At 49.0% G+C, this 71,122-nt stretch overlaps 1 protein-coding gene across 3 annotated transcripts; it reads left to right on the top strand.

The window, feature by feature from the left end:
- The first annotated feature begins 39,373 nt into the window (after positions 1 to 39,373).
- Positions 39,374 to 67,777, top strand: THBS2 (thrombospondin 2). Of its 3 annotated transcripts, none has more exons than XM_082669040.1 (22): positions 39,374 to 39,576; positions 42,249 to 42,323; positions 43,716 to 44,272; positions 45,419 to 45,503; positions 48,070 to 48,266; positions 49,809 to 49,949; positions 50,522 to 50,618; positions 51,933 to 52,100; positions 52,347 to 52,523; positions 53,262 to 53,435; positions 53,920 to 54,047; positions 54,130 to 54,282; positions 54,701 to 54,919; positions 57,289 to 57,396; positions 58,170 to 58,329; positions 59,781 to 59,899; positions 60,498 to 60,732; positions 62,023 to 62,250; positions 62,727 to 62,998; positions 63,541 to 63,638; positions 64,758 to 64,897; positions 65,762 to 67,777. In XM_082669040.1, exons 2-22 carry the CDS (start codon positions 42,272 to 42,274, stop codon positions 65,767 to 65,769), a joined length of 3,516 nt encoding a protein of 1,171 aa, XP_082525166.1. In that variant the 5' UTR covers positions 39,374 to 39,576; positions 42,249 to 42,271; the 3' UTR covers positions 65,770 to 67,777. The 3 variants fall into 3 exon arrangements, with proteins under 3 accessions (XP_082525166.1, XP_082525164.1, XP_082525165.1); XM_082669038.1 differs by lacking the exon at positions 39,374 to 39,576 and adding an exon at positions 41,049 to 41,104; XM_082669039.1 differs by lacking the exon at positions 39,374 to 39,576 and adding an exon at positions 41,050 to 41,104 and having other exon boundaries at positions 51,936 to 52,100.
- The last annotated feature ends 3,345 nt before the right edge of the window (positions 67,778 to 71,122 follow it).

Raw genomic sequence — 71,122 nt, 5'->3', positions numbered from 1 at the left:
CAGCGGATTTATTCCAAATGCTCACTTTCTTTGGCTGAAGACTTGTCTCCTTTCAACTGACTAGTTAGTGAAACCCAAGGCTTTAGGTTTCTGGTTGGGTGAAAATTGCACCCAGAGAAGCCAAAAATTCAGTTCTACGTCTTTTGTGTTAGTTCTTGACCTCTGGGGATCCCCTGTGCAATATCTTTGAGCTTAACTAAGCATTTAAAAATTTTTGGTTGTAATTCATCTAGTGTTTCAAAGTATTTTGCAGAACGGTATATATGTTTTTTTCAGAAAAACAAATTCTGTACTGATCCCCAGCTCAGCATGTGTTCAGAATGAAGGTTTTCCCACTCAGAAGCACTTCCTGCCCTCAGGATGCGGCCCCCACGTCTTCTGCATCCCTGCATCGCTCCTCCTTAGTGCCCGGTCCCTGCCGCCATCAGTCCTTGCCTTTCACTTAGCCTGTGAGCTTCTGAAGAGCAGCAACTGTGCCTTTTTTGTCCCAGTTTCACCACCTGGCACTAGCCCAGCCCAGAATGGAACCAACTCAAGTCCTTAATTTTAGCACTTACAATATTTTCTGTTGAAAAATATCTTCCTTGGGAGATCTTTTGCATGAATGTAAAGCATCTACACTACGTTGAGAATACCAAGGGGATGGCCATCCTGCTACATCTGTCGCGTTTCCCAAGGTGATAAAGCTCTTTAAGAGTTTACAATCTAGGAAATCGCCCCCAGGTTTGAAAGAGCATAAGTCAATAGGGAATTAAGTTTTCATATGAAGATTTGTGATTGGAAGACAAGCGGTCAACCAATAGCTGTAAGACAGCTGAGGACGGCCATCCCTGCTGTTTCTCAAGCAGCGGTTAATTACCCAACCCTGAGCGAAGCTACTGTGTTTTGCTTTGTGAATCTGCTTAACAGCAATTCCTCAGCACAGAAGTCACAGAAAATCTTCTTAGCTCTACTTTTAATATTTTCCTTGTTTTTTTTTTTATAAAGAATCTGTAAAACATTTGCAGATGTTTATGGCAACACAAAGCAAACATCTATGGCTGGTCACTCAGTGTGATTTCTTTGTTGAGGAGCCATTCACTAATCTTCAGGGTCTGTTACTAACGCTAGAGTTCCTTTCATGGGAATGAGTTTGTACAGAATGTTCCTGTCGATGTTTTAAAAACTCTTGCCCAAACTGCTGGAGTCTGGTTACTCAGCTTGTGTTCAAATGTGATGCCTATAGGAAGATGAGACCCTTTGATGAACACGGCACATTGGTGAGAATTTCACCCAGAAACATATCCTGGGATCATCACCTGTACATTTCACACAGGACAGACACACATTTATTTTAAACTTTTAATTTTCTTTCTTGGAAATTGGCCAAGTGAGCAGAATTGTCTAACATTGAGTCATTCCTTTAAATGGTCAAAAATGGAATGCCTTTGGTTAAAGAAAGAAAATTGTTAAAATTTTATTTTAATAATTATAGCAGCAAATGGCCAACTTGGAGCTAGAAAGAATGTCCAGGGGTCTTTCACTGTAAACTGGCAACTTGAGACGTTGAATGTAGACCCTGGGCACCATGCACCCTGCAGCACAGTGGGAAGGGCCCGGGTTGGGTGAGACATGCCTGGATTACATATTAACAGGTGGCTTCTTAGGTGTCTGGTGTTCAGGACATTACCGCTGAGGATCAGTTGTGTCATCTTTAAATTGGAGACAACCTTTCCTTTGATGATATAATTTTGAGGAGTAGATGAGATGAAGAGTATAAAATATCTGGCACATATATGTGCCAATGATATAATCACATCATTGAATAATTCAATAATCATTCAATAATAGTTTCCTCCACTTCCACATAGGTAGTTTTCTACAAATGGGAGCTAAATAACATGCTTTGTGTTATGATTGCATATTGCATAGCTTTTTGCATTAAAATAAAATGTCAATATGGAAAACAGAGTATAATATACCACTTTTTCTTTAAAAAAGGGTACAAATACATATATCTCTCCTTATAATAAGCTAGAGAACTTTAAAACTGTTGAACTATAAGAGAGGTGGTAATAGGGTATTGGATACATGATTTTTTTAATCTTAAAACAGGAGCCAGACTTCTCTGAATACAACTTCGCTTGTACATTTGACTCTGGAGTCATAAAAATTGTGTACATAAGCCTGGAATGCAAATAAATTTTAAAGCTCAGTTTCGAAAAATCCAAACACAAAGAAACAAATGAATTTTAACGTGTATACAGTTGGTGACATAACCACCCAGAGAAAAACGTTAAAGTGACTCTAAAACACAGGATATTGTACATTTTTTGTAAAGTATATATTAAGGATAAAAACCATAAAAAGCTAATACTTTTTTGTTGTAATCATATTGTAGGATAGGCATGTTAACATTTTTATTCTAAGAATTTTGAGTGTGGTATTGTGGGATAAGGAAAATTAGTAATTATATATTATTTCATCCTGTCATTTACAGAATTATTTAGAACCAAGTTTCTTGGAACAGGATAAAGAAAGCACAGATGTAAGATATAAAAGGTTTAGTACAAACCCAGAATTACGAATGTAATTGGCTACATCAGAATGAACTCATGATGTATTTTATATTTCAAAAAAAGAGCCCCTAATTTTGTCCACTGAATGGCCTAAAAATAATGGCTAGTGGTCATGAGCACCTCTAGTGTCCAAATTCAGGTCCTGATATATTATTTCCCACCAGAAGGAGTCAGGCTTCTTGAAGAAATGCTGTATTTAGACCTGGATAAGAAACATATAAGATAAGCCTGGACCACTGGACCTTGCACGTAGCAAAGAAGCTGTCCCAGACAGCTAGGATGGCATCAAAGGATCACAGAGGTCAACCTGACCATGCATTGGGGCCCAGTGAGGATGCTAATGAACTCAATCATTATTTTGAAAAATGATAAAACAAAAACATAAAGAACTTGGCATTTATCTTTCCTTTCCTGTAATGTCAACCCATCACAGACCAGGGAGATTTACTTTTGTGGGAGTATGTTGGCTAATGCATGAAGCAGGATTGGGAAAATATGATTATTTTGTAAATACTAATGAATGAATTCATCTAGACATTAACCGTCAGTGGTTGCTTACATCACAAAAAGTGGTAGCTAGACACTTTGTGCCTCCTTTGGATAAAAGTAATCCATCTTGTATAACGCAAACTTTCCCAAAGTAAAGAGAATCAAAATAGGACCTTATCAAGCCTCTATATTCAATTGTCAATTTATAGGAAGGAAAGAGGACAGGGAGTCTGTTAAGGATACCAGAGTATACAATCACCAAAGGTCAGGCTGTGAAAAACGCTCAAAGACAAACAATCCTGTTTCTTCAACCATGTGGAAAAATGAAAAAGGTGGATGTGGAACCTATAGAAATAAAAGGGATTTAAGAGATGTATCAGCTGATCACAGTAAGTGAATCTTGTTCAGATCCTAATTTAATCACTATTTTAAAAAGTGACACGAGACATGAAAATTTGAACACTGACAGAATATTTGAAAATAACAATTGCTAATTTTCAAGGTGTGACGATATTTTGGTTAATTTTTTAAATAGACCTTGTATTTTAGGAATACATACTATACTATTTACGGATGAAATTCTATGATGAGATTTCCTGCAAGATAATGTTGATGGAGTCAGGCTGGCGGAGTAGGTAGTAGATGAAAGATAGTAAATATGCCATGATTAGAAATAAGCCTTTTTCTTGAGATCACACTCTATACAGTATCTAGTTTCACTTCCCAAATATTGTAAATGATGGAAAACTATAAATGATATCTTCAGAAGTCACTATACATAAAATGGTAAAAATTACCTCACCTGGGCTTCCCTGGTGGCACAGTGGTTGAGAGTCCGCCTGCCGATGCAGGGGACACGGGTTCGTGCCCCAGTCCGGGAAGATCCCACATGCCGCAGAGCAGCTGGGCCCGTGAGCCGTGGCCGCTGAGCCTGCGCGTCCAGAACCTGTGCTCCACAACGGGAGAGGCCACAACAGTGAGAGGCCTGCGTACCGAAAAAAAAAAATTACCTGACCTGGAAGATAGTGTAACCAAATCTGAAAACTTTTTCCTGGGATTTTGATAAAGATGGATGCACATAATAGGAGTGGGTAGACCTCACTGACAACCCTCGGGATGCAGTGGGGAACCTAGGAATGCCGCATTTGATGTAGAGCTAGTGTAGACCAGCTCCAGTAGAGCCCCAGATGAGCCACAACAGCATCAGACTCATCAACCAGTTATCCAACTACTTGCTAAAACATAACTCAGCACTTTTCTTTAGTGGTGAAAAAATTTATATGTAGAACTAACCAGCCCAACTCTGTTAAGATGATTCTACTTTTGTTGGCAGCATCAAAGCATTGTAGTCAGGAGCCCGTTGCACACATGACTTTTTCTCCTCATCAGGCCTCCTCAGCTGTTGACCTTGGCCACACAAATGCCATAGACCTTTTCCACAGCCTGCTTGTCCTGCCTGCTGGCTTTGAGCTCTACAATCAAGGGTGACCTTGAGGAAGGCATAGTGGTCAAGCTCGTTTCTCCAAGCTTGTCCTTGGGGGCCTCTTCCAAGGGCATTTGGACCACTTTCAGGGTTATTGTGTCTTGGGCCACTGGAAGGTGCGTGACAAGTGAATCTTTTTGTTTTTTTAATTATTTATTTACGTTTGACTGCGTTGGGTCTTTGTTGCTGCGCTCGGGCTTTCTCTAGCTGCAACGAGCGGGGTCTACTCTTCATTATGGTGCACGGGCTTCTCATTGCGGTGGCTTCTCTTGTTGCGGAGAACGGGCTCTAGGCAGGTGGGCTTCAGTAGTCGTGGCACACGGGCTCGGTAGTTGTGGCTCGTGGGCTTAGTTGCTCCGCGGCTTGTGGGATCTTCCTGGACCAGGGCTCGGACTCATGTCCCCTGCATTGGCAGGTGGATTCTTAACCACTGTGGCACCAGGGAAGTCAGCAAGTGAATCTTTTCCCTGTGGCTGTGACACCTTTCCACACTGCTTTCTTGGCTTTCGAGCCTTTGCTTTGGCTTCAGCTTTGGAGAGTGCAGGGGACGAGAGAAGTAAAGAAAGTGGGAGTGCAGGACTCAGAAATCTGTAACTTCTGACCTCACAACCCAAAGTGAGTGCCTCATGTCACATGTGCCTCAGTGGCTGCTTTGAAAAACTCAATACTCTTAAAAGAAGAAAAAATGACCCAGGCTTTTAACCAACCAACATTCACCATGTCCTTAATCAATTCAAATGGATAAACAGTTTTAAAAAATCACTAGTTAGGCACAGAATCAGGGAAATGTGGTCTATAAAGAGGATAGAAAAAAAGTAAATAGAAACATACCCCCAAGTGGCACATACGTTAGATTGATGGAAAGGAACTTTAAAAGAGCTACTATAAACACGCTCATGGATTTAAAGTAAAGATGTACATGTTGAGTAAACAGAAGGGACCTGAGTAGAGAAAGGGAAACAGTGGAAAAGAGCCAAATGGAAACTCTAGAGCTAAAAAAGTATCTGAAATTAGCAGAGAGCTTAAGAGAAGATTGAACATGTAGAATAAAAGATCAGTAAAACTTAAAGACATGTCAACAGAAACTCAAAATTGAAGCTGCATGGCCGCTAAAACTCCAATGGAAGCACCTGTTTTCCTGGTGGAGGACCCACAGATGGAGCCTGTGGGGCTGTGGATAGGAATCCAGGAGAGGCGACACTTGTGAAAGGGGCCATTTATTCTGTGTGTGGTCCATGCCAGTCTCAGCCTGACCTCCGAAGCATGTCTGTGTGGGGCAGACCCAGTTCAGCATAGCAAGGGTTTAGAGAATTAAATTTGATTTGGAAAAGTGCTCATGATAGGTGAGAAAGAACTTACAGTCTGAATTTAACCAGGTGGTCAACCTGCTAGAACAAAACCAACAACAGTGTCCAGAAGATTAAAGTATAACCAAGAGACTATGCCAAAAAATGTGACGAGACAATGTCCAGCATACAATCGAAATTTACTGAATATACAAAGAACAAGAAAATGTGACCCAGTCTCAAGAGAAAACACAATTAAAAGAAGCCAACCCTCAGATGACTCAAATGTTGGAATTAGGGAGGATGGCAAACCAGCTGTTATAACTGTGCTCTTTGAATTAAAAGAAAAAATAGAACACTTGAAATGAATGGAAATATAGGAATTATTAGTTGATAAGCAGAAATAACTTTTAAAATATGTATCAGATAGAAATTTTAGAACTGAAAATACAATCTGTAAAAACAATTACTGCATGATCTCACTAGCAGAATGGAGGTGACAAAAGAAAGAGTGAGCTTGAATAGAGATAACTGAAATGGACCAATCTGAAGAAAGAGAAAGAAGAGATTTAAAAAAAATGACAGAGCCTGGGACCTGTGGACCAATATTGGATAGTCTAACAAATGGTAATTAGAATCCCAGAAAGAGAGGATAAAGAGGTTGGGAGATGTACTAACCTCCTAGGGCTTCTGCAATGAAATACCACCAAGTGGGTGCCTTAAAAAACAGAAATTTATTTTATCCCACTTCTCGAGTCTGGAAGGTGTTGGAATAGAGGAAATAAAATTGTCATTTTTGCATATGGCATAATCATGTGCACATAAAACTCAAAATAGTCAGCAATCTATAAATACACTGCTAGAATCAATAATAAGCAAACTTACTAAAACTTTGGATACAAACATAATTTTTCAAAAATAAGTTGTATCTCTATATACAAGTAAATTTTTAAAATGGGTATTTAAAAGTGATACCTTTTATAAATAAATAAATGAGGGAGAAAGGACAAATCATTTTTACAGAAGAATTTCAAATACTACCAGCAGATACCTCCCCCTTTCTAGGAATTGCTAAAATGACAAACTTTGGTTTTGTTGGACCAATTGCTTCAATGAATAGAATGTGTGTGTAAACATATATTCATATAAATGTTCTATTATTTGCTCTAAAAGGATACCTAGTCTTCTATTTCTAAGAGGGCTGTGCTTGGCACTTTTCTTATTTAATAAATCGGCACATTTCTGATTGAACAGGTGTTTTGATTACTAGGTATTAGATATTGTAAGAAGAAAAAATGAAATAAACCAACCATCTCTTATTTATGAAAATTCAATCATTGTTTTTTTCTATATGACTTTTGAAACATAATACCATTATTTTACATTAAAAATGAGAGATATAATGCATTGGTTAAAAATACATAGAAAAGTAGATACCTAAACACACACACACACACACACACACACACACACACACACACAACTGGTGTTGATATCTCTATGATTCATCAGAAAATTAAGTCATTCTCAATGTGACTTAATAAGGGTTTTAGCAAGTGTAGGCATCCTGTCTTTGCGGTGGTTTTGACCTGAGAACGTGCCTTTTCCATTTCTGGCATCACTGCTAAATATACTGCTCCTGCTGAACAACTAAGCAGATGGTGAGTGATACAGGGTCCAATAGCTCCTATCTGTTTCCATTAGGAAACATGTTTTAATTAGACTCAGATTTTAATCTAATCTCTTTTCCTTGATGTTCCTGCTCTACTCTGAGGCAAAATGTGGCAGAAAGTATTTATAATAAAGTTGAATCATTTGAAAGCTTGGTCTTTAAGCACGGAAAGTGAAATTAGCTGTGGCCTGAGAAGACTTGGGTCTCTGATGTTGATGTTCTGGAATTCAGTTTGTTGATTTGTCAGATGTTTCAAATAGAATAGAATAGAATAGAATAGAATAGAATAGAATAGAATAGAATAGAATAAAATAAAATAAAATAAAATAAAATAAAATAAAATAAAATAAAATAAAATAAAATAAAATAAAATAAAATATTGAGACCCTTGTTTCAGATTTGAAGATGAGATCAAGCAAACCTAGGATGGAAGCAAACCTGGAGAGTCTGTTGTTCAGCAGCTCACCAGTGTCATAGATGGCTCATCTGGTGATCACATCCAGTGATTACAGGACACACTGACACCTGAACCCACCCCGGAACTTCCCACAGGGGCCTTGCTGGTACCTGGGAGTCTGTGTGCATGACAATAAATTCTAATGGAGACCATGAACATCCCAACCCCACATTCTTAGGTGAGAGATGCCAAGGAACGTGGCTGAGCTAACAGAACACACAGACAGCTGTAAACATGCACAGAGAGTATTTGAGAATTTATTACGGCACGTAACCCACAGACTGCCCTGAGACTGGTGCTGTCCCCATCCCCGGAGAAAGCTGCCCATAGAGGTCTGACCACCAGTCACAGGGCTGCAGGAGGGAGTCCACGGGGACTTCCTGTATGCACCTCCCATTCTTCCTGTAAACTAAAATTGTTCAAAATAGAAAGTTTCTTTTTAAAAATTAATTTTGTTGGAGTATAGTTGCTTTACAATGTTGTGTTTGTTAGTTTCTACTGTACAGCAAAATGAATCAGCTATACATACACATACATATACATACATCAGCTATACATGCCCTCTTTTTTGGATTTCCTTCCCATTTAGGTCACCAAAGAGCCATGGATGGACCTAGAGTCTGTCATACAGAGTGAAGTAAGTCAGAAAGAGAAAAACAAATATCATATATTAATGCATATATGTGGAATCTAGAAAAATGGTGCAGATGAATTAATTTGCAAAGCAGAAATAGAGACACAGATGTAGAGAAAGTTTATTTTTTAAAAAATAAGTTCTGGAATTTATTATCCAAGTTATTAAAAGCAACTCTTAAAAAAAAATACATCAGATGTCAAAGCACAGCTTAGTGAGCAGAGCAGTAGGAGTAGGGTGAGGGCCTTGGCTAAGAACTAGTGTCACTTTGTCTGACACACGCTCTTGTCTACACTTCAGCCCAGATTTACGTGACCAGTGTTCTTGTGGACGTTCTGCTGTTGGGTCGCCATTATCAAAACCGCTGTCAGTGTACAGAGAGTGTTCAAAAACAGTCTAAACCTAACTATTTTTATCCTGCTCTAAAGTTGCACAAATAAGTCTCCCTCGTGTTTATCCATGTGAATGAACTAGGCTGCAGAATGAACAAAGGTAGTGTGCCTGTAATCTCTCCCAGGCCAACTGTAGAGGTTTAACAGAACGCCCATATTGAACTCATTAATCAAGTACGATTAAGAAATTCTTAGCTTCTTTTGATAAGACAGTTTTATCCATTGCACTTTAACAGCCACTCGCCATTGCCCCCGTGGCTGAACCTTAAACAGCATGAGGGCGTTTCTCTTCCAAGTGCGATGCGCTACCTGACTGCTCCTGGGTGTATCTTCACGAGGGATCGGGTGTGTTTTATGAAATTAAGGGATTTGACTTCACCTACAGGATGTTTCGTATTGTGAGCCTGACTAAGCATGTTGCGAGCATACCATCAACTTTAATAGATTTTCTTTCTTTTTACTTAATTTTTTTGAATTTTATTTTTTATACAATAGGTTCTTACTACTTGTCTATTTTATGCATATTAGTGGATATATGTCAATCCCAATCTCCCAATTAATTTTTATTTTATATTAGGATACAGTTAATTTACAATGTTGTGTTGGTTTCAGGGGTACAACAAAATTACATTTTCTATATTTAACTAATCATGTGTTTTTAGTCATAAGAGTTATGATTTGTTTAGTGTAAATATATAGGCACAGGAAATATATAACTTTTAAAAATACAGTATTGCTCACTTCAAACCCCATAATAACAATGAGAAAGATTATGCCTGCTTTACTCATGATTTTGCCCCAGGGCCTGACTCAGCAGATCCCAGTAAGTACTTGTTGAATAGAGAATGAGTGACATATAAAAGCAGTCACCTGGGATGATGAAACTCCATAATAAGACACAGTGTGTGCTTGCTCCCTTGTTATTGTCCGACTTACAGGTACGCTGTGTAAGGTAAGAACTATTCTATTACTAGTGATGGAGCAAACTACAGCTACTATGAGGGCAAAAATGTGGGGGGGATTTACAGAGTCACATGGACCCAAAAACATTGAAAAGTGTCCGTTTTAATCAGCTGTGTTATTTTAGGAATTTATCCATTTCATCTAAATATTCAAATTTATTAAACCATAAATTGTCTATACCAGTGTTTTAGACATTTGTTGCTGTTCCTTTCTGGTAGAGGTAATTTTGTCCTTCTTTCTTTTTCTCTCATTCTGTGTTTCTGGGGCTTTACATTTTTGTTGTTGCTGTTTAGTCTTTTCAGAGTAACAGTTTCTGATTTTGTAACTACTCTCTTGTGTGTGTTTTCTTTTCCATTTCATACTATTTGCTCTGATTTTTAAAATCTCCTTTCTTTTGCTGTTTTTTTAAAGTTTAGTTTGTTCTCCTTTTCTATAAAATTCTTCAATTGTATAGTTAAATCATTGAGTTTGTCATTTTTCTTTCCTAAAATAAACTTTCCTAAAATTTACTTTCTAGCACAGCAGTAGCTACGTCCCACAAATTTTCTTATACCAATTTCATTATCACCCAGTTTAAAATATTATGTTCTATTCTATTCTATTCCATTTTTATATTCTATTAATATAACTAACAGAATAATTAATAATATGGTCACTTTCACAGGTTCCAGGTAGACATGAATTTGGGGGAGTGGGTGGTGCCCTGCTCAACCCAGTACAATCTCCAAGTATTTGAGGATTTTCCAGGTATCTTGGTTACTTTTTTCTAGTTTAATTCCACTGTGGTCTGAGAGCATATTTTGTATGCTTTTTATTATTTTAAAATTATTCAACTGTGGAGCAGAAGGTAGTGGCCCCTGGAGTGATGAGCCCCACCCCCCACAGTATAAAAGCAGGCAGTGTCGTCTGGGGTGGCTGACTACTGCCATTTACATGCTATGCACATTGGAATGAAGATTGTTAGTAAAGCTCTTAAATGTGAATTTTTATCAAAAGCGAATGGATCAGTTCAAAGCTCTTAAGAAACAGCTGAGTGGTAATAAAATTGTTACTCAAGAAATAGCTGGTTCTGTCCATTTGGAGAATTATGCTCTGAAATGTTTTTGTGTGCAGACAATGAAGATAGCACCGGTTGTTTTCACAAGATCAAGTCCGTCTATCCTGCAAATCCTTAATAGCTGTCATGACAGTCTTTGGAGAACTCACTGATGACAGTGTGAAACATAGAAAATATACAAGGTGGGGTGACATATGTCCATACTTTTTTAAAGCATAGGGAGACGCCTCAAGGAAGACCTGTTAGAATTGGAAAGATACTGATGTTGAAGAACATGAAGGTGGGGCCGCCCTCTACCCACTTGACCCACTTGAATCAGAACCATCTTCATCTTCAACTGAGGACTCAGAGAGCACGCCCCCAGGCAGCTGTTCTGGAACAGAGCCCTCTCCGTGCACACGCCCCGGCGGATACAGCGGCAGCAGTGCCTCGCAGCACAGGTGAATCGGGTACTGTCCTACCTAGGCCACGGGTTTATCTGGCCATATATTCACAGTTTCCATGGCGGGGATACTGTTCTAACACCAGAGGACGTGGCTCGAGCTCAGATGCACGGCAGGCGTGCTGGCTGGCGGTGCACAGCAATGCGAACGTTCAGCCCTGCTGCGCAGAGCCTTCAGAGGCCCTCAAGTTACTGTCTGCAGGCAGAGAGTGAAGCCTTTGTACAGCAGAGCCGTGTAACTTTGGCCTGCGGAGCCAACGATCGGTTACTCAATCTTCAGCCGATCGCAGCACGGTTCTAAGGAGGACTTCATTTCTACTGACTCTGACAATGAAATCTGCATGCAGACTCTGTTGACGCAGCTTCGATCAGTTTCCACTGCCATTAGTGGACCCAACAATCTCTGGGGATGTAGGGCTGCTGCAAGCTGGGTCCTAAAAATGCCCGCTGCACCCTGCTTCAAAAAAATGAGAGCACATACAAATTACATGTTGGGAATAAGCTTTGCACCTTAATTTGTATACATTAAGAGAATTTGTTCAAATTTATAATGTTCGGATGAACATACTATTACTTTGCTATAAAATCCTAAATTTAATTTGTAATAAAGATTGTTGAACTATTCTAGCTTACCAGCCGTTGGACTATTCATATTACAGGGTGAATATGAAAGAGATTATGTTAAACTTTGATTTATATTCATGTAAAACATAGTCGTATTAAAAGTTTAAACTTTCATGGAAGGAAATTTAACAAGACAAGGGGGCAGATTCACGTTTAGACTTAAGAATGCTGTTGGTTCTCAGCTGCTTCTTTTATCCACTGAAGCTTGAGGTGAATTACTTCATAGGCGGTTTGACTGCATGTACCAGAGAGTGAACAGAGGACATTATAGTAATACCTGGAATCTTGGCGTTTTATGTTAGGTTCTCCTCTGACGCCATGTGGATTCCGCAGAGCATGACTATGAATCGTGTAGATGATCATGAGTTTAGATTTTTAGCTGTTAATTTACACGTAATGATGGGAATTGTGGACCTACTGTGTCACCTGCATTTGTGCAACGTAAAAATATAAACAAGGATTCTTTTGTATATATAAAAAAATTCAGTTGTGTTTTATGAGCCAAAATGTGGTTTATTTTGGTGAATGTTCCAGGTGAGTTAAGAAGAATGTATCTACAGTTATTGTTGGATAGAATACTCTATAAATGCCAGTTAGGTCAAGTTGATTAATAGTTTTGGTCAGGTCAAACCTCTCCTTTATGATTTTCTGTCTTCTTGATCTATCAGTTACTGAAAGTGGAGAATTAAAGTCTCCAGTTATAATAGTGAGTCTCTCTATCTCTCCACATCCAATTCTATCAGTTTTTGCCACACATATTTTGCTGCTCTGTTGTTACATGCATACATTTTAAGTGTTGTATGTCTTCTTGGAAATTAACTCTTTTACCATGATTTAATGTCCTTTTTATCCTCAACAATTTTTCTTGTGAAGTTTTTTTTTTTCTTTTAAATTTGTGTAGCTAATCCAGCTTTCTTTTGGATAGTGTTACCGTGGGTGTATCTTTCTCCATCCTTTATTTTTAATCTGTGGAAGTTTATGTTTTTAAAGTGGATTTCTTGTAGACAACATAATAGTTGAGTCTTGTTTTATCATCCACTCTTGAATTCTCTGTATTTTAACACATATTTAGATCATTCGCATCTAAAGTGATAACTGATATAGTTGGATTAATATCTGCCATGTTTGTAACTATTTTCTATTCATTTTCTTCTACCTTTTCTGCCTTCTCTGGTTTTAATTGAGCACTTTATGATTTTATTTTATCTCCTCTCTTAGCATATTATTTATACATTTTTAATAAACATTTTTAGTTGTCTTAGAGTTTGCAATACGAATTTTCAGTGGATGTAAGTCCACCTTCAAATACCACTTTCCTACTTCACAAATAATGTATGTACCTCATTATAAATTATTCCCAATATCTCCCTCCTGTCATTTATTCCCTTTATCCACATAATATTAATTCCCAATACATTGTTACTACCGTTATTTTAAACAAACTGCTTCTTTTAGATCAATTAAAATATGAAAAATAAAGGATTTCATTTTACCTTAATTTATTCTTCCTCCAATGCTCTTCCTTTTTCAGAAAGATCCAAATTTCTGTCCTGTATCAATTCCTTCCCCCCTTAAAGAATGTATGTAAATTGTACTTCAACATATTTTATTAAAAAAAATCAAGTCCAGTTCCTGCGTATGGGTTCTATGCGGTGACATTTAGGAGAGAGAGATTCACACAACCACCCTGGAGAGGACCACTGGGAACCTAAGGAAATGGGTAAACAATTAGTGTATCAAGTCCATGCTATTTCTTCAAGTAAAGATTGGTTCATACAGTGGAGTATTTCTGCGTGGCTCTGAAATATATCTGTGTTAAACAGATGCTTGTAGGATGTTTGAAATTGTGGAACTCTTCTTGTTTTCATGTAAGGAAGCGTCACCTTAGAAATGGTGTTGACGTGAATGCAGAAACTATTTAAACTGTAAGAAATTCATGGGAGTGCATAACATACTTTGAGATTCTGATTCAGTCCACCTAATTTTAATTATTATCTTGCAATGAATAAATTAAAACCATATGATTTAGTCATGTTTGTAAAATGCTCTTATTTTGAATGTTTTGATTAATCATTTGGTAATAACCCCCCCGCTTTTAAAGTTTAAATGTCAAACATGGATGTCAAATGAGTAATGTAAAAGGTCTGACATATACATTAGCCATATGTAATATTCGGAAACATCTTATTAGACTTTCCTCAGTGGGCTCCTGTCCTGAGAGACTCAGGATGGTTTCAATTATCTGTTGAAGAGCTCAAGTCTATAGAATATTAAACTATGATGAAACGGAAAGAATATTTTCAGGCAGCTACAGACACAACCCTGCCTGTCGGGATGAAAGTCTGGGAATGAGTCATCTAGAAGGGGAGGTGTGATCACATTTCCTCTGTGAGGAGGCCGTGTCTGCAAGGCTGATTGCACAACCTGGACGGCCCTCTCACCCCTGGCCTGAGAGGCCCTGGGTCACATGCTGGGTCGAGACCATTGGGCAGGGAAGCGCTACAGATGTCCTGGCAGGACAGACAGATCTCCCCAGCCACGTGGAGCCTGCACCTCCTGGGGAATCCCTGGTGTGGCTACTTTTGCTTCTGAGAAGGCTGTCTACATCGGAAAGCCTTGTGTATACACTCCAGCTGGGGGGCTGCAACCAGCCCTACTCCTGGCAGACAATGCCTTCGAGTATCAGGTGATCTCTGGAGACTGAGGATAGCGCCACTTTCATTCAAGCGTTTGGGAGTAAATGGCTTAAATAAGGTAGTGAAAGGTCGTGAAAAGTCAAGGAACCGTAATCAAGATGGCACCATGAATTCCTGCTTTCAATCCCCACCCCCGGCCCGAGCAGTGAGGATTTAGAAAAAGAACATAATGAAACTGAGTGGAACAAAGGAAGCAGTCAGAGTCGGGCTCTTTTTCTTAATCAATATATATATTTTTGAAGTATAGTTGATTTACAATGTGCTAATTTCTGCTGTACAGCAAAGTGATTCAGTTATTCTTTTTTTTAAATATTCTTTTCCATTACGGTTTATCATAGGATATTGAATATAGTTCCCTGTACTCTATAGAAGGACCTTGTTGTTCATCCATTCCATATATAGAAGCTTACATCTGCTGACCCCAACCTCCCACTCCATCCCTCCCCAGGCCCCTCCCTCTTGGCAAAGGTCTGTGATTTTGTTTCTGCTTCGTAGATGAGTTCATTTGTGTCATGCTTTAGATTCCACATATAAGTGATAACCTATGGTATCAGAGTCAGGCTTAGAACTTTCAAAATCAGACCTGGTCCCAGGAGAGGTCCCACTGCTGGTGAGAGGGTGACGCAGGACATGGGGACCCGGGACCCCCAGTATCAGGCTGCCCACAGGACCAGAGGGAAGGCAAGGGGTGAGTGAGGGGCACAGGTCACAGGTTTCCTACTGATGGGGCATCTTCCTTCCCTCTGCATGTTCTTCCACCATCTCGTCTAAACATTTGCCCCCAAAGCACAAATAATCTCAGCGCCACCCTTGCTGCGCTCCGTCTTCAGCAGTTACCCCAACACACGACACGGCTAAGAATTCCCAGGACACCGCTCCCGGCAGTGAGTGCGAGAAGGGCCCTCTCGCCAGTCTCTGGGACCAGGCAGATGTGCCCCAGAGGAATTAGCTGTGAACTGAGTTTCCAGGGATAAGAACGTGGTAATAGGTGAATAAGCCTGGGAGACAGGACAGGAACTCTGGAGAGAAGAGATAGCACATGGAAGACACAGAGAAAGATCCTGGTGGATGTGCCCCCCGAGTGGTACCACTGAAGCACTGAAGACAAAGGTGGACGTGCTGGCTGGTGGCAGATGCCTAAATGCTTCCTAAGAAAGCCGGGGTTCACCTGCCGGCCAGTGAACAGCCATTCCAGGTGTAAAGAATCAGAAGACAGCAGATCTACTTTGAATGAGGTCTGTTTTAGATTGATAAGTAAATTCTGGTTCTAGTGTGGGTGGGGCAGACTTGAAAATGTGAGATCATGAAAAGTCAGGATTGTAATGCCATCACCAGCTCCTGACCCCCGCTCTTTACCTGTAGACGCCCTTATCACTCACACTCACCTGTAGATGCTCTCCATGCCTCATGGTCACCTGGCACCTGGGACGCTGACCAAGGCTCTCCTTGAAGGGCTAGTTTGTGACATGTGGTTCACACACAAGGTTGCAATTCTTTTGGTTCAAGAGTCTGAGCTTTGTGGGGAGACAGATCTGCCCTTGACAATGGTTTTATATCTCCCCAGCTGCGTGGTCTCCGTCATTGGGCTAATGTCTTGAAACTTCAGTCTTCTTATATATAAAATTTGAATAATAACACTCAGTCCTTAGATTGCTGTGAGGGTTCAGTGTACAGTCCGTGGAAAGCGTTGACAGTGTTGAGGAGTTATCTGCGAGAGGGACGAGGGGCCCTCTTGGGAGAGCTCGGAGGATGAGGTCACAGGTCATCAGGGTCAGAGGGCGACCTGAGAGACTCCTGCTGCCGAACCTGTCCCAGAAGATGCGAGGGGGCTTTGGGGGAGATGGAAACAGTGTCTTCTTTCTGAGGTGAATCCCAGGCACCAGGAAACTCTGGTTAAGGACATTTAGTTTGTGCCTGGAAACACGGGGCTCAGAAGAGAGTCTGGGTCTGGACCTGTGAATCTGGAAGAACATAAGTGAGGCTGAGGTCATGGGAACCCACCAGGTTTTGTAGGAGGAACAGGGAATGGGGAGAGGAAGGGGCTGAGGATAGACCCTGGGGACCCACGCGCATGGCCTCTGGGGGCTGGACAGCAACCGGGGGTGGGGGGGACATGGGCCCCCAGGGTAAGGACACCCCCAGGGGCTGTTTCGTCAGCACACGGCCCTCAGATCCGAGTCCACCGCCCGCCTCTGGTACCCGCTCCTCGGAATTCAATGGGATTCAGCCGACTGTGGTGAATTAGCTGTTTGTGATTGTTTTGGAGCTCAGCAGAGCCTATCAGGCTAGTAGTTAGAGGCACATCCTCATCTGGCCTGCAAAATCCAAACCCATCTCACCACTGGCCGTTCAGTTGTATTTGTTTTTTTGTTTGGATTTTTAGAATTTTATTTTATTTTTTATACAGCGGGTTCTTATTAGTTATCCATTTTATACATATTAGTGTATATATGTGAATCCCGATCTCCCAGTTCAGTGGTATTTGTTTTCTACTTTAGGTATTGGAGGAAAGAGCTGTGATTATGTGAATTGAGTACCCAGCTTGCAGCTTGATAAAATTAGCAGCCCCGTCATTCTGTTGTCACTTTATCGGTGTGCTTTGCTCTTCTCTTGCCCATTTTCCTTTCTTTTTTCTATCACAGCCCAGTAATCTGAGAATCGTGAGAAGAAGCTGTTTAAAAGTCACCCAGCTTTTGCATGGTTTGAATCAAATAAACAGTGCTGTCCAGATGGGGAAACTAACATCTTGAAAACTGAAGGATCTCATCCAGCTTCTAGAAAAGGCGAGTCACCTCTGGGGCTGTCAAGTGAAGAGCCGCAGTGAAGTTGCCGGGAGGAAGCAGAAGTCCGTCCTTTCTGGTCCCATAAAGACGGTGCTCTCTGTGGGAATTCCTATTACCGAAGTCCACGAGTCCGCGTGCACTGCCCACAGCTGGGTCATGAGGCGGCTCCCTCCGAGCTGGAACACAGGAGGCAGCCCTTCATCTGCCACTTGATGTCACACGGATGTCCCTCAGCAACAGAGGAGGGGTGGGAGCTGGGGGTGTGTCCAATCACAGATCACGCACGGCGGTGTGACGACGCAGGTACGTGTGTGCAGACATGTGCGTGCACAGACGTACGAACATACAGACACACACGTATGCCCATGCACCACGCTAGCATCACAAAGCCTGGTATCAAAATGGCAGCCCTGACTGATAGAACTATTGCCTAATCTTTCTGCATCTCATCCTCCTAAATTTTACAATAATTGTGAACTGGTCTCTAAAGCTTTTCCTAGCCCTACCTGGAAATGGCACACAGCTCACGGCTCCCACCCTGCCTCCCACTGCCAGGCCCTCTTCCCCACCCTCACGCCGAGGAGGGCGGCCCCAGCCCCGCGTGTCCTGCTCGGCACGGCCTGTCTCCGTGGCTTTGCTCACGGGGTGCACAGGGGGCTCCTCCTTCCCTCAGGGCCTGGCCCCTCTTCGCCCCCCTAGAATCGTGCCCCCGCAGGTGCTGGGTGCTGGCCTGACACGTGGTGTTCATGGTGACCTGGAGGCTGAGACGCCCAATTTCTGCTCCCTTCAGGGCCGAACTGCTTGATTTGGGGGACAGTCCGCAGAAACTGGCTGGGGTGCACACAAGGGTACTCGCCAATTACAAAGGTAAGGAAGGATGAGCGTGGGGTGGTCTGTACTTCGTTTTCCCATTTTATGTACAATACACCTATTACTTACTTACCGTAGACTTACTGTTGGGACCCTTAACTGTGCTCATTTCAGACAGTTAATGCTCGGATATGGGACATGGTTTCCAATGTTCCACAGGCTGTAAAGGGAGCGTCTCTCCTGCACCTGTGCCTGCCCGCCCCCTCAGAAGCAAGCTCTGTCCTGTGCATCTCCTGCACAACCCTGGAAATACCCAATCCCAGGTTACTTTTGCTTTTCAAGGCAGTGTGGTGAAGGATGCTTTAATTCAGGTAGCTGTTTCTGTGTCTTGGATTAAACAAATAACACAGGAAATAATCAAATATCAGGAAAGTTTATCTGATTCAGAATGAGGCTCCCAGATCCTAAGTTGGAACCTTGGAAGGAAGAATGGAAGTCGCCCCGTGTGACTCTGATGACACTGCCCTTGGCCCGTCTTCCCAGAGCAAGAAGCAGCCCACACTCAAGAAGCAGCTGCTCTGTGCTGGGCTGGATGCTAGGCCTTCAAAGAACGTAAGCCTCTGTCACTCGTGAGTCTGGAGTTTGTAGACCAGGAGAACAAACAAAAAGTGTTTCTTTTTTACAAAAGTTATTTGTATACCTTTTGAATAGGTCAGGTGTGCTTTACTGCCATCATGGGATTTTTATTCTTATGTTGCTCTGTACCCTCTAGTCAAAAGAAAATTATAAAAACACACATGCCATACAAGGAAGTTATTGGGAGTAAAAACACTTGTTGTGGAAGGCTTTGTGGCATGCAGGTAAGTCAGGGGTGTTTCTAAAGGGTTATTTGCTATCGGGGTGACTTGGCCGGACAGGCAGTAGCATGAGGGCTGCTCGTTTTGAAGGAATGACACTTACACGGAGGTCAGTGAGCTGGAGGTGGGTTTAGTCCTCATGCGCCGTTGTTGCTTTGCAGGCTCAGAAACCCAAAGGCCGGGAAGAGCTGGTGTGGGAGGAGGGTGGGCAGGGAGGGGGCCGAGGGACCGCGTGGTGGCCTGTGCAGCTGCCCGTGGGATCCCGAGGGGACTCAGCCACGGGGCCACTCCCAGTCCAAGAATTCACTTCCCTTGGAAGCTAAACATGTTGAAACTGTGTTAAAGGTCTGAAATCAGATGATTACTGAATGACAGCCCTGTTCTGTGTTTATCTCGGTGGTGCCCTGAGTCACAGCCGTGTCAGAGCTCCGATGAGTCACAATGTTATGAACAGGCATCGTCCGACTAGTTTTGCAAACCGAGTTCGCGTCCCTTAGCACCTTCTGCGTCCTCCTTCCCAGCGGCTTCTGCCCTGTGATGCGCTGCTCGGCGGGGGTCGCATCTGTCTGTCCCTGTGTGCCCTCAGGCCCACGCGGTGCTGGGCGTGCAGTGGGCCAGCAGTGGGACGTGAGGCCAGGAAGTCACAAGTGGATGAGTGTCTAGAAAACCCCGGGCCACGTCCTTACTAGTGGCATCAGTGACAGTTTTGACAGCACTAGGTTTTAGTGGTGATCGTGCTTCTCTTCTTGAAAAGCAGGTGGAATCACAGTGGACGTACGCCATCTCTGCATCCTTTCCCAGGAGACTGACCATGAAGGCTGTAGCTGAACCTCAGTCTCCACTCTCTGGGCTGATAGCTCCCTACGTTTTTCTAGGAAGGAACAGGGAGAACCTTAGCTGTCTCTGCCTCAGGAAGTCAGAAGTTGTAACTGGCTTTAAAGATGCTAATGGAGCACGACCGGCTGATCGATGCCCAAGGCCCAGCGTCTCCGCCCCACGGGAGGAAAGTGGTCAGAACATGTTCTCTCTGCGAAGCGTTCCAATGTTTGTTCCCACTGAACTTGCCTCTGGCTGTTGGACACGTTCTCTGGAGCCTCCACGTCCCACGAGGAGGGGCCAGGCATGGGGCTGCCTGGCCGCAGAGGAACTCGCTCAGCAGGACCTGCTGGGATGGACGGGGATGAAAGGACAGCAGAGCCTGGCTGGCGGCTGCCTCCCGTTGGCCTGAAATGTCTCTCTCGCTGCACTTTGAAGAACCAGAGACCCAGGCAGAGTTGCTCTGATTCTGGCCGCTACGAAGACATGCATGAAACATCAATCTTTATCAGTGGCCTTTTGGAAAAGATGTGGCAGATGGTAGGACACAGCTTTGCCCTCAAGAAAATACAGGGAATCTGTCAAAGCTTATGTTGATCCAGTTCCATTCCCCGCACTCACCCACCAGGACCTTCATACTTGAGTCTCTCCCTCTAGAAGGAAATTCAAGGACCCTGGCCTGGCCCGCCTCCCTCTCTGTGGCCAACGCCCTGGTCCTGCAGCGTTCATGCCTTCTGTTCTTCGGGAATATAGTCCCCAGATAATTTTGTCAGATGTGATAGGCTACGTACAGCCCCAAAGATGTGCAGATTCAAATCCCTTAGAACCTGTGACTATTCCCTGATTTGGCAAAGAGACTTTGCAGGTAAGTGAATTAAGGGTCTTGAGATGGAGATTACCCTGGATTGTCCACATGGGCCCTAAATGCCCCTGCAGTGTCCTTAAGGGGGAGGCAGAGGGATGTTTGACGGCACGGAAGCAGAAGGGGGGTGACCACTGGGCTGCTGGATGCGGGGAGGGGGAGGGGCTGGAGCCCGGCAGCCCGAGAAGTTAGAATAAGAAGGAGTGGGTTTCCCACAGTCCAGGAGGGAGGGCATAGTTTTGGTCCAGTACCTCTGGTTGTAGACTTCCAACCTCCAGAACGACACAAGATTGAATACGCGTTGTCTGAAGCCGCCCAGTCCGTGGTCGTTTGTTACAGCAGCGCTGGGAGTTCATACAGGGACCAAGTGTCGGCCAAGAGCAAAGGCGATGGTTCTCAGCCCCTCTTGTAGCTCTTGGTCATCGTGCTGGGTTCGGATGGTGAGACACACCTGCAAGCGTGGTGCCAACCATCCTGGAAAGTCTGCTTAAAGAAGGGGTCCGACTTCTCTGTTCTTCTTCCTGCCAACTACGCTGACACGTTCTCTGGACGCCAGCCGCCGTCTGGGACCATGAGACAAATTTGGGAATGAAGACTGCACACGGTGGGTCAGCAAGACGAGATAAGCACGGCAGCAAACCTCCAGGTCTCAGGTAGGAGGAACAAATCCTCATCGAGCCACACACCTTCTTATCCATCTCCTCCGAAGGGCCCTGTGGATCGATGTAGGCCTCTGTCTCTTGCCCTCTAAAACTTTTAGCATAGCAGTATCATAAATTTATAAATAGGAAGAAACTCCGATTAGATTAATTTACAATAAGGTGTGGTTGACCAAGAAGTTTCTCGAAGTTTACATTTGAGGAATAAGCATGTTTTAAATCAAACGCCCCTCCCAGGCAGTACATTTCCCATTTAGGATAAAATAGAAGGAGAAAAGAGCCAGGCTTCACCCCTGTGGACCCTCTCCATCTTTGGAGTTTCCACAGTGGTTGAAAGTTTGGAGCTGCAGATCAATATTTCTTTTTTCTTTTTTTTGATGTTTGTAATTGCTATTTATTTTCATGTTCCCTCTTATTTTCTTTTCTCTAACTCATAGAAGACAGGAGTTTTCTCTTTAGGTCTATGTTGAAGCATCCTAATGTTGCTGTCAGCACAATATTTTATGGAAGCAAATGCAGTGGTTTGACTGTCCTTCACGTGAGCATCTTAAAAACATAACAGTAGTAAGATTCATAAAGTCTAAGATCATTGAATCGTATTTTCCCTTCTGTTTATGGAACAAAGCTTTCAATTGATTTTATGAGTTAGCTCCCAAATACTCTCTCTTTGTGAAGCAGTGGGGATGGCGTTACAATGCTGGTGTCTGCCCAGTGACCCAACACCTGTCCTTCTTGCCTATAGTGAAAGAAGATGAAAGCTGGCCCTTCGATGCTGCTGCGATGGAAAGTCTTTGGGAAATGCATCGACAATAAAAGCAACATTTAATTATGTACAGCTCATCACTGTATGTTGAATAAAGCTCTTGAGATGTTTGTGAAAACAGATTCTTGCAGCCTGGTTTTGTACCTTCCTGCCTTTAACTAGGCCAGGAAAAGACATATCTTTTCCCCTTTTCTCAGCTTCTTGGCAATGTCAGTTCCCATTCCAGCCAAAATCTAGAAGTGCGGAGAGCACTGATTGAGAATAGCTATTTGAAAAACCAGTATGTTTAATACCACACAGTGGGCTGGCTTGAACTTGGAAATGAATGTCCACCTCCAATCTTTACATCAGAGCAGTTTCAGCAGGTTTCATCGCTGCCTTGCAGAAGGACGACTGTATTGTTGTCCCTCAGAAGGTCATGTAGCCCCCAGAGGAGGGCATTTCCACATCAATGGAACCCTACAGCCAACTCAATAAGATTTCTCAGAAACAGGTTGAAGGGGATCAGTGTTTCCTAATCAGATTTGATAGTTGAGTTTTCAATGGATTGAAATTATTTAGATGTTTAAAATGAATACTAGTCTTCTGAGATTCTGTATCTCTGAAAGAAATTTTAAATGAATCTTTAAAGACTGCACAGGGTTATTGTTGGAGTATGTCCTATGAACTGTTCATATGAACACTTGGACTGGAGTCCAGAGATGCTCGGGAAGCTGGATGTTTTAACAGGAAGATTAGGTTTTCAAAAGTTGAGTGTTGAACAAGGGCCTTCTCATTGTAAATGTCAAAAGGCTAAGTAAGAAATATTCAATTTATTTTTGTATTTTATTTTATTTATTTTTTTATACAGCAGATTCTTATTAGTTATCCGTTCTATACATATTGGTTACATAAAACCTCATATCACTTGGTTTGTGTGTGGGTACTCGGTCGATGATGAATCTGGTGTCCATCCAGATTTGCTCCAGATCAGGCCCTGGAGTGGACGAGGATGCAAGTTACCCCTGAGGGTCTCCGGGTGACTCTCCACTGGTCATCCTGTCCTGGAGCCTCAAGGCAGCCTGTCTGTCCCCTTGGCTGCGTGCATTGCTTCGTTGGGTTGAGCCATCTGGAAGTTTCTGAGTCAGAGACTGAGAGCTCATTGCTGTTGGACATGTAATGGACAGGTAAGTGGAGATCTAATCAGTGTTCTCAGCGGTAGAGGCTATTTCATCCTTCAGGGATCTGGGGGCAGAGGATTTATACAGAGACGTGAAGAAGTATTCATGCTACTGAATGATTCATTATTGTGAACAGTCACTGACAAAAATTGACAGTAGCCTGCTTTAGAATGTCTTCTGCACTGAAGCCTTTGACAGTGGGCCCAAGAGCATGACAGGACATTCCCTGGCATTGCGTCACACCCCTGAGACTCCTGCAGTGTGGCTTTGTGTCATTTCAAAGGACACTCAGTTTCCAATAATAAATGTAATTTCTAACTTGAGGTATATTAAGCACATGTGTTTACTTTGCAAGGGTTCTGAGACTTCCTTTTTCATTTTAAATAGAGAAAAAGCCATCCAGCCATGCCAATTCTAGCTGCAAAATAACAACTGTGCTCTTGGCAAATAAATCGGGGTAAATAATGGCTTGTGCTACCTGAGATGTGAATGCATGACTTCAAAACACAGAGAATACTCAATTTTTTTGTGTGTGTGTGAATGAATGAATGAACTATTCTCACTTAAGTGGGACATGGAAGTACAAACGTGAGAATTTAAAGGAAAGGAATAAATGCCTGTTGAGAGAAGCAGCAAGTGCTCCTGGAGCTGGATCTTGGCAGGTGGGCAGAACCTCCTAGTGATGGAGGCTCAAGTCCTGTATTGCTAATTCTTCTGCTCTGAGAATGATGAGGGGGCTGTAAACCCACAGAAATGACAAGAGAGGAGACAAATGCCACTTTATTGCATCAATGGAATGGATGTCAGCCAACGCAGGGCTTTCTGGTTGGCATGAGGCTTCAGTGAGTTCCCTCGTCCAACACCTAAAAGGACATCTCTCCGTGGATCCTATACCCCACACCCAATATTCAGGATTTTATGACCTCCAACTGGTTACACTTTACAGGAGACCAGAGGAGTGTGGCCAACACGCTTAAAGTGTGTTTCAGGAAGAGAGGAAACAGGGAAGGGGTCCAGAGTGAGATGAATGTCCGAAAGTGTTCCATGGAATGGAAAAGAAAGGCACACACAGGACCTGGGTTTCTCAAGTATCCCAACCACTGGGGTCCTGCTGAGAGGACATGACAGATGAAGAGTCCTGGAATCTGACTGTTCCATCCTCTCCAGGGGGATAAGGAAAGAGTCGAGGAGAAGGACGTTCCCTTTCCCTACCATAGGGGGTTGATAGGTGATTGCATTTCCAACCATGTTCATACTTTGCTTCTCTGTCACCTGGCTCAGAGCTGCCCTGTCCTAGACCTTTTGGGGTCACACAAGATGGAAAGTGGGGTGGCTGTCTTGTCTCTCACACTGTTACGTACCTCAAGGATCAGTGACAAGATAAACGTAAAGTTGACTCAGACCAGCATTTACTGTTAGCTTTTACTGTTAATTATTCTTTATTATTGAAAATACCATTCTCCACAGTGGTTAAAACAGAGGGGATCCAAATAATCTCCTTATCTTGGAGTGCGTACGATATGTTTCAGGTTATTCTGTTAAGAAGGGGCTGCCTGACGCCCCTTCCTCAACAGGCAGGACACAGCTGCACCTGGCTTTTGTCCTGGACATGACCGAGTCCTCCTTTTCCAATTTTAGGGGACCCGGTGGAGGTCTCTAACATGTTAATTAGAAGAAATGAGCAAAGAAAACAAGGCCTCTTTTCTGCCTATTAAATTCCCAACTTATAAGATGTCTGAACTGCCCAGTCTCCTTCCCTGTGTCTTTATCGCGGACCTACATTTCCACGAGGTCCATTTGACAGGAATTAATGGTGAAGATTTTCTTGTGGATGCAGACCATGCAAGGGAACAAACACACAGGACTCAGCACGGTATTAACAAGAGAAAGTCTAGTGGTTAATGAAGTCACAGAAGACGCCTGCCTAGGGGAGGTTAGGCCTCAGTTACGCAGGCCCACAGCCGTCCGCATGTGCTTATTTGGAGGTTGCTAAAGTCACGTTCAGATCCCATGTTCCACCATAACTACACCACATGCAGTGTAATGTAATGAAACATAATGATGACAGCAGTGCCGTTAACTGAAAAATCTTATTATATGCCTGGTGACTTCGGTTTTATATAAATTATTTTATAAAATCCTCAAAATAAATCTGTGAGCTCAAGTTGTTACTTTATATGTATCATTTTATTTAAATACATCTGAGAGGTGGTGTAACTTGCCCGAGGTCACACTGCTGGTACAGAGGTCTGGGTGAATCCCTGGTCTGGGTGAATCCCTGGTCCCGGGGTTGCACAAATCTTACACTTCCCAATGACACCCCTCCCTGCTTATTAATCAAGAAATAAAGAATGACAATAAAAATGACAATTTTGTCATTTGCTGCAACACAGATGGACTTGGAGGACATTATGCTAAGTGAAATAAACCAGACAGAGAAAGACAAACACTGTATGATATCACTTATATGTGGAATCAGAAAAATAAAACACTCTAGTGAATATAACAGAAAAGAAGCAGACTCACAGATGTAGAGAATAAACTAATGGTCACCAGTGGGGAGAGGGAAGAGGGGAGGGGTGTGATAAGGGTAGAGGTTAAGAGATACAAACTGCTACGTATAAAATAAAGAAGCTACAAGGATATATTGTACGGCAAGGAAATATAAACACTATTTTACACTAACTATAAATGGGGGACAATCTTTAAACATTGTGAGTCACTCTATTGTACACCTAAAGCATATAATAATGTAAATCAACTATACCTCAATTTAGAAAAGAAGAAAAGGAAATAAAGAAAGAGAAAAAAATTGTTTGGGACTCTGACTGTTTATCTGGCATGAAAAATTTATTCTTAGCATAAACAACATAAACGTTGCCAAGGAGGATCTTTTGGGAAACAATTATGCAAAATAAGTGATGTCATTGCAGGGGGTTTAGATGTCTCATGAAACTTATTTCTAGAGATCTGGCTCCTGGGAATTGGTGAGTCATGTCACTACGTTCTGATTTAGCATCAGTTTTGAGGTCACATAGGAAGTTGCAAAATTAAGAAGCTTAGATAAAAAAATCAAACCCTATTTTTTTGTAGCCTCTTGAGTGAATGGAAGCCTGGAGGGTCTCACTTCAGACTGGCTAGAGAATGGGGTCAAAGGTGGGAAGGCACCATTCACAGAAGGGATGCAGAGGTGAAAAGTCAAGGAGGCAGGATCATCCAGGGCTTATCTTATAGAGAGTGTTTCCAAAGCTCTGTGATGGGTAAGGGGCATGTGGTTAAATGCTATTGAATCATACTCTTCCCTTTTTGCTGTTTGTTAAGAACTTCAAGGACACAAGTGCACTTGCCCCTGCAGAATTTAAAGGCTGACTTGTCCCCAGTGGAACCAGGCCCCACTGCTGTGTCCCTAAGGGTGGGAGTTAACTTCTGCCGACAGACATCCTCTGTCCTCTCCTCCCACGGGGAGTGGCCTGGCAGGGAGAGAGGCTGGCTTCCCAGCATCCTGGGGGATACCCACCCAAAGATTTGCAGTCTGTCCTTCTGAGCTGGTGGATGGAGTGAATTCACAGCTGTGTTCCCGGAATCTTCAAACTCCGTGGGTGTAGCTCCTCGAAGCGGCAGGATGAAGTGAGTCCTGGAGGTCTGCCTGTTGTTGGTCCTCAAAGCCTCCCATCAGCACCCTCTCAGGGAGTCCCCCAGGGATGCTTTCCATTCCAGCATGGGGCCAAAGGTGATGCTTTGATCCCAAATAAGGACACTGCCGCGTCACTCTGCATTCAGTTGGCTGAGGGACTGTCCGCCGCCGGCTCCTTTCCTCCTCTGCACCTGGCCTCCTGTTCTCCTGTTGTTCCTTTCCAGTTCCCTTCCCTGGTTCCAACTCCTCCCACCCACTGGCTGCTGGGGCCCCCAGTTTTTGGTCTTCCGTCCTCTCTATGGAGGAACTGAGAGCAATGCCCTCTGAAGCCTGGCCTCTCCCAAAGCCGCATCTGCACCGCCGGCCTCTTTTCTGAGCTCCAGCTCGCACGTCCCCGGGCCTGCGCCCCTCCGGGGGAACGTCTAACCCACACGTTCACCAACAAGCGCCCCGTCTCTATTTATTTCTTGACCAGATTATCACGAGCCCATCTAATATCTCCCACGGTGAAGGTCTTGACCTTCTCCTGTTGTCAGATCCTGCCCGCCATATCCGTCACCACACACAGCTTCCACTCCCCCAGGCCTCTGCATCCCAGCCTCCTGGCACGTCTGCTCATCTTCAGGAAGCCTTCACAGCCTCCTGCCTGGACTGAGTCAGGGTCTGGACCTTCTCCCCGTGTCTCCCGGTGTTCTCCCCGACCAGTCAGTGCTCTCATGGTAGCCTGGACGACCTGTCTAAAATGCAGAACTGCTCAAGTGACTGCTCTGGTTAAAAGCCACTGGCGACTCTCACACTTGGCTGGAGGACATTCTGCGGAGGGGAATTTGGCCAATGTTTCGAAGTTAAAAATTCACCCACCCTTTGATGCACTGTCCTGAGGCCATCCTGTCACATGTGCGCAAAGGCACACAAATAAGGATAATCGCTGGGGGTGGTACATCAGCACGGGCCTGGGACGCCCCAAAGGCCCACTGGCAGGGACACCAGCAAAACAAAGAACTCACCCAGTGAGGTGTGCACAGTCATCGCAGGGGACGAGGCAGCTCCTCTGAGCTGGTTCAGGCAGGTCTCAGGGTTGCGCCCCGGCAGCCCCGCCCAGAGCCCCTCGGGCCCTGCACTCCCTGTCACCAGCTCTGACAGTTCCCCCCACCCACCCACCGCCAGCACCTGCTACTCCTGCTGAGGGGGGTCCTCCAGGCCACTAGGCAGATTCACCTGTGGGCACAGGGCCGGGGGTGTAGGAGAGGGTGTCCCCCAGGCTGGCCCCGGGCCGCCGACAGAAAGGTGGGGAGAACCAAGCTCCTGGACCCAAGTTCAGGAGAAACTTGGAGGTATCCCTTACATCCTGGGGTCCCTGCAGAGTCAGAATTGGACAGGGCCAGCTTCACGGGCTGCCACCCGTGTGGTCAGACAGGGCCCCTCAATCGGAGGCCTCATACTTGATTTAAAGCTCGGCTGTCCCTATCTTGATGGTTTTTCCTTTTTATTTTGCACCGGGCTTTGCAATTTGTGTAGCCAAGCCTGGCTCTGAGAATGTTGCGTTACAATGCGCCGTGGCTGGCCGTGGCCCATCCCGGACCAGGACCCCCTCCCTACTGTTCCTGTAGGGTGCACTCAGCACATCACGACTTGATAAGATCTGCTTCTGGGCAACCTGACCAACCCTGGAGCGCTTATGTGTCCTTGTGTGCTGTGCAAATGTGTGATTGTGTGTGCTTGTTACATCACCTCTGGGACACACACAAGACGTGGAAGAGGAAGACAAGAGGGTGACGGACGGGGGCTTAGGAGGCGGAGGTGGGCGTGAGGAGAGAGCCCACTGTTCATTAAAGTGTGGCTTGGGATTTGTTTTTAATTTTGTACTGTATGCAATTGTTATGCATTTGAAAAAAAAAAAACTGCAGACAATTAAAACAGACAAGCAAAACCCAGAACCCCGATGTTGACATAACTGAGGCTAAGCTCCTGGGAATACGAGTCCTTGGATGTCTGGACGGACAGACTTCTGCAGCCCCAACTCCCCTCACTCCTTCCTGTTCACCTGTGTTCCAGGAACTCAGGAGTATTTCCTTTGCCTAGGTGTGTCCTGTGCATCTGTGTCTTTTCTCTTTGCTCATGTACTTTCTCCTCTTGGAAGGCTCTCTTCTTAATAGTTCACCTGGAGGCCTGAGCATTCTTTAAGGACTGTTTCCGGTTGTGTTGTCTTTGGAGCCATCCTGACCTAACCCGCAAAAAATCAGTGTTTCTCCCTTGTCTAATTCTTAGCCATTTTCCTACATAACTCTTTTACAACAGGATTCTTAGTAATATATTTAAAAATGTAAATTAAAGAAATAGAAATTCTCAATTTCTAATACAGCATGTCATGCACATAGTAGGTGTTCACAACCAGTCAATGAATCCAATTTTAGGTTTTTGTCTTCAGGGAATTGAATATATGGACTAGAAGTGGGGAAGCTTTAGACCTATATGGGAGATGTAGACGTTGCTGCTTCGTGGGACTTGCAATAGGAAAGTTATACCCAGTACACAGAACGCAGCACGGAGGACTCGATCGGGCCATTCCCACAGCAGGAAGGTCGGCCGCTGTAGGCATTACCTGTGTAGAGAAGGCTGTGAACATTTCAGAAAAGATGTTGAAGATCTAAAATATCATTGATGGGCTTCACCTGCTTACTTTGTATTATCATTTTATGTTATTGTATTTTCTTTTATAAAAATAACACACTGTCTCTGCAAAGACCTGACTATGTCCAGAGATTAACTATGATTTGGGGAAAATTAGTTCAGAATGAATAAATGTTAACCCGAACAGCTTTCAGTCAATGTTGGCTATTAAAATTATTTTCAAAATATGGTTAGAGTTACATAGAAAAATATGCACAGCAGAACAACCAAGAAGAGATGTTCGCAAATCTCTGGAGTAAAGAGACAACGAAGTTTAGCTCTGAACGGTGGCGACTGTGTGACGGAAAAACAACTTAAAGCCAAATAACGGAGACATTGTTCAAGGGTTTGTATGCATTTGCCCTAATCTTTTAAAGAAGGGTGATTTAACAGGTCTTGTACACCAAGGTGTCTTGTAATATTTAGTCAGTAATACCGGCAGTTTATCTAAGGAATTCATACCCAGCACATCTGATTGGTTTGTGTCATTTGACTGGCAGTTCAGATCAAAATCCTTCACGGTTTTGCCCAATGTCCATATGGGATGAGGAGGCGGTGTGGACAGGGGCCAGCGAGGCCCTGCGGTCTGCGAAGCTCCTGTGGTGGAGTGGCTGCTGTCCACCATTCTCCCTCCTCCGGATTAGAAATATGAGTCCACCTCTACTGGTGTGTTTGTAACAATGCCCGTGAAGAGGGAGGGGTTCGTTCCCTTCCCCACTGACCCAGCTTGGCCATGGGACTGCTTTTGTCACAGAACGTGAGCAGAAGTGACAGTGGAGAGTTCAGGCCAGGCTCAGGGGGATGGCGTGTCCCTACTCACTCTCTCATGCGAAGGGAACCCTCTGGCAGGTGTGGGTCCCAGGAGACTGGGGATGTGAGTGGAGCAGATCCAAACCCAAGCTCCTTCCTGGTGCCAAAGTCGGCTGGCTCCGGGTGAGCCCACCTGAGACCCCAAGGAGGATCTGTGCTGTGGCTGTAAAGTCACTTAAAAGGCACTTTCAGGACCATCTCTGTCATTCAAGGAGATCCCTTGGCTCTCCTGGCCAACTCTGAAGAGCTCATCAAATAAATCTTTCAAACATGCTATTTTCTGCATCCCTTTACATCTCTGGAGATAGTTTGACATTTCTTATTGATAAGATATCAAGGCAAGAATCTGGCTGGCTCAGTTGTACTCATGTTTTAAAGATCCCTAGAGACGGCAGTAGATATGTGTACTAGGTATGAGGAGACATACGAGGAAAACATTGAAATCTGAGTTAAATTGTATTATTGTCTTATGATGCTCTTATACCATAGGCTTGCTTTGGGTGTTGGAGAGTCCAGAACTGATCTTGTTTTACCCAATTTTACTTAGGTTTTGGATCACCAGCTTTACTTTTGAATTGACAATTTCAGTTTAAAATATGTACATTACTGTACTTCTAGATTCTTTTCACCATGCTAGGTGCTTTATCAAATTAATAGAATTTTAAATTAAATCAATTAATTAAGAACTTCTTATGTGGACTCTTTTTACTGCTCTTCTGAATGGGGAAAATAAAATATTTTATACAAATTTACAAGCAAAGAAAATTTCTATTTTTTTCCATTGTTCAATAGCTTCAAAAATTGAAAGAATGAAATCCATAGGATAAGAAACACTTTCAGGATCAGATGTTTGCATTAAAAGCGTTTCATTTTATACTCTGCCCTAATAATTTCAGCTCACTTTTGATTCATCCTATTCACTGAAGGGTCAAGATAGTCATTGAGGAATAAATTCATTGTCGGTGTGAGTATTGTTAGACAGCTCGTTACTAACCCACACCCCGTGAGAAATTCCACTCATCAGAGGGATCCTTTCGCTTTCTCTTCTTTCAGTGTTTGATTTTTGTCCATATAAGCTGTGATAGTTAACTTTTTGTGCCATCTTGACTGGGCCATGGGGAGCCCAGACATTTGGCCAAGCTTTAGTCTGTGAAGGTGTTTTTGGATGTGACTAACATTTGAATCTGTAGACTAAGTAAAGCAGGTTGCCCTCTCTGACGTGGGTAGGCCTTATCCAATCAGCTGAAGGCCTGAACAGAACAGAAATTCTGACCCTCCCTTGAATACGAGGGTACTCTCCTCTCCTGAGTGTCTTTGAAGTGGGACATCGGCTTTTTCCTCCTTTTGGACTCGAGTGAAACATCAGCTCTTCCTGAGTGCCCTGACTGGAAATGCACCCTCAGTTGTCCTGGGGCCAGGACTCCAGACAAGGACTGGACTTAGAAGACCAGCTCTCCTGGGCCTCAAGCTTGACGACTGCAGATCGGGAACCTGTCAGCCTCCAGAATGGTGTGAATCAATTCCTTACAGTCAATCTTTCTGTGTATATGTACCTCCTATTTCTTCTGTTTCTCTGGAGAGCCCTGACTAACACACAAAGTTTGCCAAATACTTTTTGAAAAGATCCAAAACTGAGTAGAAAATGAAGACCCTGACCCTTCTTATGAGGTCATGCAGCTCAGGACATCTTGCAAAATCTGGCCTTTTCACTAACTTGCAAGGGCATTGAAAAGAAAGGAGATACTTCGAAACTCTTTTCTGTGATTGCACTTTGCAAAAGGTTACTGTTGCTCAATCCTGGGAACCGTATTTACATCTGTGGTGCTCACTGGGATACTTCTGCCCTTCCTGACTGAATTCCACAGTAACAACGCATGCACATGTGCACACACCAAGCGAGCGGCGAGCGCAACGCCGGTTGGCCTGAACATCTTCCCAGTCTGTCTCTTTGCTCAGATTCCTGCTCCCTAATTACAAAAACATTGTGCAAATGTCATTCACATGAATCTGCTTGTGGAGACCCATCGCCACGTGTGCCTTCTCCCAGGACACAGCGCAGACTGCTTCGGCACAAGTCCTTTCCCCTGAAAGACATTGAGCAAAACCCTGAAGAAGTGGAGCAAATTCAGGGAAACTCTGCAGAAACACCATGTTGACACACGCCCTTCACTGACCCTGTGTGTAGATGGCCCGGGTGTCTGGGGTGGTCATGTCCGTTTGGGGCCCTGGTGCGGCTGGGAGACCCTGGTTTCCTGTGTATTGTGTATCAGAGTTTGGCCATCTTTAGGGTTTGAGAAAAAGAAAAGCACTGGTTGTCTGTATGGAGTTACTCGACATCAGTGTGCGTGATAAGATCCTTATCGAAGGAAACTAAGTGGATGCTTTGTCCTCGCCGCCCTACTGAGGGCGGGGGTTATTCTTCCGCATCAAGAACGGGGGACCTGACAGGTGGATCTGGGGCAGCTTTTATTGGAGGTTCTGGGCGGAACAGAGACAGCTGCACCACCTTCTGGAGGGTTCCTTGGCAGACGCCTCGGTGTCCCGTGTGGGACCAGTGACATTGCTCCCAGGGGGCCTTGGGTGGACCAGCTTCCGCCTCCCTGAGGGAGAGGATCCTCCTTACTGATGCCGGGTGTCCTGGTCCGACCGAGGAAATGCCCCCAGACTGTCTTCCGCTCCCTTTCCTTTCTCCCGCTACGCATGCCCTGGTTTATCACAATCCAGTTATGCCCCTGCTGACTGTCCCCCAGGATCTTGTTTGAACATTGGTTCCTGGTTAAGCAGCTTTCTGGTGCTGACTGTGGACTGCTTTGGAGCCTGGGCTGAGAAAACGGTGTTGACGGCGTAGTTCTGGGGCAGAAGCAGCCCTCACATCGCTTTAGATTCTTCCTGATCCGCAGAAGCAGCGGCTGAGACTTGGCTTTCAGACTTGCAATCCTCCTCTCCACCAGGCTCAGCAAGGAATTCTGCAGGAAGTAGCCCCGTGGAGCCTGTCAGCCCCTTCAGGCCTCAGCCTCACACCTACAATATTCCCAGGGACCAGCCTGGTCCAGGCACATGGTATATATCGACTTTATACTGATTGACTTAGCAAAAGAAAAAAGATGTTAATCAATGAACTTCTGCTGGGTAATCGGAAGTCCTCCTCTGATGCACAAGGCAAGGATAAACGGGGTTCAGGATGGAGTCACCAGGGGAGCCCCATCCCTCCCTCAGTGACGTCGAGAGTGGGCGTCTGTGCCCACACCCCTGGGGCATGTCCCCGAGGCTCGGGCCATAGCCCTGGCAGGGGGGTGGGTGAGCCCCTGCCGTCCTGGACCCTCTGTTCTCCTGGAGGTCACGGACCAGTGAGAGCGAGGCACCCCCTCCAGGAATCCGCAGAGAAGCTCAGCGTAAATGGGGTCCTGAGAGATAAGAGGACAGTGGGGAGTGGCGGGTGCAGGGAGGGGTCTTGGTTGGCTGGGCCTGGAGGAGACTTCGAAGCTGACACCTGAGCTGCCTTAGTAGAAAGAACCAGCCGTCTGACAGCTGTCGGGTAAGTGTTTCGGGCAGAAGGGGTAGCAAGGTCAAGGTCCCAGAAAGGTGACGGGGCGGGGGAGGGGAGCCCAAAGGAGACAGGAGAGGGGGAGGGGGAGGGGCGACCACGGAAGTTGGGGAGGGAGGTCACTGGGGGGGGTCAGCAGGGCACCAAGGGTGTCATGCCTGCAGTGTCCCTCCAGTCACTCTGGGGGGTGACTGCAGGGGGCAGGCACAGCGGTTGAGGCTCTCTTGCCCCTGCAGGTGGCTGAGGGCTTGCGGGGCACCAGGCACTTCCCCAGCCCTCTGTGGGCTCACGGGTCCCTGGAGAGGTATTGGGGCTTCCATTCCGCTGTCATTTAGTCAGTGCAGAAGGGCTGCCTCCCGGGAGCTGAGCGAGGTGTGGGGCCCCGGAGTCCGCATCCCAGCGGCTGGCCGGCCTGTCCCTCGGCTCCAGCGGAGTCTGGGGTTTCTGGAGTGGGAGGGACAGATGGGGAGAGTGACGTCTCGGCCCAGGCTGGGGGAGGGCTGCTCCCAGCCTTGCAGATGTGGGATCCGGAGTTCCAGGGAGAGGTAAGATCAGGATAGCTCATCGGCCCTGGCTTGAAGAGCCACGTCCCCTGTGGAGGGCGGCTAAGGAAGGCGAGGACACCAGTGCCGCTTCTGTGGACGTGGGTTTACATCTGATGGCGCGTTTGAACAGAAGTAGGACAGGTGAGTCTGCGGCCAGACGGGGCTGGGCCTGGCTGGGGTGAGGCCCGAAACCCGACAGGACGACCGGAGGAGTGAGCCCGGAGGCCAGGAGGCCGGCCAGGAGGAGACCTGACGCCGGCAGCTGAGCGTCAGGTGTGGGAGTGCAGGACACAGCTGAGGGAAGGAGTCCAGCACGCCGGGAGAGCACCGCCTGGCCTCACCCGGGCCCCACGCTGCTGCAGCCAGGTCGCCGTGACCCCCGGGGTCCCCCACTGGATCAGGAACCTGCAACATTTGTCTTTTCACCGTGTCTCGGAGGCTTGGTAAAGCAGCAAACACGGGGAAAGTGAAGAGATTTGGCGTCGTAGCTCAGAAGCGCTGATGGGAGGACAGAGCAGAGCCCCGGGCCTGAGAGCAGCCCCGGCTCCCTGCCGGCTGTGCTGTGGGACTAGAGCTTCGGGGGTCACTTTGGCCTCTCTGCCCTCTGGCCTGGAGCCATACACCGGTGTCCCTGCTTGGTAAGCATCCCCACCGCATGCTGGGGACCCTGGAGGGGGACCTCGTTCCACCTGCTGACGCTGCCAGAAGAGCCCTGGGTTGGCTCAGACCGGGCTCCAACCCGGTGGGTTTGGGGGTGTGCCTGTCTCCCAGGCAGGAAGCTGAGGCCCAGGGCGGGGCTTTGGCCGTGTCGCAGACGGCCTGGGGCTGAATCCAGGCTTCCACTCTCACTGCCCCATTTCACGGCCTCCCCAGCTTCTGCCCGGCCTCACGCGGGCCGAGGCCGCTGGCCACCTCCTCACCCCCCAGCATTTCTGGGCGGCTGCTCCCCCGCCAGGACTGCAAGTAACCCGCGACCTCGTCCTGCCTGGCCTCCATTCACAGGACCCTCTGTTCAGGAATCCTCTCCTGCCCCCGGCCCCCTGCACCCTCACGTCGGAGTCACACACGGTTGTTTCTCCTCTGCTGTCGGGCAGGGCAGAGCGAGTTCCAGGAACCCTCCGCCCAAAGGAGGGTGAGAAAGCCCTTTGCTGACTCAGGGGCAGGAGAACCTAAGAGGAAACAGATGCCTGCAGTGCGGTGTCTCCATCCAGGGCGCCTAGCTCCCTGCTCCCGGCTCCGGTCCTGCGCCCTCGACGGCTCCGCCCCTGCAGCCCCACCGGCTCAGCACTGCGAGGGTCAGATGGTCCCGGCCCCCCCCCCTCCCCTCCAGACCCCCTCGGTTCCCGCAGAGACCGAGATCCCGGAGTGAGGGGCGCTCGGAACGCCCCAGGGAGCCGCGCTGGGCTGACCCTCCTTCGATTCCACCCAAACCTCAGCTGCTCAGAGTTTTCTCGTAAGAAGAGCAGAGAGTTCATTTTGTTTGTCTGTTTGTGAACCCACTGGCTCATTCTCTAACTCAAAAGGTACTTACGGAGCATCTGCAGCACGTGGTACAGAGCAGACCCTGTTCTCCGGCCAACGGCCCCGCGTGTGCCAGGACCGCCCCGTGTTTCTGGCGACTCCCCTGCCACATCTCCTTCAGGGTCCATGGCCATCAGTTGACGCTCAGGTGTTCATTGTGACTGGAAGTCGCTGACAAACAGGGAGCTGCCAGGAATGAGCGGGAATCTCACCCTGTTTCCTTGGTACGTAAATTCTAATTTTGCTCCAGAGACACGAAGACACCTTTTCCAGAGGCTTCTCCAGGCTTCTGGAGTCAGTGGCGTGGCCCCCTAGGCATTTGCTCTGGTCCCCTCTCCATCCCGCCCGTCCTTCCCCCTCCTGCCCCAGGGACCACGTCCATCTAAAGTCCAGTGTCTGGAACTGGGCACCTGCCCGGTGGGGCTGGAAGGGGGGAATTATACATGCACTGGGCACTTCTGTGGGAACACAGCCCAGCCTAGGCACCTGGGGTGAGAGCTGCACCCCATACCCCACCCTCTGTGTAGGATGCCCTAAACAGGGTGATGTTGGATCCCGTTGCAGGAACCTGCCTGGACCCCCATCTGTCCTCCTCATCCCAGAGCCCCTGATTCCCAATCAGACTCAGAGTCATAGCCAGGCTGAGCCCACCCCCAGCCGGGGACGGTCCCTGGCCCAGTCGGTAGCTGGTCCTGCAGTCCTGAGGTAGCTTGCCCCACTCCACTCCACCCGGGCCTCCCACAATGACTGTGAAAATGAGTTTCTGGAACCTGGCAGTGCCTCTGCGTTGGTCTCCTGGGGCTGCTGTAACAAAGTGCCACAAACTGGGCGGCTTGAAACAACACTGGCGAATTCTCTCACCATCTGGAGGCTGGACATCTGAGGTCCAGGTGCAGGCAGGCCTGTGCTCCCTCCGGAGGCTCTGGGGAGGTCCTACTGCTTCTGGGGCTGCGTGATCCTCAGGTTCCTTGGCTTGTGGCCTCATCCCTCCCATCTCTGCTTCTGTCCTCACATGGTGTCCTGTATCCCAATGACCTTCTTGTTATAAGGACACCAGTCACTGGACGTAGGTCACCCTCCTCCAGTACAACCTCACCTGCAGAGACCGTGTCTCCAAACAGTGTCAGGTCACAGGCTCCAGGTGGCCACGCACTGGGGGATGTGACCCAGGCTGCTTTGGCCCTTCTTTCCCCTCTTCTGTTAGATGCACACACTTTCCTCATCCCCGAAAACTGATATTCTGCTCAAGTGTCTGTTAACTCTTCAGAATTCCCGTTTGCCTGCTGTGACCGACCTTGCCTTGTGGTTCGTGGTCACATGTCCCTCTGTCCCGTGGTGGCCGCCCAGGACCTGCTCCAGCCTCCAATGCCCCCTGTGCAGCGGAACTGCCAAGTCCAGCTTCCCCTTTGGAAGAAACCTCTTCTCTGGAGCCCCAGCAAGGTGATCCCTCTGGCCAAGCGCTCCTCTGACCTGGTGCTGCTTGTGGTCTGTTCTCCTCAGCTGCGAAGGTGGTGAGACCCTTCCTCACCCCGTGTGCTCCTGAGATGCTCAGCACAGCAGGACTTCCTGTCTTCAAGCTCGTTGGGTGAGTGGCCGTCAGACGGGTGGGTAGATAAAGAAAGACACTGACAGCTCTGTCTGCTGGCAGGTGGGGCATGAGGGTTTAACCACCGTTTTCTGGACAAAGGAAAAGCCAACCTGTCAGCAAAGTCAGGTCAACTAGCATATCAACAAGCTCCACTGAAAAGGCTTTAAGGGAAACGGGGTTATACATTCTTCTTTGGAGTCTGAGACAACATCAACTGAGTTACATAGAGTCCAGCTTTTTTAATTTAAATGATGACTGTGTCACCAATTAGTTGACCAAAAGCAAGATATCTTACCTTGAACAAGACATATACTATATATTCTTTGAGTCAAGTTTCTTCTTCCTCTGTAGCTCAGAAATTGATATTGTGTACCCGGTAATAAATATACAGTCACCATAAACAAAGGCTTTCAGCAAATGCAAACAGGGGGCCAAGGTCATTGTTCTGTTCGGTGACAAGCCCTCTCCCTGTCCCACTCCATCCTCCAAACCCCCAGGGACACCCTGGCAGTGTGACTGGCTCTGTGTGCACCTGCTGTCCCTCGTGGCCCCCACCTGGCAGGGACCCAGGTGTAGAGGATGCAGGTTCCTCAGCAACGTTACCCCCATCAGATTCCAAGGTGGCTTAGAGCAAACTCCCTCTAACACCCTTTAGCTGAGACTTGACCTGTCGGCTGCTGACCACACCGCTGCCCGGTACCTCGGGGGTCGTCAGCCCATGCAGCCGACCACACCTCCTCTTCTGTCTGCGGTCCAGCCTGGTCTTGGGGATGCCTCGCCTCCTCCCTCCATCCACCTGCCCCTCATCCGCCCCCTCTCCCATCCATCTCCTGCCTCCGTCCAGGGCGCAGCCTGGCCTCAGGGGATGTGTGAGCTCTGGGAAGTGGCAGGGAGTCTGGCTGTTGCTATTCTTACTTCTCGAGGCTTCCTCTTGCACGACCCGCTCATCGGGCTGTCCTGGTAAGCGAGCCTTGGAAGCTGACTACGGCTTGTTCATGCCGCGGGGAAAGTCTGTGCCAGAGGTTCTTGGCCGCACACTGGGCGTCCCCAGGGAGAGGCCATCCTATGGGGTCTGGGCTGAGCTCATGAAGTAGAATTTGGATGAAAATAATTCCCCATCCTGTTTCTCTGTCATCTAGGTGATGTGTTGACTTCCTTTTAGATTAAATATCGTACTTTCCGCACGTGATAAATGAATTGGCCCGTATAACTTCATCAGTAGGTGGACTGATCATTTCCACCCACTTACCCTTTTGCGTTTTATTGATTGTTACTTATTTGGTTTAGAAAGACCATTCTCACTTTGGGTAATGTGAACCAGATCTGAAGCCTACAGCTTGCATTCTTTCTCCTAAGCAAAAAGGGGAGTTCCAGCCAATCTTGCTGGTTTTATTTATAGCATTTTATTTCCTGAGAGAAGACAGGAAAAGTCAGTCTTCCCCTCACTCATCTGGCTTCTCCTCTGTGGTCCCCCAGCTGCGGGTCGGAGCAGGGGTGGGGCGACGGGGTTGGGGGGAGGCTGGACCAGACCGGTGCCCGGTACTCCAGCAAATGCGAGATCAGAGGAGGAATTATGTCATTTCTCCGAAGGAGTGAGTTCAGCTTGCTTCCGCGTGTGTCTGACTGACAGCCCCACACAGGACCCAGCGCATATAAGGAGCGCCTGCTGCCCGGCGGGTACCGAGCTCTGAGCCCAGCTCCTCTGCTGAGTGGGGCTGGGTCTCCTCCCTGACCCTCATACCTCCTGGACCCCATTCCCAACTCCGAGAGGAGTCATCCCTGCAGGTTTTCCACATACCAGGTAAGAGCTTTTTTTAAATTTACCAAAACATTTCATTGTAGTTTAATTTTCAGAAAAGGCTCTTTCTGATTCTAAGAGGGGAGAAGGAGAAAGTGCAGAAGAGGTTTAAAGTAAGGAGGGGGCGTGCCTATTGGTACCAACAAATACGTCTTCACCTTGTATTTGTGCCGCCCAGTTGGAGAACTGAGGCGAGTAAACTCATTTTCAGCACTTTATTTGCGGGGATAATGCTGTGACCTTCCTGGGCTTTCGCATCACCTGAGGATTCTTGTTACTTTCGTGAATGTACCTGCCTGGAAACTTGGGCAGATGCTTCTGTTTTCAGCTACAAAATAAGACATTTCCACATAAAGTTTATTATCAAGGTGTGGCCATGAGAAAGAAACTAGAAAAAATTGTTCCTGAGCACGTGAAAAACAAGCGGAGAGGTTATAGAGACAAATTCTAAACATTTTTCACAGCTGACAAGTGCTTTTGAACGTTCTTAATGAATAGTATTTAGTGAGCCTGTGCAGAGTGTTCCGGCTGCCCGTGGACTCCAGCTGTTCTTGAAAGTCTGGGGAATAATTTGCAGATGAAAAGGCAGAGGGGAAATAGCGTTACTTCTGTCAATCCGAGTTGGGCTCCTTTGGGGAAATCACAGCGCTCTCGGCCGAGGGAAGGAGTGTTTCTCAGTGAAGTTATGTTTGCTTTGATTGTTGATATAAAAAGAATTTTAAAAGATCTTTACAAGTTCTAATGGTATTCTGTTGCAGAAGGCTTTGGAAACCTTTCCTTTGGAAAAAAAATATGACCTTAAATAAGCAGTAAATGTGTGAGGTGAGGCGTAGGGTATGGGAGCGTGTGTCCCCGTCCCTATGGCGTGTGTCGTAGGATATCATACGTGTTGCCTTCTAAGAACACAGGACTTGATAAGGCTGTACCAGCCATACCCGTGACTCCGACCCTGCTGCGTTCTTTTCTGCTGTCGCGATCCCCTGAGATAAGATGGGAAAGATGGCAGAGGGCTGATACTTCTGCTTTAGAGTCAGAGGATTTGATTTTGTTAGCAACAGAGTTCAGCATACTCCCTTGATAGGAAGCTGAGCCTCCAGAGTTTGGAAATTTACATTTTGGATGGAGCTTGTCATTGCCAGAGGCAGTGGTCACTGCTGTCTGCAGGGGACAGAGGTGCACGTGAGGCTGAATGGGGAAAAGACCTGAGCTTTGCAGACGTGCCTGCCCACCGTTTACTCTGAAACACTTGCGTAGTGTTCACTGAGTGCCAAGTGCTAGTCCAAGTCCCTTACGAGGCTTCACTCGTGTAACTCAGCCCTCTGGAGTCCTATCAACACCCTCACTCCTACTGCACTGGGTGGTCATGGGACAGCGCATTCCAATGAACAGCCATGCGCCCTGTGCTTGCTGGGCTACCTAAGCCTTTACAGACACTAACTTGCTTGATTTATTCTCTCACAATAACCCCATGAGTAGAAAATTTAAATGCCCATTCTTCATTCTACAGGAGAGGAGACTGAGACCAGAGAGGGTAAGTAAGTTTCCCCAGGTTGCACAGAGGGTGCCTGACAAGGCAGCCCTGAGCCTGGCCCGGCGGGGGCTTGCCTGGGCACACAGCTGGCTCCTCGATGTGCAGGTGGAACTCAGCGAAATTCTGGACTTGCTGTGGGCAGACTGAAAGCAAGTGTCTGGATCCCAGGGGGAAACCTGAGGGTCCTGCATGGACCCCACTTGCCCAGGGGATGGTCCCCATCTTGGGGGGAATGGGTAGTTCTAGGTTTCCAAATCCTTCTGTAGAGGGGACTCCTTGGATTTCTTCGTCACTGAGAAGCTCAGGATATTTGAAGCCCTAAACAGGGAGGGGTGAGGGTCTCAGCTTGGCTTGGCCTCAGCGGGACGCAGTGTATCGCTGGAGGGGCGTTGGGACCGTGCGCTGCTCAGCACGGAGACCAGGAGGCTGAGCAGGGGTTAACGGTGGATGGGCTCCCGGCCAGTCTCTGACTTCTAGGCCAGTGTCTGCTGAGCCTGCCAACTGAGAATCCTCAAGAATGGAAAAACAGGCCTCAGGAAAACAGAAGAGCAAAGTAAAAGTGATTACTCAGTAGAAGGCTGTTTTTGTTTTTGTAATTATGATCCACCAGACTAAGTTTACTTCTAACGCATATACAGTTAATATTTATTCTATTAATTAAGTCATGTGCAGCTTTTTTCTTGGCTATTTACACAAAATGTCTTCACAGGTCATTTTCCCCAAGCTGACATTTTCTGAATTCAAACTTCCTGGGTTTACATCCTGGCTACACCCTTCAGTAGCATCACTGCTCTGGGCAAGCACTTAACTTCTCTGAACTCCACTTACCCGTCAGTAAAAGGGAGACGATAATAATAGTTGTCGCCTCCTAGGTCATTATGAGGGTTAAATAATATGAATACTTAGGACGTCATTAGCATAGTGCTTGTCAGCAAATGCTAGACCAGGGAATACCAGCTACAGTTAGAAGAATCCATTTGAAAAGCACATTTTCCTATCTAGCTTTAACTGCCCACAAATCCATGTGGGCAGTTCTGATTTTCCTACACAAATTCTTTTTAAATGGTCATATGAGTAAAAATCCCAGTCTACACTAGACGTTGAGGTCATGTATTCAGAAGTAACGGGTCTGATTTATTCGCAGGGGTTCAGCCCGGCAGAGGCAGGATGCTGTGGCCGCTGCTGCTGCTGGCCGTATGGCCCTGGTACGGTGCTTGGGGTGAGTGTGGACCCTCCCCCCCCCCCCCCCCCCCCCGCCCAGTGACCTGGGCTCCCAGAGCAACAGCCTCGCCTGTGGGAGGAGGGATGGGCAAAGTGGAGGCCCGGATGGAACCTCCTTAACTTAGTTTAAGATGAATTCCCCAATTACCTTTGAGTCCATACACCAGGAAATCATTTATTTTTGGAAAATCCAGGTGGTAGAGAAAGAGACCGTCTGACCTGGAGATGCAGTCTTTGGCTGGGGCACTTTTTGCCTTTTTTCATATGTGATATTCACAGCATACTAAACTTTTTGGTGTTTTATAACTTATTTCCTTCCCACTTTTTTTTCTGCTCTTAAAAATGTATCAAAAATATTTTTCCATGTGTTTCTTTTCTTACAACATGATTTTTCACGACTGTATCATATTCCATTAGAAGGTAACGCCCAGTATTTTTAGGTCAATTCCCGTTTACTTTACACATCCCATCTACACTAGTATAAATGATGCCTCATGGAATACTGCTGTGGATACATATATCCTAGAGTTTGTGGTTATATATTTAGGATAGCTTCCCAACGTAAAATTGCTGAGTCAAAGGTTTTAATTATTTTAAGGATTTTTGAGATATGGGCAAATAGCTCTATTGCAGGTAGTAAAATGACACTTCTATCAGCAACACTGTGTATTATAATGCTTTAATTTGCCAAGTATTAGATGAAAAGTTTTTCTCTGTTTAAACTTTCTGTTCAGAAAATTATTGTGAATGACTTAAAGTGTTAGGATTTGGGGAGGTCTGACAACAACTCTTTCCAGTAGTTTAGACGGTGACTTAAAACCATTCATTTGTGGCCTTACGGCTCATCATCTCTCAGATGCTCCCCCGCAGGGTGAGCCCTGAGTGGGAGCACGTCTTTCTACAAAATAAGGGATTCCCACATGACAAGCTCAAGTCAGCTGATCTAAGAAAGCGACATGAAATGTAACTGCTTTCTAATGATGCGCCAGTGGCAAGACTGGAGGTGCACTTCCCCGCGGGATGCCTTTCTGGGCAATCAGAGGCTAGAAAGAAGGTCGCCTTCGAGCTTCAGCTCTGGGTGGAAGAGCAGGAAAGAGCAGGCGGCCAGGGTCCTGGTCCGGGAGCAGGTGGGACCGAGTATGACCCGAACGCTGCATCTGTCCTGGAGGAAGGCTTGCTGGGCAAAGGGTCAGCTGGTCCGAGCAGAGCGCCCCTGACGGTCAAGGGCGGAGCTGGTCCTGTGGAAGCAGATGTCTGAGGGGGGAGGTAGCGGTGGTTTTCGAGGAATAAAGCCCGAGCACCCAGGCGAGGAAGGGGGGACTTGGGGCCCCGAGATGAGGGTGCCTGTGCCTGCTGCTCCCCGTGACCCCCTTGCTCTGCTCCCCGGCAGCCGGCGACCAGGACGAGGACACCGCCTTTGACCTCTTCAGAATCAGCAGCATCAACCGCAAGACCATCGGGGTCAAGCAGTTCCGGGGCCCGGACCCCAGCGTGCCCGCCTACCGCTTTGTGCGCTTTGACTACATCCCTCCGGTGAGCGCGGAGCACCTGGGGCGGATCGCCGAGGCCATGCGGCGGAAGGAGGGCTTTTTCCTGACGGCCAGCCTGAAGCAGGACCGCAAGTCCAGGGGCACCCTGCTGGCGCTGGAGGGCCCAGGCGCCACACACAGGCAGTTCGAGATCGTGTCCAACGGCCCCGCCGACACCCTGGACCTCACGTACTGGGTGGACGGCACCCAGCACGTCATCTCCCTGGAGGACGTGGGCCTGGCTGATTCCCACTGGAAGAACATCACTGTGCAGGTGACCGGAGAGACCTACAGCCTCTACGTGGGCTGCGACCTGATGGACAGCTTCACGCTGGACGAGCCCTTTTACGAGCAGCTGAAGACGGAGAAGAGCAGGATGTACGTGGCCAAGGGCCCCGCCCGAGAGAGTCACTTCCGGGTAGGTTGTGCGGGACGCCGCCGAGGGCCCCGCTTAGTGCGCTGCCTTGTGCAGGGGTCGGGTGTGGCCTTGGAGAAGCAGACACACGTGCACCTACCCACACAAACTCCACGTGCACCATGCACACCCACCGGCACATGCAATCGTACACGTGCACGGACTATACACGTATACACATGCTTGCACACACACTCGTAGACGCTCTTACGTGCACACACGGCTTTCTGAACCAGGAAGGAGCAGAGCACGCTGGCATAGGTGCCCTTTCTCAGCTGCACAAATGGTCAGCGATTTCCTGAGTGAAGACTCATTTGATGATTGAGGAAGCAGCCCCATGCAAATGTGTCTATAACCCCAGAGCCCCAGATTCCAGTTCAGTACTGACATGGCAGGAAGACAGGAGAGAAACTATGTTTTCTAAGGAAGGGGCTATTGATTTATGAGGGAATAGTTAGTTCCATGTTCACCTCAGTTATAATAGTTTTTACAAGAGGATCTCTCTAAATGCAAGTGTTTAGAACCTGCAGTGGAGGGTTAGTAACTATTCTCCTCCAGGTGTGTGTGTATTCTTTGGAAATAAATGTATGATTAGACTCAGTTATTTCAGTAAAGGCCTAGAGATGCTGGTCGTGGTCTCTGGCCATTGTCAGGAAGACCTCCAGGCCCACGTGGCCGACTGGCCCCACTGGGACAAGCCCCTCACTGTCACCGGGAGGACGGCCTGGTCTCATAGCTGTACCGTCTGTTCTGTGCTTGGAACAGTGCACGTTCCCGAGACCCATGGCCGCGTGCGGGAACACCAGGCACCCGCAGAGTCCCCTGCGGAGAGAGTGTGGCCCCCGCTGTCCCCTGAGCGTGTTCAGAAGACAACCCTTGCCATCCCTCTGGGGGCCACCGCCCCTTCTCTAAGACACTCTTCCTTCTCCTCGGGTCAACCCCACTGTCTGCCTCTTGCCTCAAACGAAGCTTCAAAGTAACACACAGATAACCCATTAATGAGATTTCAGACCTGCTGAGGGCAAAAGCACAGACGAAAATGTTCTCGCTGCTGTAAGGTTACATCCTGTATTTTTGAAATATCGTTTAACGTGGCGTCGAACATTTGCTGTTTATCCATCTCTGTTTCTTTCCTTGTACATATTTCAGGGTTTGCTGCAGAACGTCTACTTAGTGTTTGAAAACTCTGTGGAAGATCTTCTGAGCAAGAAAGGTTGTCAGCAAAGCCAGGGAGGTAGGTGTCTGGGCTGCGTGTGGTGCCCCATGTCCCACCTCTGATGGGTTCCTCCTCTGGTGTGTGGGGAGGGGCCGGTGGGACATAAGTAAACATGTTGGAATATGTTTCAAGTGCTGCCATGGCCTTGAATGAGCTCGCTGGTCAGCTGGGATGTGTTGGCCTCTGAAACAATACATTGCTTGAAGGATTAATTATGAATATATTTTAATTATCCAATAGAATCCATTTTACATACCAAAAAATAAACCCCTGGCGTTTTAACATGATTTTAAATACATGCGACTATTCCAGTCTACTGATGTGGGAAGATCAACTTAGTAAGATAAACCAGAGACGTTTGTCCAATTTGGTTTATGGAAGTTTTTTATACTATTCACAACTGTTGGTACAGCCTTATTATGAAAATGGACGCCACTGGCATCATTGACAGGTAATCCCACGCTGTCTGTTAATTGCATTTTGAATTTACATTCAACCATAATTTGTCAACATTGTCTTGAGCATTTGGTATTTGAAGGTCACTATGCTGGGGCTTTTTGAATGCATTGTGTCATTTCATCTTCAAAAACCCCTTGAGTTGGGCTTACCCACTTCCCTCACTTTACAAATAAAGAAGCGGGGTGCCAGGAGGGCCGCTAATTGTCGGGGGAGTGGCCTGTGAGCATCAGAGCAGCGCACCTCCCGCCCCCAGGCCGCGTCCCACACAGGAGGCTCTTATCTGCCACGTGATCCCATTTTCCGACTTACTTCCATTAAGAAGCTTCTTCGTGTCAGCTGTAAGGAAACATAAGCTGTACTCGTGTGGATCCGCGCGTGAGGACGCGTAGGATCTGATGTCTGTAATGCGCAGTCGCGGCTGGTGACCCAGCCCTTGCCCCCGGAGCACCCGGAGGGCTGGCTTGACGGCTCAGAGCCGGAAGCCCCGAGCGCCGGCACTGCAGGCATCATCCGGGTCTCTCCATCCGAGGCCGCCCACCTTTCAGTCTGTGCGTCTTTCCACAGTCGGCCAGTTGAGTTCAGGAAAGGAAAGAAACGAAACTGTGACTTTTGGTGGCCTGTGCAGTGAGAGGACCTTATAAGGCCTCCCGTCACACACCCTCAGCTCCAAACTCCCTGAGCACCACAGCCTCTGAAGCTCTGGACCACATCCCATCCCAAACCACCAGCTCCGGCTGAAATGCCAGTATCAGCCCCTTCGGATTAGGTCATAGACATTTTTTGCGGGGAGCTGAGGTCATAAAAAAGCAAAAGTTCTAAAAAGGCTAAGACAGTACTAACTGACATCCCACAGGACACAGAGAAAGAGAAGATGGTCCTGGGGGCCCTGATAGAGGGAGACTTGCTTGTCTCTAGATAAGAGCTTAGCATCCTTGGAAGCGGTCACCCGGTGGGGTGGGCACGTCTCTGTGACAGAGAGAAGGAAAGGGGGCACTTGACCTTCGATGGGGGGGAGAGTGGATGTGGCCCGCACCCCGGTCCCTGCCCTGCATGCCACGAATGGGGTGTCCTGTCCTGAGGAAGGGCTCTGCCCATCTTCCACGAGGCGGTCGTGGGACTTCCAGGCACTTTTATTACTGCCGTATTTTTGGTCTTCTACATACATGTGGTGATTAATATGCTTATGTCTGCATGGTTATATATGGTTTTAGGTCTGGTGAGTCTGAGATATCAGTGTGAGTTGCGACAAGGATTTACAAACAACAAAACTCGATCACAGACTGTCTGACAGAATTATGACATTGACAGGTCATAACTCAGTAATGGAACGTATCGGACGAGACAGTTGAGCATCCCTGCAAAGAGGACGCTGGGGCTGGCTTGCCGGCCACATCCCAGCTGGCCAGGCTCCCCCGAGGGCGACACCCGTCTCGGCACTTGCCCAGATCACTTTTGTAACTAGTGGCATAGCCGCGTGTGTGTCCCATGTTCAGGGACTTCCAGGCGCTTGTACTATTTCTGGGGTAGTGAGCTCTGAGCCCATGGTTGGGATTCTGCCTTTCTCGGGGTCTCATGAGGCCAGCAGGGAAATGATGAAATGACTCATTTAGCAAGAAAAGAACTGAATTTGCCTTCATGCAGTAGCCAAATGAAAAGGCATTTGGGATGGAAAAAGGGGATAAATGAGGAGTGAAAGGAGTTGTTGGAATTCATGGAGAATATGGGGCTGGAAACAGGTTTAGGGTGGGGGACAAAAAGAAGGAACTTATCTTAGATAATAAATGATATAAATATTTATATAAAAACAAGAAAAACAGGAAACTGTTGCCTCTAGTGAGTTTGAGCACGATGCGTGATGCAGCTGTAGGTCTCTGGCTTTTCGCATCTCTCCATCCCTGAGCTGACCGCTCGCTCTGCTCATGGGCGGTGTCTGGGGTTCAGTCCCCACGTTGCTGCGAGGTTAGCAGCGCCTCTGGTACAAGCAGGGCCGCAACGGGAAACACCTCCGCCAGCTCTCGGGCTCTGGGGCGCCCGTGTAGCTCCAGTGCTCTGGGTAGCGCCCTGCGGGCCCGGCCAGTCTGTGGCCAGAGGCCAGCGGGCTCACCGTTCCGTGTCTTCCCCACAGCCGAAGCCAACGCCATCAGCGAGAACACGGAGACGCTGCACCTGAGCCCCCCAGTCTCCATGGAGCACGTGGGCCGGAGCGAGGCCAAGGGCCCGGAGGTGTGCGAGCACTCCTGCGAGGAGCTGGGCAGCCTGATCAGGGAGCTGTCGGGGCTGCACGTCATCGTGAACCAGCTCCACGAGAACCTGCGCAAAGTGGTGGGTGCCCTGGGGACCCTCCTCTAACCACGAGTAACCTCGGCTATCCACCGTTAACCAGCACTCTCTCCACCACTACCCCCGACTAGCCACTGCTAGCCGGGAGTAACCACCCGGCTCCCTGACGACCAGGCTGCTGGTCCCGGACGTGTGGCTGGAGGGCGGGGGAGGGGTGCTTATGGAAAGTGTGCTCACGGCCACAAGCCTCCCTCTCAGTCCTTCAACCCTGGGGGCTCGTCTCCCAGGAAACAGGAAGCCTGCACCCGAGGGAGATGCGTTCACCTAAGGATGGCATTCAGAGCGGAGCCCGTCCCTGAAGCCTCGAGGCCGTAACAGGCAGATTGGTCTCCTCTCCGCAGCTCGTCAAGGGGCAGAACACGTGCCTCAAGTCTTAGCAAGCGCGCCTCAGGGCTCAGAGCAGGTTGCTGGCAGTAAGCAGCCTCCGTGGGCCCATCCTCCCGCCATGTAGACCTCAGGCTGAGCTCAGCTGAAGGAAGCTTGTGCCCCGGGGCGGCTCCGAGGGAAAGAATACAGAGGGGAGGGGTCCCCAGGCCCCTGAGGCTCTGCTCCACCCAAGGGCCCTGGATGGGGCACTTCTGCTCCAGCTAGGGTGCTGGCTGGGCAGTACCCACGACGAGTGTGGCTTCTGGGATGTCCTACCACGTGCTGGGTGGGGGCAGGAGTGGGGCGGGCGGGGGAGAGCACCCTCCCCGCCCAGCGCTCGCCACTTCAGGGAGCCTCCAGGGCTGGGGGCGCTGAGACCAGGGTCACCCGCAGGCGGGGGCCCTGCTGGGCGGGCATCTTCGTAAACGTGGAGGACCTTCCCACGAGCTGCACGTGGCGTGTGACCTCTAACTGGCTGCTTCAGGACACAGAGCCTCAGCCCTGCTGGTGCCGGTGGCGTCCGGGGGGTCCCGGCGGGGGAGGGGCTGCAGAAGGGAGGCCGAGACAGGAGCGGGGGAGCCTTTGCCCCTGACGCGTCTCGCTTTCAGCTGAAAAGAGCTTCTGGAGAAGTTTACCTACATTGGAGTTGGGGATTAAGGAAATTCGCCAGCTCCCTGAATCACACAAAAACATCCGGATGGTGTGTTTCTGTCCATTTTGCGCCAGAGGGGGGGCGCATATCTTTTGGGTGATTCTCAAAGCGCCCATTATCCCCAGATCAGAGATGTTAGCGGGAGCAGGGTGCCTAGAAGGAGGGAGGTGACAACACACGTGCTCAGGGGACAAATGGTGTAACTTTCACTAGTTGATTTTCTTTTAAACTTTGCATTGTTTCCTGCAGTCTGTAACCCCCATGACAGCAGGGCTTATGTCTGTTTGCCTTTGCCGTTGTGCTATCACAGCCGTGTCTGTCACACTTGGAAGAATGGGTGAATTCAAGAATTGAACCTTAGTTTTCAGCTGCCGGTGGTGGGAGGGACCCCGTCCCCCCTGGTCCAGCCTGAGGCTCCTTCACGACTGCACGTCCTGCATCCGCCCGTGTGCGATGGCTGCAGAGCCTGCTGTGGCTGTGCTGACCTCCTTCCCTCCACTTTCCAGTCAAATGACAACCGGTTTCTCTGGGAGCTCATTGGAGGACCCGCCAAGACCAGGAACATGTCCGCCTGCTTGCAGGACGGCAGGTTCTTTGCGGAGAATGAAACCTGGGTGGTGGACAGCTGCACCAAGTGCACCTGCAAGGTGAGACGGGCACGTGGTCTCCTGGCGGCGGTCCCGGGCTGGAGGCTTCCTGCTCTCTGTTCCCCGCGCCGCGTGTGGGGCGTGGGGAAGGGGGCCACCTCCAATGAGGCCCGAGTGCCCCCGTGGTTCTGCGCCCAGAGAGCCGGGGAGGGTGCAGCCAGTGTCACCCGATGGCTGGCCGGTCCCCCACATCTTTGTGTTTGAGGCCACTCGGTCCTGCAAGGGCCTCGGGTTCGGCACAAGCCACTGGGGATGGGGTCACTGCCCACGACACAACATGATGCTTAGTTTCCTTATGTCCTGGCACCTGGTCTCCACTGCTGGGGGCCTGGACACCAGACGCCGCTGCGACCTTGTGCGTCCCCCCGCCCGCAGCGCGCGGAAGGCCCCCTGCCCGCGGCTCCGCGGACGGAGAAAGGAGCGTGCGCGCGGCGAGAGATGCACTCGCGTCCCTGTAACCGGCGGGGTCTGTGGGCAGAGACCTCCAGCCTTCCTGCCAACCCTTCCAGTCCAGCCCTGGGTCAGTGTTCATGCTCCTAAATGAGTGACATAAATGCCTCTTTTCCTTGCAGAAATTTAAAACCGTTTGCCACCAGATCAGCTGCCCTCCCGCCACGTGCGCCGACCCGTCGTTTGTGGACGGCGAGTGCTGTCCCTCCTGCTTCCACGGTGAGTGCCCGGCGGGCGGGCGGTGGCCTCGGCCCTAGCGGCCCCGGCTGTGGGACCATGCGGGTCTGTGTCGGACGGTCTCGCAGGGGCCAGGGCTCCGAGGTCTTCCTGAAGCGCCCAGATGCTCGTGGCTCTGGGGTCGCAGTGGCCCTGGTCCTCCTCAGCCTTCCCTCCTGTGCTGATCCAAAGCCACAGCCCCCGCCTCTGTTTTGAGTCCCCCATCGCCCTCCCCAGCTGACCCTGGAGCAACTGAGCCTCCTTCACACCGGCTCCCCACCCCCTTTCTCGTGGTGTCACCGGCAGCCTTGACTGAATCGGTTGCTGCTCTGCGTGTCCTGTTTGTCTTTCACTGTCTGGCCCTCATCCTGGTCTGGGGGTCCTTGAGTCTGGTGACCCGGGCGGGGCTGGGCAGCTTCCGTGTTCGGGGAGCCCACGGACATGAGCACAGGCTCTGCCCCTCCATGAATCTGAGCAAAATGTGGCTTTTCCAGGGTTCAGATTCTTCATCTGTAAAATACAGAATGAGTGTCCCCATGACACAGGCTTAGTTTAGGATGAAAATAAACAGCACAATATGTACGAAAGTGCCTGACGTATATTAGGTGTTAAACAGAGACCAAATCGGACCTGCTACAGAGAGTAACATTGTGATTGCGGGAGCCCGAGGGCCCACTTTTGCCCAGAGGGAGCCGTTTCACGTTGTTGAGTAAAAGCCCAGGAAGGGTCTCCTCAAATTCTTCTCTTGCTGCTTCTGAGACGTTGAATCGTAGCATTTACTATTTACCAGAACGATCTCTTGTATTAAGGTACAACTTTTCTGTTATTCAGAGATTGATAATTTCCTGTGAAGAATTTCTTGGCAAGAAATTGCCTTTTTATTTAACTTGTTCCAATTTAAAGTATTTGGAATGAAATTTAGTGTCCTGTAATTTCAACCAAAAATTGAAGTTTCATCACCATATATAAATCAGCACATGGAGGTGCAGGTGGAAATAGCTTACATCTTAGCAACTCCAGCGAAAGCTTGTGCAGACAGGGTTCAGCGCTCTCCTTTGTGAGGCCGTTAGAAGCAACCACAGACCCCTTTCCTGCCAGTAGACCCTGGGTTTCTGGCCAAGCTCCTTGTGCATCCCCCTGCTTCCCTTTCCTGGGAGGGCGGCCCCTGCGCTCCGACCCTGGGACAGACGCGGGGCGGCCCTGCTGTCTGCCCGCTGCCAGCACCCACCTGGGGCATGCAGCTCGGAGCCCAGGGCTGGGCTCTGCTGTGTGGGGCAGTCCCCGGGGAGGTCTGATGGGCAGTGGTGCTCCCCCCAGCAGACGGCGAGGACGGCTGGTCCCCATGGGCGGAGTGGACGGAGTGCTCTGCCACCTGCGGGCCTGGTACCCAGCAGAGGGGGCGGTCCTGCGATGTCACCAGTAACACCTGCCTGGGGCCATCCATCCAGACGCGGTCGTGCAGCCTGGGCAAGTGCGACCACCGCAGTGAGTGTCAGAGGCCGGGCCGGCCCGGGGTGGGGGACAGGGCCCAGCCCCTGGGGTCTTGGGGGTCCAGAGACCCCCTGCTGCTGCCCTTTCTGGGAGGGACTCCATGTGGCCCACGCACCCTGCTCTTCCCCAGCTGGGCTCCCCACTCCTGCCTGGTTGATGGGCAGACTCCCGGGACGGGTCAGCCCTGCCTCTCACTCAGCGCCCTGAGCCTCTGATGTCCTTGTTCCCTCCATGTGCTAGTCCGGCAGGATGGTGGCTGGAGCCACTGGTCGCCGTGGTCCTCCTGTTCCGTGACCTGTGGGGTCGGCAATGTCACCCGCATCCGGCTCTGCAACTCACCAGTGCCACAGATGGGCGGGCGGAGCTGCAAGGGCAGCGGCCGTGAGACCAAGGCCTGCCAGGGCCCGCCCTGCCCGGGTGAGTGGACAAGGGCGGGGTCCGGGCTCGCGGCCGGCCTTTAGCAGGACACAGGCCCGGCGCAGCCCCGCGAGGTCAAGGCACTGGGATCCTCTCGGTCGGCTGGTTTCTGGAAGCTGGGCCTTGGGGTGGATGCCCATTGCGGTGCTCAGCTCTGACCTCCCCAGAACAAACTCCAGTTAATCCACGATGGAGCAGAAATAGGCCGGGACCGAGGGGGAAGTGACAGCAGGCACAGGAGGGGGGCTCAGGAGGCGCCCCTCCGCATCTGGGGCATCTGGGGCCTGGGTTTGGGAGGACACGTGCTCCCTGTACCAGGCCTGCTCTGGGACGTGGGCAGGGTCTTCGCCCAGAAAAGGCTGTGCTGTGAGTCTTCTCCCTACTGAGTTATCTGTACTGATGATGAGCGACAGCCTTTTAAAATGAAACTCAGCTCCGCACAGCTTTTCAGACGTGAGCACCTCTTGCCCGTGGCAGGGGTGGACCCATAGCCAGCGGCCCCCGGTCAATGGTCCCAGGTTCTGAGCACAGAAGATTGTGTGATTTCCCTTCCCAGAGACAAAACGAAACAAGTGAACTGTCATCATCTTCATCCCTCCCTGACCATACGGTCCTGAGAGGACTTTCCTACCAGGCTTCCTCCACGTGTGGAGGCGTGGCCTTATCCCAGGCTCTCTGTCCTGAGCCCCCAGCACAGGCCGCGCCCCCAGAGTGACCCCTCTGTCCTCTCTCCCCCAGTCGACGGTCGGTGGAGCCCCTGGTCCCCATGGTCGGCCTGCACGGTCACCTGTGCCGGAGGGATCCGGGAGCGGACACGCATCTGTAACAGCCCGGAGCCCCAGCACGGAGGGAAGGACTGCGTCGGCGACGTCACGGAGCATCAGATGTGTAACAGGAGGAGCTGCCCCGCAGGTGGGTGTGCACGGGACGGGCCGCAGCCTCCAGCCTTTCGGCCGACGGGCGTCTGTTGTGGGGCCTGGACGCTCCAGCCGCAGGCGTCTTTGAAGACACCGTTGGGTTTTAATTCTGATTAAATGTATAAAAATGCTTGGAAGATACAGAGAAGAAAAATCCGTTCTACACACGTGAAGCTTTACGTTCTGCTTCGTGTTCCTCTGGCATTTTTACGTGAAGGCAGAAAGCATGGCGCGCAGAAGGGAGCATCGTAGGTAGTGCGGCCACAGAGCACGCGGGCCCTGTCACCCCTACATCTCCGACGCTTTACTCTTGGAGGTGGTGACTTTTGGTGGCTGTCCCCAGCATCTTCCTAACTCACTCAGTTTCTCCACAGCTGAACCCCGGAGTGTGTGAAGGGCATCACCCGGGCCTCGTGTGTGGGTTCATTACGGCGCCACCTGGTGGCGGCTGCTGACTCTGCTCTGCTTCCTCCGTGCAGACGGCTGCTTGTCCAACCCCTGCTTCCCCGGAGCCGAGTGCCGCAGCTTCCCCGACGGGTCCTGGTCCTGCGGCTCTTGCCCGCTGGGCTTCCTGGGCAACGGCACCCACTGCGAGGACCTGGACGAGGTAGGTGCCCCCTTCCCAGGCGGCGGGGCGTGCCTCGGAGGTGGGGAGCGTGGGCTCACGTCTGGCCCGCTGGTCCCCGCAGTGCGCTCTGGTCACCGACGTGTGCTTCGCGACCAGCAAGGCGCACCGTTGCGTCAACACCAACCCCGGCTTCCACTGCCTGCCCTGCCCCCCGCGCTACAAGGGGAGCCAGCCCTTCGGCGTCGGCCTGGAGGCGGCCAGGACGGAGAAGCAGGTGAGCGGCTCGGCCTTCCGAGCTCCTGTTAGAGACAGCAGGACAGTCAGGCGGGAGCTGGGACTGGAGGGTGGACGGGACAGGAGCGGGGACGGCGACCTGGGGGAGAGACGGTCTCACTCTGCCGGCCAGCGCGACCCCACCCGCAGGGACCACAGGGCTGAGTTTTCACGCACAGCATCCCAGAGGGCCAGGGTGGGGACTCGTGGTCTCCCCGTGACCCCAGGCGCCACCGGAGGCCCGACGTGACCTTGCTGTTGCTCGGGGCCTTCCAGGGGAGCAGAGCCCTGGGTCTCTGGACGCTGCCCCTCCTCAGCATCCCGTGGGTGGCCGGGAGCCCTGCGCCCTGCACGCGGCCCTCCCGTCAGGGTCAGGGTCAGGGTCAGCACGCGTCCTGACACGCTCGGCCCTCCCGCAGCTGTGTGAGCCTGAGGACCCCTGCAAGGACAAGAGCCACAGCTGCCACAGGCATGCGGAGTGCATCTACCTGGGCCACTTCAGCGACCCCATGTACAAGTGCGAGTGCCAGACGGGCTACGCGGGCGACGGGCTCATCTGCGGGGAGGACTCAGACCTGGATGGCTGGCCCAACAAGAACCTGGTCTGTGCCACCAACGCCACCTACCACTGCATCAAGGTGAGGGTGTGGCAGGGGGTCCCCCTTCCTCAGGCCCCAGCGGTTCCAGCTCGGGGCAGCTGTGGCCCTGGAGGTGCCTCTACGGGTCCAAACAGTCAGAGGCTCCGTGTGGGCCCTGCACTCTGCGTGGTCCCCACCCCCGAAGCTGACGGGAGCTGGGGTGTCACTGCCCACCCACTAGCCCCTCCAAGGCGTCTGCCTAGTGGGTTTCTGCAAATTCCAGGACCACTCTGGAAAAGCAGCTGATTGTTGGGAGCTGGGAGAGGACGCGGAGCCTAGTACATGTTTGTTAACTGATACAAAGAGGCTTGAATCATTGGGGGTGGGGCGATGTAAACAGGCCCCACCCTCCTCCAAGGCTGTGGGGGCCTGAGGTCTGCAGGTGGGCCGGGCTGTGGTCACACAGAGCCTAGCACACAATTTTCTTTGCAAAGACCCCCATGTGCTGCACACAGGAAGCGGTCAGGGCCCCCGGGTGAGTGGGGCTTCCTTAGGGCCTGTAACGGGGTGGAGTCCTTTCCTGGGGCCACTGCAGCCAATGACCACAAACCTGGTGGTTTTAAAAGGCAGGACTGCACCCTCTCACGTCCGGAGCCAGGAGTCTGAGGTCAAGGCGTGGCAGGGCTGGGCTCGCCTGGAGCCCCCAGGAGAGGGTCCTTCCAGCCTCTCCCAGCTTCTGGACCCTCCAGGTGTCCGTGGCTTGTGGACACACCACCCCAACCTCTGCTTCCGCCTGCTCCTCTGTGCATCTGTCTCAAACTCCCCCCTGACGCCCTTATAAGGACACACGTGGTTGTATTTAGGGCCCATCTGGATACTCCAGGGTAAACTCGTCCTTTCAAGACCCTCACATCAAGCGCATCTTTTGCATATAAGGTGATATTAGCTTTACCATATAAGGTGATAGCCACTCTTGCTATATAAGGTAACATTTACAGGTTCTAGAGGTTAAGACATGGCATATATTTAGGGGACCACCATTCAGACCACTAAACAAGGTGTACCAAAACATTTCAGTGAAGTTTTATACCTTAGAAGCTTCAGAAATATAAGTAGTACAAACTCACAAAAGACATTACTTGCAAATGTACATATATTAATCTATTTAATATTGATTTGTTCTTGTGAATTTTGAGTAAAGAGAGTTTTACATTTTATCTTTCGCCCTCTTGATTAAAGATGGCAGGTGTTGACTGAAACAAAAAGTGAATCTGCTTTGAAATAACAGAGACAAAGTTTGCAACCTTCACTGTATCTCCCTGACCACACTTCCTGACCTAACAAGGTCAGGTGTCAAGCCCGGAAATCCCCGCAGGAAGTGGGTGCCTATTGGATGCGATTACTGATGAAGAGTTCCACTAGGGACCCAGGATGCCCTGGTACCGTAGCAGGAACAATGGAAGGTGTCCACGAGGCGAAGGACACCCTCCTTCTTTTTCATTTTTGTGGAACTTCAGACAGGAATTTAATAACTAAAAAGGTGGCACATCAAAATTTGCACATTATATTTGCATTAAATATAACTTATGGGAACAAACAGATGCAAAAGTAAGACAGTTCATGGGAAGCCCCCTCACCCCGTCTGAGAGGTTCCCTTACTCATCCCTGCAAAGGTGCTGAGTCCCTCCGTCAGGACCTGTGTCCACACCACAGGAATATGCTCTCCTCCTTCACGGGCTGGAGTTGAAGCTTGGCTCCAGACATGGCCCTGGGCTGTGCTTCTGATGAGACCCCTGACCCCCTTGAACCCCTGGGGCTTCTGGGACACCTGTGTTAATGGCATCGAAACACCTTCACGTGGACCCTCTCCTGGTGTTTCCAGCTCCCTCAGGCTGCAGTGTCTGTACAGCTCGGGTTTGAGTCCTTATCTCATTGGACTGAAACAAAATGACTTTTTTCCCCCGTTATGGGAATTCTCCACTTCTTGGGCAGAGCTGAATCAGGGAGATGGTTTGGGGAGCTGGGCCGCGGTTCCTGAACAGAGACTCTAGGCCACCCGTTGGCTAGTGAGGGTTGAAGGTTTATGACCTTGGCTTTTGGATGGACGCTTGGAGTTTGTGGGAAGCAGTGGGACGGGAGGCTCTGCCCTGTCCTGTATTTTCATTCTCTCCTGGTCCCCGCAGTCATTCAGCTGCATACAGGAATCCCGAGCTCAGGACACAGGCTTCTTTTGCCTCAGCTCACTGGCGGTGGTGATGTCGGCCCTAGAGCAGCACCTGAGGGGGAACGCGGGGCCGCGGCACCTCCGTCCTGCTCCCGCGAGGACAGGTGCCTGGCGTGATGTCGCTGGCTCCGCCCTCACCGTCTCATCTGAAAGCAGCGGGCTCTTGGGGGTGTTTTTGTAACTAGCCTGCTTCCTCTGCTTGCAGGACAACTGCCCCCTCCTGCCTAACTCTGGGCAAGAAGACTTCGACAAGGACGGCATCGGGGACGCCTGTGACGATGACGATGACAACGACGGCGTCAGCGATGAGAAGGTGGGTCCGCACCACCTGGGCACCTGCCCTCGGGTTGAGGAGTGGGGGAGCGCAGTGCTCTGCACCCGGGGGTCCCCGTGAACTGCTGGGTTTAGCGCTCCTGGGCTAGTAACGGAAAGTCACCGACAGGGAACGTCTGTCCTTCGCACAAGCACACGAGGCAGCCCGAGCATGGAGCCGCCTGGGGTGCTCTGTCAGAAGCGCTTTCAGTGGTTTAGTTTACCTTTAGTTGCATAAAAGGGACTTATCCCCCCTGCTTCTGGGGCGGGTGGCAGCGATGGGGGCTGCCTGGGATGAGCGATATTGCCACTCCCTGCCTTTAGGGCAGAATTTAGATGTTACCATTTCCCGAGAGAAGCGTTGCAAACATAAGTGCTCTGACACGTTAGTCCGTAATTCAGCACTAGCAGAGACAGAGGCTAACTTCTTATTCACAGGTTTACTGCGTCTGGCTTCCACCGATCCATTAACTCATTCATTCGTTCATTCCCTTGACGTTTATGTTTCTATCCTCACCATGAAATATGTGCTAGGTCACCTTTACTATAGAAAATATCAGAATTTTTCATAGGGACAGATGCATAAATAATTATCAAATGCTTTGATATCAAGAAAGTGTCAGCAATGGCTACCTTTGCCAAGGTACTTTATCGCTGCCTTGATCATCTTGATCTACTCTGAATACATAGCCTGTAAGTGCTAAGCCATTTTATAAGCAATTCAACAAATACCCCTACCCTATTTCTCAAAGTCTTCCCTCACTTTCTCTCTAGGACAACTGCCAGCTTGTCTTCAACCCACGTCAGTTCGACTACGACAAAGATGAGGTTGGGGACCGCTGTGACAACTGCCCCTACGTGCACAACCCGGCGCAGATCGACACGGACAGCAACGGGGAGGGCGACGCCTGCTCCGTGGACATCGATGGGGACGGTCAGTCCCGCGCGTCCTCCCGACGGGCTTCAGGGCTCACGGGCGGCGGTGGTCCCAGGCTCCGTGCTTTATTCTGTTACTGCATAAGCCCAGCTTCCCCTGTGCACTGACACGAGACAACACGATCCATGGCGCTTTGCTCATAGGGTCCCGGCCTCATTCGGCCCCTGTCCCCGTGGGGTCCTGGAAGGGGTTGCCGGCCTCAGGACGCTGGCCTCAGGTCGCCGGCCTAGTTTCCCCCTTTGGAAAACTACACGTTTGGCATCTTCCTTTCCTGGCCCTGAGCTCTTGTCCCATGTCCTTGTGGCCAGTCCTGGTGTCTTCTCCCAGGTCCACATCTGTTCACGGCCCCAGGAACCCAGTACCCTGTCCTGACCCAACCGTGCTTCTGAGAAAGGCCTGAGGACAGCTTTGTTCCCTCCTATTTCCCTCCACGCTGTATTTCTAGCCATTCATTGAATCATTCACTGCAAAGCCTCCCCGAGGGGTTCCCGGTATCCCCGGACTTCAGAAACATGCGACACCGCCCGGCTATTTAACCCTGGATGCCAGTGCCGCGGGCACGAGCTCCACACCTCACAGCACAGCCTCGCCCTGGGCGTCTGACGCTCAGGGAGCAGCTCGGACAGACTCACACCCACTCCCTCTGACTCTGCCCTCCCACCCCAACCTGCGATTGTCTCCTGGCTATTTTCTTGGTGTAACTTGACATCACACCGACCAGCTTCCACCGGCGCCAAGACAGCGTCCGGCCGTGCCGCTTTCTATGGCTTTCCAGTAGCCGGGCATCTCCTCCAATCCTCCGTCTGTGAGGTCTGACCGCCTGCATACCTCAGGGGTCCTTTCTCACTGGCTCGCCCCCTGCCTCCCCCTATCTGCCAGGATAAGACAGCCGCCTAGCCTGGCTCAAGCTTTCCTGCTGACTCACTGATTTGTGAGGTTTTGCTTTGCCCTTCGAGCCTGATTACTGTTAACTCAGTTTTCATAACCCCGAAGTTGATGAAATTCATTATCTATTTTCAGATTTCTGGGTGTAAGGCACTATAGCTAACCCCCTGTCAGTCTCTGCCGTTGTTATTTTCCTGCTAACGTAGGGAACAGATGAGGCAGTGGGGCCCCGGAAGCTGATCAGGCCCTAGGAACACGACGCCAATTTTCTGAATGGACGTTAGGGCAAACAGTCCGCGTGAGGACTCCGATGTTTACGCTGTGATGACTCACTCATCAGCCCTCCGTGTGTATTGTCATCCAGAAACCTCCGAGAGTTGGTTCTGCTTCAAACTAAGGGAATTTTAAGTTTAATGGGAAATCTGCCATGAATCTAGTAATCTTTACATTTTATCATTTTTTTATTAAACAAAAGTTTGGCTGTACGTTGCTTACTGAGATAGGAAAAGCAACGTGCCTTTTCTAAACTCCGTTTGCTTCTGTTTTCCCCCTGAATCCTACAGATGTCTTCAATGAGCGAGACAACTGTCCCTACGTCTACAACACTGACCAGAGGGACACCGACGGGGACGGCGTGGGCGATCACTGCGACAACTGCCCCCTGGTGCACAACCCAGACCAGGTAACTGGCCGGCGACTGATCAGGTGTGGCTAAGAGCAGCGGGGGCGGAGGAGCTTCTCAGTCACAGAACGTGCGCGGCTTTGCAGCTTTTCATCCACCTGTCAGGACGCGACAGCACAGGCTTTTCAATCACTGTGATTGAAAACATTGAACTCAGGTCTGAGCATGACTCGTATCTCCGTGGCCACTGGCCAGATGAGCGGGTGCCTTTGTCCCACTGTCTGAAAGGAGAGAGTCTTCATCTAATTATCTCCGTATTTCCCTGATGCAAACATAGGAATTGGCTGCTTTTCCAGATGTGCCTTTGGAAGACACGGTGAGAACATAACATCCGGATGTAGTCCCTAGAACGTGTTGCAGCAGATGTTGTCAGAAAGGACTTGATTCTGTTGCAGCTCATTCTTTCCAGTCTTCTGTAAAGAAAGTGAATCCCCGTAGGGAGGTGGGTTAGGATGGAGAGAGACCGTTTCCTCTCTGCGGTCACGGCTCACGTCGGGGGTGAGGTGGTACCGGCCACGCGCCCTCGGTGACTTTCAGCCTGGCATCTGCTTCACCGGATGGGTGCTCACTGCTGCTGTCCCCGAACTCTGTCTTCCAGACTGACGTAGACAACGACCTTGTGGGTGACCAGTGTGACAACAACGAGGACATCGACGAGGACGGACACCAAAACAACCAGGACAACTGCCCCTACATCTCCAACGCCAACCAGGCCGACCATGACCATGACGGCAAGGGGGACGCCTGTGACTCGGACGACGACAACGACGGCATCCCCGACGACAGGGACAACTGCCGGCTTGTGGCCAACTCCGACCAGGAGGACTCAGATGGTAGGTCCTGTGACAGCCACCCCGCAGGGGCAGAGAGTTTGCGGGAGCGCGAAATGCCGGGAGAAAGAAGTACGTAGCCCGACTGCTGACATGAGTAAGTGGTCCATGAGCACAGGATCCGGAGGGGGCAGGAGTCTCGGGTAGCGTGGCAGGTAATGTGGCAGGTGCACCGCTGGGCTCGGTGGTGGCTTGGCTGTCCTCTGGCATCTGCTGGAGCCTGTGGGTGCAATCCCGGCTGACCCGGGTGCTGGGGGGTACACATCCACTGGGATGAGATGGGGTGTGGGGTGTTTGAGCCCACACGACCCAGAGGCACGTGGAGACTCACTGACTGAAGGGCAGCTCCAAGGGCCACCCCCACCCCCATCCCAAGAGCAGCACAGAGCTCATTCTTGACAAGAGGACAGACGGCTTCAGTCCCCACAGTGGGGCAGGGGGCGCCGCTGGCTACCGAGCAGCCTTTTACCAGGAGGGAGGTTGGGACGGAGGCAAGGCTGGCATGCTCAGGGGTGTCTTAGGGGTTTTGGAAGCTCCTTTTTGCGTGATTGTGTGCCTGTCACCCAGTGCGTGGATGTGTGTTACTGAACAGAACTGAAGGATGGTTTGAAGGATGTGATGGAAATTCGGTTGAACTTGGTATCTTTTCCTCCTTCTCAAGCAGTAGGCACTGCAATGGCCTAATTGCAGTGCTAAGTGGTCATCTGGATCATCACTATTACCATGAACTGCACGGCTGTGAAGGTCTCAGCAGGCATCTCTCTGTGCCAGGCTGGTCCGCAGCCCCATGGCCACATCCCCACCTCATTAGAAAATTTGACAAGATGCTTCCAAAAAACAGAAGTCCACATCTCCCTAGGGAAATCATTTTTCATGAAGGAGTTCTGCTTTCAGTGCCAAACAGATTGCAGGCAGGGGTGATTTAGTAGAGGTTCTGGAGACTATCAGAGAAAAAGCTGGAAATTCAGCTTGACTTCACTTGGCAGCGTTCAGGTTTGGTACCCCCAGTTTCAAGTTCAGAAGGAAGTGAGAAGTGACTCTCCAGGAACTGGATTAGGGCGTGCTTTGCTGCAGGGCTTAGCACAGCAACGTTTTGAAAAGAGCACCAGACTCCTCACAGCGCTGGGGTGAAATGGCAGAGATTACAGGCGCTGGTCCAGGAAGGCAGATCCAGGTCCTGCCAAGCACCTAACCTTGAATTTTCAGAGAATCATGTGCTAAGTTTTTTCAGACACAGAGAGGCAGACAGCAAACCCTTACTTTGCGTGTTTCTCTGCTTGTCCTTGGTGACAGGTGATGGGCGTGGTGATGCCTGCAAAGACGACTTTGACAACGACAGCATCCCCGATATTGACGACGTGTGTCCTGAGAACCACGCCATCAGTGAGACGGACTTCCGGAACTTCCAGATGGTCCACCTGGACCCCAAGGGTACCACTCAGATCGATCCCAACTGGGTCATTCGCCATCAAGGCAAAGAGCTGGTGCAGACGGCCAACTCCGACCCTGGCATCGCTGTTGGTGAGCCTTAGAATACGCACCACCCCTTGCGGTTCCTGCCTGCAAGGTGCCCACGGAGCACGTGCGCTACCCTTTAAAACCGAGTGGACGGCAGCAGTGGATCTTTCTGGTAGCCCCCATCCTCCCTTGGTTTGTAAAGCCATCTGCCTACATATTTTTGACGGGAGAACTTGGGGAAGCACTTATTTGCCTCTCCAAATTCTCCGCGATTTAATATTCAGCAAGCCATTTCATTTTATGGACTGGGTCTGTAAATTATTACCTAGGGTGGTGAAGCTCTGCCATAACTCTGTAAGTGGGATCTAAAAAATTAAATTCCACAAGTGTTGTTAATCCCACAGGAGCAGACCTTGCGTTAGATGGAAGAGGAGAGCCTCTTTCCACCTGCGTCCAGTGGTCCCAGGGCTCATCCAGTAATTTCCTAAAAGGCTGTTTCTGACCTGGTTTTGTGACCAAGTGTTCCCTTTGGCCCCCAGGTTTCGATGAATTTGGGTCAGTCGACTTCAGCGGCACATTCTACGTCAACACGGACCGGGATGACGACTATGCCGGCTTCGTCTTTGGCTACCAGTCCAGCAGCCGCTTCTACGTGGTGATGTGGAAGCAGGTCACTCAGACGTACTGGGAAGACCAGCCCACCCGGGCGTACGGCTACTCAGGGGTGTCCCTCAAGGTGGTGAACTCCACCACGGGGACAGGCGAGCACCTGAGGAATGCCCTGTGGCACACGGGGAACACAGAGGGACAGGTGAGGAGGACGGTCTCTTCTGACCGAGGCCGGCAGCTGCTGTGAGCTTTCGGGAGAGCAGTACCTGCCCCACTGCAAAAGTACCCCCACCTCGGTTTTTGTTCATTTTACCTCAAGTCACGGTGCTGTGAATAATCTTTTATCGGATACCTCGCTTATTAAAGATGCCATGCCTGGTGGTTTTATAAACACAATTGGTAATCCTCTTGCACATGAAACATAGGCGTACTCCCTTATAGACAAAGGGAGAACAGGGTTTCAAGAGTTTAAGTGTTTTGCCCAAGGTCCCACGTTGAGGAAGTAGAGAATCTGTGACTCGGCCCAAGTGCCTGTGCTCTTTGCGCTGAACTACGTTGTTCCCTGTCGGTGGGTTTTGCTCATGCTAGAGGTTTATGATATGAAATATATCGGAGGTAGATGTGGCAGCAGGGGCCATCGGGATTACTTAGCAGAGTACTGTTTTTATCTCCCCCCCTTGTGCCGTAAAACTGTGGTTAAGACTCAGGGTGCCAATTATACTCACAAATGATGTTTTTCCTCAGGTTCGCACGTTATGGCATGACCCCAAAAATATTGGCTGGAAGGACTACACTGCCTACAGGTGGCATCTGACCCACAGACCTAAGACAGGTTACATAAGGTAGGTGAGAGGGTAGCTCAGTAGCGGCTGTATTTCTACCAAGTAATTTTCACATTCCAAGAACATCCTTCCACTGGATGGCAAGTTAGAACATTAACAGATAAATAAGCCAAAGTGGATTCTAACTTGTATACTGTTCCCTGGATTCTTCCACTTTAAGTGCCTTCTCTTTTCTGTCCAGCATCTTCTTCACGTTTTTTAAAAAAGCAAAAACAAAACTGTTGAAGAGAAGAAAAATCAAACTTGTTAAAATAACCCAGAAAGTGATAAGCATCTCTCCTCCTAATGAACATTATGGGCATGGGAGGGAAGGTGCAGTTGAAATAACTGCATCTTTGTGAATTAGCATGTGATTTCTTTGGTGCACAGGTTCCTATTTATTTCTGATATTGTGAATGGCTGAATTTAAAACACATCTTAAACAAAACTTTGACAAATCAGTCCAACAGCATTTTGTTCTCCTGGCATGACAGCATTTGTCATCAACTTTTTTTTTTTAAGCTGGGACAATTTCTAATTTTATAAAATGAAACACGGATGATTTAAATTTAAAGTTTTTGCAAAGTTAAACTTAGTCACTAAGAGCATGAGCCAGTCCGATTCTTCACCAGGAGTGTGTGCGCGTCCTCAGTGCCAATAAGCACGTCTTAGAAGGGGAGGCTCAGGCTGGTGCCAGGGGTGTGCTGTTTCTGTGGAGTGTCCCTGTTTGTTCACTCCTCTCCTACCAGGGAAGCTTTAGTGCATCTGTACGTGTAGGGTGGAGCCTGGTCCTTGCTATCGCACAGCTCACAGTTTGTGGGGCGGAAGCAGGTGAGCTCGTGGCTTCAGTGCAGTGTGAAGGCCAGGAGCTTGCTGACACGGGGGAGGCTTAGAGCTAGGGTTAGGCAGAGGGAGGGGCCTCCTGACTCCACTAAACTCTTCCTGGCTCCTGAAGGTGGAGACAACTTGGATGCTGGGGTGGGTGATGGTCAGTGAGTCATAGGGAAGAAGGAGGGCTCTGGGGTGGTGCTGTGTTACTCTTGGCCAGCCTCGTGAGGAGAAGGCTGACCTCCTGCCCTCTGGTGAATGTGCTTCAAAGAGCTGACATTCTCTTTCTTTCTCCTTTTTTCCTGTTTTCAGAGTCTTAGTGCATGAAGGAAAACAGGTCATGGCGGACTCAGGACCCATCTATGACCAAACCTACGCTGGTGGGCGGCTGGGTCTGTTTGTCTTCTCTCAAGAAATGGTCTACTTCTCAGACCTGAAATATGAATGCAGAGGTGGGTGTGAGAACATTATTCACTGCGGCCGTGAGTGGCACAGGGGATGGGGAAGGAACACATACTTTACTTTTCCTCTTACAAAAGCTACACATCAGGGAAATAAGCTGGCGGCCTGCCAGGCAGATGTCTTGTTTTGGTCAGCTTGAGTTGGTTTTGTCTGTCAGTTTGTTTGTTTTAAATTCAATGTGAATGTCTTTGGTAAGACAAACACTTTTAAGTTATTCACAGGCTTTACTTGTCCCACTCTACTCTATCCCATAGCTTTTTATATTTTCTACACCTTCTGGGCTCTTAATGGCATTTTAGATTGCTATCTTTGCTAGAATAAAAGAAAGAAAGGAAGGAAGGAAAGAAGGAAGGAAGGATGGGGGGAAAGGTTCTCTTTAGTTATCACTCTAGGAGCATATTTGAATCAAAATATTATAGATCTGGAAGGGAACTTGGCTTCTATGTGGTCTAAGCCTGTGTCTTCATGTAGATATGAAAATATCCCTATTCTACAGATAAGGTAAGTAAGGTTCAGAGATACTTCTCAAAAATCACACAAGAATGTTGATTTGTCTTCTTGATTCTGGTAAAGTGTTCTTTTCCCTATCCTTCGTTCCATCCATCCACCCATCCATCCATCCATCCATCCTTCCATCCATTTATCCACCTATCCATCCATCTATCCATCCTTCCGTTTATCCATCCATCCATCCACCATCCATCCATTCATTCAACCATTCACACATCCATCCATATTGTGGAAACCTTTTTTTTAAAAATAGAAATAGTGATTTTTATGTTATAGTTAAACAAAATAAAGCAAAACAAAATGCATGGTCCAATCTCCCAAATTCTGTCCACTGTGTTTTGCAGATGTCTGAACAAGATTTGCTGTATTTCCAGCAAAGTACTGTAGACGCCGTTACCCAGACACCTCAGTCCATCCCAGTGTTCCCAGCTTCTCTCTAGCAGACCTCCTGTCCTTGACCCCAACCTTGAGTGGTTCTTCACCTCCTGTCATCAACCCAAGCCCACGTGCCTTCAGAGGATGAATATTAATGGAAACAAAAGATGAACATCAACCCACTACAGGAAAGACAGTTTGATGATCCATGAGACTTTATGTGGAGTGAAAATCGAGCATGGTATTACATTGTTTTCTCTTGTGTGTTTAAAAAGAATGACGTTTACATATGAAATGTAAGTACTTATTTTATTTATGTGTATATGGAGCTGAAGGGAATACTGTGTATAAGCAATTATCATAAATTAAGCATTTATGCTTAATATTGCTACACTACTTCCAGTGCCTTAAGTTTGGTGCAAGAGCACCCAAATCCTGTTAGGTCAATTATAAAGAAGAGTCAACTCAAGTCTGAATAATGCCATTTTCGGAAAGAGGTCAGGAGATACCAGTCACATATGTGGGATGTCAAGTAACTAATTGGAACATCAAAAATAATTATGGGAATGAATGAATACCCCTCCCCCACTCTCTTGTCCTACAATGGAAGCCCTCATTGATGCTGTCTCATCAAAGAAGGAATATCCTTGCAAAATGGCTCTAATGTGGGTGCAGACGTGGGCCTGGCAAAGCCTCGTCTATGTGAGGGTTTAACCTAGGGAAGTGCTGTCACCGTGGTTCGCCCCTCCAGCCATTGTGGACCTGAGAGAACTCGTGGCCAGTGGTCACTTGGTTCCGAAGTCTGATCCCTAGAATCCCTGCTGGAGCTCCTTTCCAAGCTGCTGGGGAAGAGTCAGCAGGCGAAAAAATCAGCAAATGCATTTTGGCATCTAATCCCTATTCTAGGCTTTGAAACTATGGACGATTGCTTTTACCTAACTTGGTAACACATTCCATTAAGGTTCCAGTTATAAATGTTGTGCTAATATTTATTAAGTGAATATAGAATGCAGTTCCGTTCACCAATAACTTATTTTAAATATGACAAGTAGCACTTATGTAAGTATAATATCTAAAAGTAAACATATAACTAGCATATAATATAAAGATACAGTTACAGCAAAATATCTTCAAAATACAAGACTTTATAATACTATGTTGTCATCATAAAACATGCTGCAAAATGTAATAGAATAAATGAATAATAATGAAGAGTTTATAATGGAACCTTAATATATACTGTTGCCGGTGACTTTAATTCAGTATTTTTTAGTGTTATCTGCTGTACATAGGATTTTAAAGACTTGGAATGCCGAGGGTAAACCAGCGTTGTCTCGGCAGACATACCCCTGAATCAGTCATATAGTAATACACACAGGTCTGATTTATTTTTTGCTTTAAGTTGCATGACGTTTCTGCAGAAACTATTCGTTAATCTCACTCCACATAGGGGTTTAGGAAGAAGACTTTGTCTTGTTGATCTGATGCGGACAAACTGTTCTCTTCCTGTTAACAGCGACTTCACTCCTCTGTCAAGTAGGGAGTGGCTCCATGACTTTGTTTTCATTTGCTCGTGTGTCTGATAAAGTTGCATTTGTTGCTTCCTTTGAGGTTGATTTTACTTTTCATTTTGCTGCACTTTTTACTTTTTTTGGTGGAACTGTATTCCCAAGACAAGGACGTGTTGGGAACTTCATTAAATGTAACGATTGTGAAGAGCGTGTAGGTTTCCTGTGTCGGTGGTGTTTGCCTGAACAGTACGGTGGCGTGGGACGATGATGATGTGAATACTTAGAATGTACCATATTTTTTTGTAAATTATTTATGTTTTTTTTTAAAAAACAAACTTCTCGTACAGATGGATGAAACTCTTCTGTTTTGACAAAGACTGTAACTATTTATTTATTTGTTCACATGGTCAGAATTTCACCACTGAAACCCTGCATTTAGCTAGAGACTCATTTTTATACTTTAAAGATTCATCACAGGAAATAAATTGTAAAAAGGTTTTCTATAAATGAATCTCTCTCCCTTTTTTAAAGAGCTAGCAGGGCTCCTGCCAGGGGGGAGGAGACGGGCCCCGGATGATGCCTTGTCTCCTGGGCCAGGGACAGCCTCCTCCGTGACAGTTCTTCCTCGTGCGCTTTTCAGTCTGAGATGCCGTTTGGGGTCTTCACGGAAAGAAGCTGTTTAAGGCAGGTCTCATCACGGTTTGTGGAGCCACCCGGGTCACGCGCTATGACACGACCTTAGGAAATCCATCCTCCGGCTGCTTCTTGCTGTCCGACAGGGGACAGAGCAGTGCAGAGAGCGTCAGCACCACTGAGATGACTCAGAAAACGGGGGCAACACAAGGGGCCCCTCATCAATACAAGCGGTGCTTCCCATGATCCAGTCTCGTTCCAAGCCGGAGCGAGAAGCAGCAGAGGACTCGGTGGGACACGTGTCAGATCATGACATCACGTGGACAACAAACCAGCTGCCCAGTGATGGGAGGAGAGCCACAGGGCGGCCTGCGGTGTCTCTGGCTGCCCCACTGCTCTCGGGACTTCTGAGCATTACGGTGGCGTCAATTATAGGGGAAACGTGAGAGCGAGAGATGCAGGGGGAGCGGAGAGACAGAGGGGAAAACAAGCGTGTTTGGCTGAAATAGGCTGGAAGGAGTCTGCCAGGGAAGCGGCAAGATCTAGGGAAGGCCTCCTGAGGGGGCGGGATGGAGCTGAAGGACCTGGCCTTGATTGGGGTTGAGAACGGAGGGACTTGGGGACATGGAGATAGAGTAAGAGACTAGACCTGCAGAAGTGACCCAAGAGGCCTTTGAGAAGTTTAGAAACAAGGAGATATAAGGAGAAGGGTGAGGGTTGGACTGTGGGTCACGGAGCCACTGGGAGACCCTAACGTGCACTTCGCTGGTGAAACAGCAAGTGTATCATATGTTAGCAACGATGCTGAGAAGTCAGGACATTAAAACGCGATACAGTTTTCACACATTCAGATTTTGGGGGAAGTTTATTGAAAATACAAGTTTCTGACAGACTCCCTGTCAGCGTCCTGGTAGTCCCAGAACTAATTTTTAGTGTCTTTGGCCTAACGGGGGACTAGGTGACCCACGCGTGGGGCAGCTCTGTGGAGTGTCTTTTCCTTCTGTGTGAGGTTCTAACACACGCGGTAAAACTGTGCACAGTCACTGTTCCTGAAAGAAGAGACAAAAAGCCCCGCCCTGCCCCAGCTGTGCACCTTCAGGCCGCGCTCCATGAGCCATTATCTAGGGGAGCTGGGGTGACTCTGAACGGGGGGGATCCAGCCCGAGGTGCAGGCGTCCGAGGGGTCCAGAGGCCAGCTCACCCTCCCACGGCACCGCAGCCAGGGAGCGTGGAGTCTGCAGCGGCTGAGGGTCCAGAGTGGAGGCAGTGCCCCTCTGCCACCCCCGGCTGCCAGCCTCTCGCACTGCCCGGGGGTCGCTGTGGGTCGAAACGTCTCAGGCAGGTTTTGCTCACTTAGTCTGAGCTTCACAAAGTGGCGTTTTGGCCACGGGAGCGGAGTGGTCCGTGGGCTTAGGGGACTTGTAGGAGCTGCCACCCGACAGCTCCATAGCCCCGGTCACGCAATCACGGATGCCTGCACGGCTCTGCTAAGGACTAAAGGATCCTCATCTGGACCCCACAGACCACAGCCCGGAATCCCGGGGCAAGAGGAGGGAACAGCGGGGCCGTCTGGGCCTGGCCAAGCCCGGGCCCCCGCTCCCAGGGGAGTGACTTGGAAGAGGGCAGGAGTGCAGAGGTGACAGAGACTCCTGGCTGGGCAGTAGGGGCCTCAGCTTCGGAAGCCGCAGAATTCCTGCCAAGACATCCGGGCCTCGCCTCCATGTCTGACCCTGGCTGAGCTCGCCCCACGCGGGTCCTTGCCACCCAGGGTCCCCTGTGTGTGGCCGCCTGAGTGGTGGACATGGAGGAGGCCCTGAGCCCCGTGGAGGCCACGCAGGGCCCCGGTCACCAGGGCAGGGGGCCTGAGATTATAGGCTGGCCTCCCCGACTGCCTTCCAGCTTAGGTCCGTCAGCCGTAAGGAGGCCTGGAAACTTGGACCACGTTCAGTCGTCACTTTTCCGTAGAGTGGCTACGAAACACACGAAACACACCAACTACACGTGAGAAGTGAGATTCTGACATTTCCAGGAAAGACACATTCTCCACACCATTGACACAACAGCTTCGGTCAGAGGCCATCCCAGCGAACACGCTTATGTAAGCGCCTGAGTGCGGACGGGACCCGATGGTGGGGAACACCCACCCACAGCATCTCAGACCCTGGCCACCGGCTCAGTTCCCAGACCCCAGGCTCTTGGGAGGTCAGCCTTTTTTGCCCAGAGGGGCCTCTTCTGGGCTACAGCCTCATGGTAAGAAGATAGTCTGACTGCAAGACAGCTGTCTGCACCCAGAGGGCTGATTTTTGAAAAACGCAGTGTAGGGAGAGGAAAAAAGGGTAGTCCTTAATACCTGACCGCAGTTCGTTTTGTGTACTAGTAATTTACTTTCAAATTGTTTATTATTTATATAAATGTGTTTTGTTTTCAGTGGATTTATTTTTCTACCTGTGAACATTGTTTAGTTATCCTGGGTTGGGGTAGAATGCATGTAATTCTTCCCATTTAAACTTTCAAATGATGAGCAACATGGATGGACCTAGAGATAATCATACTAAAAGTGAAATAAGTCACACAGAGAAAGACAAATATCATATGATATCCGTTATATGTGGAACCTAAAAACTAATACAAATGAACTTATTTACAAAACTGAAACAGACTCACAGACATAGAACATAAAACTATGGTTACCAAAAGGGAAAGGGGGTGGGAGGACAAATTAGGAGTATGGGATTAACAGACACACACCACTATATATAAGACAGATAAAGCACAAGGGTTAACACAGGGAGTTATATTCAATATCTTATAATAACTTATAATGGAAAAGAATCTGAAAAGGTCTGAATCACTTTGCTATACACCTGAAACTAACACAACATTGTAAATCAACTATAGTTCAATTAAAAAAATTTGAATTATTTTTCTTTAATATGGTTTCAGGAATAAATTACACTTATTAAACAAGATATATATCTGTATATACAAAACATATTCATATACACTTAATATAGCATGCATGAATACATTAAAAATATTTAATGACATATATTTAATATTGTACACACACACACACACACACACACACACACACACGCACACACGCGCCTCATGAAGATACAGCCTCTCCGTAAGGAGCCGTTTCTTTAGAAATTATCATCTTGCACACAAGAATCATTGGCACTT

The sequence above is a fragment of the Grampus griseus genome (assembly GCF_964374135.1).
Source record: "Grampus griseus genome assembly, chromosome: 13".
In the NCBI taxonomy this organism is placed as follows: domain Eukaryota; kingdom Metazoa; phylum Chordata; class Mammalia; order Artiodactyla; family Delphinidae; genus Grampus; species Grampus griseus.
This window is presented reverse-complemented; position numbering and strand designations above follow the sequence as displayed.

Excerpts from the sequence above, each read along its gene's own strand:
- THBS2 (XM_082669038.1), top strand. The coding sequence starts at position 41,059 with ATGCCCATTCTTCATTCTACAGGAGAGGAGACTGAGACCAGAGAGG. Across the intron at positions 57,397-58,169 it reads ACGGCGTCAGCGATGAGAAG|GACAACTGCCAGCTTGTCTT; the intron begins GTGGGTCCGCAC and ends CTTTCTCTCTAG. Across the intron at positions 62,999-63,540 it reads CGGGGAACACAGAGGGACAG|GTTCGCACGTTATGGCATGA; the intron begins GTGAGGAGGACG and ends GTTTTTCCTCAG.